At 40.2% G+C, this 72,089-nt stretch overlaps 2 protein-coding genes across 14 annotated transcripts; both read left to right on the top strand.

Moving 5' to 3' along the window:
- Nucleotides 1–19,355: 19,355 nt before the first annotated feature.
- On the top strand, nucleotides 19,356–51,250 carry VN1R4 (vomeronasal 1 receptor 4; the record flags this gene model as incomplete). Its single annotated transcript, XM_081031546.1, is given in 4 exon segments — nucleotides 19,356–19,503; nucleotides 19,506–20,015; nucleotides 20,018–20,177; nucleotides 50,860–51,250. Coding segments are annotated over 4 exon segments (1,209 nt in total).
- Nucleotides 50,653–67,018, top strand: LOC308490626 (uncharacterized protein). Of its 13 annotated transcripts, none has more exons than XM_081033140.1 (8): nucleotides 50,653–50,885; nucleotides 52,340–52,399; nucleotides 52,878–52,988; nucleotides 53,513–53,730; nucleotides 55,909–56,035; nucleotides 56,423–56,518; nucleotides 63,261–63,334; nucleotides 63,982–67,018. In XM_081033140.1, the coding sequence occupies exons 4-8, from the start codon at nucleotides 53,716–53,718 to the stop codon at nucleotides 65,350–65,352; spliced, it is 1,683 nt and encodes a 560-aa protein (XP_080889266.1). In that variant the 5' UTR covers nucleotides 50,653–50,885; nucleotides 52,340–52,399; nucleotides 52,878–52,988; nucleotides 53,513–53,715; the 3' UTR covers nucleotides 65,353–67,018. The 13 variants fall into 13 exon arrangements, with proteins under 13 accessions (XP_080889266.1, XP_080889262.1, XP_080889257.1 ...); XM_081033136.1 differs by having other exon boundaries at nucleotides 52,844–52,988; XM_081033131.1 differs by having other exon boundaries at nucleotides 50,653–51,430; nucleotides 52,844–52,988.
- The last annotated feature ends 5,071 nt before the right edge of the window (nucleotides 67,019–72,089 follow it).

The following is a 72,089-nucleotide window of genomic DNA, read 5'->3' as shown; positions in this document are numbered from 1 at the left end:
GTAAAGAGGGATCTGAAAAGGGGCGGGTCCACCCTCCGCCCCGCCCCCAGGGCATTTCTGATTCTGCCGAACAGAATTTGATATGGGTTTATAAGCGTTTTAATTTCTTTCCCTTAATGGAGTTACTTCCTGCTTATTTGAAGTAAATGTTTCAAACAATGTAAGATAAAAGCTTAGGGTGGTGTGGACCAATTATATTTGGAAGGTGAGATGTTTTTCTTTTAATAAACTGAAAAAGTTTTAAATCAAAGACAGTTTTTGCTGGTGGGTGGAGACACTGTGAGTGGAGTGGGGGCGCTGGCACCTCAGTGGGGATTGATGTTGTAGAGCAATTGTTGATGTGACTGTCCAAACCTGTAGAAAACTTTCATAAAAATTTGGGCGAAACACAGGAAGAGCCTGGAAGCAAAACTTCAATAGACTGAGCAAAATGTTTTGGAGAATGGCAGTTTGCAGCTTCTTTTATGCAGGAATTGAGGGAACAGAAGGAAGATTATGTGAAGATGAGAGAAAGCAAGGTGGGGATGGGATTCCAAGATAGCTAACAAGATTATATGCTCTCTTAAGGGTGGTTACAGTTTATTTCAAAGGTGTGTTAACCTAGATGCACAGAAACAATGGATAGGACTTGTTTAAGGCAAAGATAAACATTCTACTAAAGAAGTTACAGGCGGGCTGGCAACAGCGGTTGGAGCTCTGTGCTCCTAACTCCGAAGGCTGCCAGTTCGATTCCCACATGGGCCAGTGGGCTCTCAACCACAAGGTTGCCGGTTCAACTCCTCGAATCCGGCAAGGGATGATGAGCAGCGCCCCCTGCAACTGCAACTAAGATTGAACACTGCACCTTGAGCTGAGCTGCTGCTGAGCTCCCGGATGGCTCAGTTGGTTGAAGTGCGTCCTCTCAACCACAAGGTTGCCCGTTTGACTCCCGCAAGAGATGGTGGGCTGTGCCCCCTGCAACTAGTAATGGCAACTGGACCAGGAGCTGTGCTGCGCCCTCCACAACTAAGATTGAAAAGACAACAACTTGACTTGGGAAAAAAAAAGAAAAACATTTACTAAAAAAAAAAAAAAAAAAGAAGTTACAGGCCTGGGGCTTGACTACCCAATAATCTGCCCACAAATCATCAGTTAGGGATTTATGATCAGATCATCCTGTGAGGTTATTTTCCGTAGAACCCCGTTTTCTTCCACACAGTTGTTTGATCTGGGAATATTTATGGCTGTAGCAATTAGAACAGATTATTTAATTAATCAAGGACTGGAGTTGTCTGTATAGGGGATAGAAACTGAAAGATGAAATGCAAAAATCTGCTGGTGAGGAATGTGCAATTTTACACCGACTTCCGTCAGTCCTGTTTCTGTTCTCCACTCAGAGTAGTAACCCTGGGGTCAGGTCCATGGTCTTTCATGGACCAAGGACCTGGGTGCGTGGGTAGAGGGTATCTGATAATTTAGGTCACCAATCCATTACTTTGGATTTTTTTAAAATATCAATTAAAAAAATTTAAAATAGATATTAATTCTTTAATTCCTCTTTACTTTCAGTTTGTTGATCTATTACACATTGGAGGTGATCTATAAATCCATATATTTTCAAAATAAAGTTGGATAGCATCTACTTTTTTCAGTTAGCTGAAATTTTCTTTTGCCCTACTGTAATCTCATACTTTTTTTTTTTTTTAAAGATTTTATTGGGGGAAAGGGAACAGGACTTTATTGGGGAATAGTGTGTACTTCCAGGCCACTTTTCCAAGTCAAGGTGTTGTCCTTTCAATCTTAGTTGTGGAGGGTGACGTTCAGCTTCAAGTTGTTGTCTTTTTCGTCTTAGTTGTGGAGAGCGCAGCTCAGCTCCAGGTCCAGTTGCCTTTGCTAGTTGCAGGGGGCGCAGCCCGCTAGTTTCGGGAGTCAAGGAATTGAACTGGCAACCTTGTGGTCGAGAGCCCACTGGCCCATGTGGGAATCGAACCAGCAGCCTTCGGAGTTAGGAGCATGGAGCTCTAACTGCCTGAGCCACCGGGCCAGCCCTGTAATCTCTTATTTGATGGATGTTCTAGAGGTGCATTGAAGCGGAATAAAGAGCATTTCTTGGTTTCATTTGTGTTTACTAACTTAGGTATACTAAATCTGCAGTATGGACCTCTGTCGTGCAGGAGACCCTGCTTGCTGCGCCATTTGTCACACGAGGCGGCCTGCGGGGTCTGCTCCCGCTCCCCACATAAGAACGCAGGATATGGTGAGGCCAAAAAGGAACACCCACGGAGCCATCGGTAGGGAAGTCATACTACTATATTCTTGCTGGCGGCCGGGTTGGAGACACAGGAAGCAGGAGCCACACTCTTGGCAACCCTCACTGCACCTCTTGCAGGCTCAGCCACCATCTTCTTGCTAGCCCCCATTTTCTGCTAATGTAGCCACAGTAGTTATATTAGTGGCCAATGGTTCACTGGTTACAGCTGACGGCCAACTAGCCACAGCTGATAGCCATCCAATCACAGTTGATGGCCATTTACTACCTGAACCAGCACCTTTCCACGTGAGGCCGAGAGCCTGGAAACTGCACTCCTGGCTCTGTCCTCACAACCTCACTGTAGGACTGATTACATGAGGACCTTCCAACAGGTAAGAGTTTTAAGGTAATTTCTAGTTCAACAACTGTTTGTACTTGCTATTGTCATGGAGTGGAATTAATCCCTGGTCATTCTCAAAAGGTAAAAGCATTCACACAAGAGTCTACAAAGTAGGAGCGTGAAGAAAGATTTTATTAAATTTAGGGCAGAGAGAGAATGCCCATGGCAGTGTCCAAAGATGCTGCTGCCACCGGTTGTGAGGCGAGAAGCATGGTGGGGTGGGGGGTCGCTGGGGCAGAGTCCAGAGTCTGAGAGTGGACAACTATAGTTAGCTTTTTCTTACATAGAAAAGAGGGAGCCGGTCAGGCAGGTTTGAGGGCTGACATCCTTCCTGGGGTCTGGTCTGCTTGAAGATGAAATCTCCAGATTCTGGACTCGGACTCGGCCATCGAGGTCTGGGACTTTAATGCGTCACCAGTAAAAACTGCAAGAGGTTGTAAATTAGATTCCCAGGTGTCTGGGCACCTGAGGATTAAGAAATTGCTCTCTTTCAGGTTAGGATGTTGTTAATTAATGAGGCATAGGTAGCCTTGAGAAAGGGAACACACAGAGTTCTTCAGTTTAATCAGTGAGGGGAGAAAAACAAAGAAAAAACAGATGAATATCAGGATGAATCAAACTGCAAACAAACTAGGTTTAATTGTAGGTGGTTAGATAGCGAACTATGCATTGAATTAAACTACAAACTGGCTAAGTCTATTAACTGTGTTATTGATTTACTGAATTTCACCCTTACAACTATATGCCCAATCAGAATGAGAATTCGCCTAATTTGCTAGCTCGCAGAAACAATAAGTCTTTCCCCATTTTAACAAAGAAAAGCTATTTTTCCTCTGTCCTCCAGTCTTAAAATGTTGCTTTAAATGCTAAGTTACTAAAAAAGGAACATTGATCTCAGTAAAGCTACTTTGATTGAAGGCATTTAAATCCATATCCATTTCATTCAGAAGTATAGTTATAATCCAAATACAGTTTTCATGTTTAATAATTATTTCTCAACATACATGGTATATTAGATTGCTTTTATCACTTGTGCATTAGAAATTAATGTTAACTTAATGATAATTTAAAAACTCAGTTTATCAAAATTTTAAGAAGAAATAGCTTTAAACACATTTTTTATAGAGAACTATCAAAAGGTATTAAATAAAAGTATTGTGATGGAGAAAAATTAATATGAGTACATAATTCTTTGGGGGAGAAAATTGTTCTACAATTTCCAGAGGGAAAAATGTACCATATTCATCAATCCTAGGATGCCAGAATTCCACTGAATAGAAACCAAAGTATTTCTCACTTGCTTCAAAGTCTTTCACAAGTTTTCCTGACAATCTAGTGAGATATTGGCATGTTAGATGATGAGACAGGCAGAGTTAACAGGAGTGAACTTGTGAGCTAGCAGGATGAGACAGGCAAAGAATTAACAAGAGTGAGTTTGTGAATTAGCAGGAACGAGCTTAAAAATTAACCGCTTGTTTCTGAATCCCCCGGCTAGCACTGTACCGGTAATCTGACAAGCACCTTCCATCTGTCATAGATGGGAACAGAACAGTTCCCACGGGAGGTCAACTGCAATGGCAACCCCCTGCCAGGTAGTAAACACCCATCATAGATGGGAAAAGAACGGTTTCTAGAAGAAGCTCCCTGCAAGCTGTTGAGCACCCTGCATCCATCATGGGTGGTTGCCAGAGGAGGCCAATTGTAATGGCAACTCCTGGAAGCTGACAATCACCCTACATCCTGCACAGAAAAATATAAAACCCCAGCTAAACAGAAACCTGCTGCAGCTGTCTAGTCTACACTCTACCCCAGCAACTTCTCTGCTGGTGCTTCTATCTGACTTTTGCTCCCTTGTCTTGGCACAGCTGCCTGTTCTAGACACTGCCATGGGCATCCTCGCTGCCCGACTTTCAACCTTTTCTTGTTTTCCTACTTTTATGAGTCCCATGAATTCTTCCATGTTCTGTGAACAACCAGGGGTATCAAAAAAAAACCCAATCCATTAAATATCTTTAAAATAATCAACTCTACTCAATTAAAAGAAAGCATATAATTTCCTGGTCTATTTCAGTAGCTGCTGCTGCTTCTTTTTTTTTTTCTTTTAGATTTTATTGGGGAAGGGGAACAGAAATTTATTGGGGAACAAGGTGTACTTCTGGGACTTTTCTAAGTCAAATTGTTGTCCTTTCAATCTTTAGTTGTGGAGGGGGCAGCTCAGCTCCAGGTCCAGTTGCCGTTGTTAGTTGCCATTGTTAGTTGCAGGGGGTGCAGCCCACCATCCCTTGGAGGGAGTTGAGGAGTCGAACTGGCAATGTTGTGGTTGAGAGCCCGCGCTCCAACCAACTGAGCAGATCATCTGGCCACCCAGGAGCTGGGCGGCAGCTTATTGACTTCATTCTAGTTGCAGAGGGCACAGCTCGCTGGCCCATGTGGGAATCGACCCGGCAACCCTGTTGCCCAGAGCTCGCGCTCTAGCCAACTGAGCTACCAGACAGTCTGCCCCAGTAGCTTCTTAATGGATCTCTTCCTTTCTAAGCTTCACTTCACTTGGCAATCATAGAGAAGTCCTTTACAAACATAAACCTTATGTTGTCACTTTCCTGCTTAATTCCCCATGGTCTCTGATTGCTCAGTTTGGAGTCCAGATGTGTTACCAAAGCTGCTTTCTATAATCTGCCAAGGCGACCTGTCACTTTTCTTCCCACACCAATTTCATTCCATGCACACACACTCCTGGCATACCTGGCATATGTTTCTTCTTCCAACACATCTTGTCTTTCCTTGTCCAGGGGTTTTGCATAGTTCTGTCCTGTGTTTTAAATGACCAGCTGCTTCCTCTTGCCATGGCTGACTTCTGCTCATTCATTTTGTTTCAGTTCAGTATCGTCTCCTAGTAGAGACTGTAAAAGACACATTTATGCATCCCTTTGGGTCCCCTCAGGGGAGAATTACCTTGTGATCATTCTTGTGAAAATTTGTAGGTTTTTCATTTTTATCATATCCAATTGTAGCCTCCACCCCTTGCCTAAGGTAACCAAAAATCTGATCTCTCCCTCTCTCCCTCTCTCTCTCTCTCTCCCCCCCTTAGATTCCACACATAAAAGAGATCATACAGTTTTTGTTTTTCTCTGTCTAACTTATTTCACTTAGCATAATGCCCTCAAGGTCCACCCATGTTGTTGCAAATTGGGATATTTTAAAAATTCCCTTTAGATTTCCTCTTTGACCCAGTGGTTAATCAAGAGTATCTTATTTCGTTTTTTGTGTACTTGTGAATTTCCCAGTTTCCTTGTTGTTACTGATTTCTAGTTTCATTCCATTGTGGTTCCACTAAATTGTCACCATGTGTAACTTTTTAAATTATATACTTGTTTTGAGTTAAAATTTCAAATACTTTAAAGTAGCTGAGGAAGAGGTAACATATTTCCTTCAGTTCCCGTGTCTCACAATGCCAATCTTTCTATTAATAGAAACAATCATTCATACTGGTCCTGCTTGTATCTTTCCAATTCTTTTAGAAATATGCATATAGATACCTCGTTAAATTTATGCATTTTATATTGCTCAGGTATTTTCTTTTATGTATAATCTGTGGCTTCCTTTCAACACTAAACCCATATATTCTGGAGATGTTTCCATCTTAATTAATATATCTTTAGTACAAACTTTAAAACCCCCCATGTAAGCATTCTACTATTCACAATATATAGTTTATTTTATAAGAATGCTGCAATGACTGTCTTCAGAAAGTCAACCTTTTAAAGTACTTATTTACCTGTGTTTGAGGATGTGACTTGTAGCTGCACTGTCAAAGGGGATCACATTTGAAATCATGACAGAGACTGGCTAACATCCTCCTCAAAGCTCTACCAGAAAAAGGCTACAACAAGATTACACTACATCCCCACCTGAAACTAATAAGAGCAACAACAACAAAACAAAAAACAAAAAGGAAACAAAAAAATATTACGCTATCCCCCGGGCCTGGGTATGGACAATGCAAGGGACCAGATGGGATAAACATGGGGAGACTGGGAAGGAGAGTGGGGAGGTTTTTTCTTTTGGCTCCTCACCCTACATCTGTGTTTTCTTCCCCTCCTTGTACTTTCCAGCGCCCAGACAGTGTTCCAGGTAGTGGGTCTTCATTCTCCCCATGCACGCACCCAGGTTGAATCCCTCAGTCCGGGGCACTTTTAACTTCTCCTGCACCCAGCGCTCCCTCATCCCTGCACCACAGAGGGTAGGATGGTGACCTAGAATGGACATTTGTGTCCAACAGAGAAATAAAAGTTTGAGTTTTACCCTTCCAAAAAGAATCCAGGAATATTCTTTAATGCTGTTTAAGTAAGAGTGTGGACAGAGGGAGGAATTGGGACAGAGAGAGAGAGAGCAATTCTGCACTAGTAAATGATGCACTAGCAAGACACATCTCCCTTTAGTATCTAGCAGCCTCTGCTGTCAGCTCAACCAAATGATGATATAATATTTTCCAATTACGTGAAGCTCTATATCAATTTAGAGACGCCTTGACTTTTTTTTTCCTCCTGCTTGGAAGAGAATGAACAGCAAGCAAAGCACATTCAGGTTGCTTGTTTAAATCCTGTTTCTCACCCATCAGCCTCATTAACAGGTAGGACAGTGGAGGGTTCTGATTCCTCCTTTCCCACCGGCATCCCATCATCATCAAAACTGTGAAGAAGAATGTAGAGACTTAAAATTTACACTATTTACAAGCCAACAGGTTAGTTTGCTAGTTGCATGGATCCCTGCAGAACACATGAGATTCCCGGGTAGAACACAAAATACTTAATTTTTTATGGCATGATAGGCAGCAAGAGCTTCCTGTTTGCAACTATTCCCCTTGCTCTTCCCAACTACTACAGTTGGGGGTGATGCAGAGAGGCCCAGGTGTATGCTGTACAGTGTAGATTTGCACCACAGATGACGATCCTCAAATTAAGGAAACCCCAGTATTTTAAAATTGGTCACAAGAGCATATTATAAATTAGTAAATCCAATCCTAAATTATGCAGTATTATATTGAACATAAACAGACTACTCCCGTTAAAGTTGAACATGTTTTACTATATACAATTTGGATATTTTTTCAAAAGGTATAGCTAAAACTTAAGGATTGGAATAGAAAAATAAAAACACATTCCATATCATTTTAACTAAGTAGAATGTGTACATATATATACGACGGGTGCCAAAGAAAATGTATGCAAGTGAACATTTTGGTCAATGTTGCTCAAGCAGTAGTTCACCATAATCAGAAGTGTCTGGATGCTGATAGTAACCATTTTGCGCCCCTTCTTGTAACTGCAGAAGTCAAATGTGACTTGTATTCATCTTTTGTTATCGGTATATATTGAGTATTACAATTTTAATAGTTTTTTTTCTTTCTTAAAATGTGTATACATTTTTTTGGCACCGAGTGTGTGTGTGTGTGTGTGTGTGTGTGTGTGTGTGTATAGAAACTAAAAATGTTTTTTGCACAAGATTCAGTATATAGTAGGTTAAACCAATTTTTCTGGTATTTTCCATTTTTGAATTTTTAACACTTTGCATCAGCTTTACAATGTAAATACAGATAAAGTTATATTAAAATACTTCCTAGGATTGAGGAAATATCTATTTTACTGCTTTGGAAAATCACAGGCCAAAAACTTTACATGAATAAATTGAATTCATGACTTTCCCCTCCAAATGGCTATTCTCCCACTGTTTCAAAGTCAATGGAAGGCTCCAGCAAAACTTTATTCCTTTGCCTGAGAGACATGAGCATGTACCCTCAAACATTTCTTTCCAACATGTTCAGTTGGTATCTTCACATAATAGACAAAAGTCTTCCTTCTACAGATCCCCGAACCTGTGCAGTTTTGTTCCAGACAGCATATATTTTTTCATAGTCAACACTTATTTGATAATTTTTTAAAATCAGCAAAAACATCCTTTTGTGTTCTCTTTTATCACACTGTTGGTCAACCTGGTCATTTCTACATGAAAATGTTTTAAAATATACTCATCTTTCCTCATAGCATTGTATTTCAAATTATAATCTCTCTAAATATGTAATGTACAAAACTTGTGTTTGGCCCTTGATGACTACTTTTTGAAACTGAATTTACCCTATAGTTAAATTCCATGCTATTTATTAATCTATGGGAACTTTTTTCTTTCTTCAGTTTCTCAAATGACCACCTGAAATGGTATTCTTCTACACGGAACTTTTCTTACAGTCCACTAAAGGTTAAAGCCTGGGAAAATTAATTATGTCAGATTGAAAGCTACACATACGACTTCCCTATAATCTGCAGATTGTTTTAGGAAAAACTGTTTAAAACTGCATAGACTATGAATTTCTCCACTGCAAATATTAATGAGACTCCAGTTACATAAGAATTAACATGGTAATTTTATCATATTTCATTTACAATTGATTCTGTCTAGTTTACTACTACTCTCTTATAACTTTTAGAAATGTACTTAAACTTTGAGAAGATTAATGAATAAACAACTAAGCATTGTGAATATACCTACATTTTACATTTTTCTGATAATTGTAGGGGATTTTGTACTCCTTATCCAGGCAAAGCCGGACCTGGGCAATCTAGAGTCATCTGTGGGAAACCGTGCTGAAGTGCTAGCAGGTGTTGTTTTGTGTAATGTTGAACCTTTTGACTTCCTTGAGTGGTTTGTGCTCCCAGCAAGGCACAACTTGCTACTTTGAGAACACAGAAACTGACAAGGTCAGGACCTGCGGAGCTGGCCAGGAAACAAGCCCTTGTGTATTACCTTCATTGTAACTATTAGATTGCATACAGTTCTGTTACTTTTTTGAGGCCCAGAGTATATAAGCTGCAAAAATAAACTTGGGCCGAGGCATTCTACTTAGAACTGAGGCATTCTACTTAGAACTGAGGCATTCTACTTAGAACTGAGGCATTCTACTTAGAACTGAGGCATTCTACTTAGAACTGAGGCATTCTACTTAGAACTGCATCAGTCTACTTAGAATTGCCTGCCCTCCCGATCCCATCTTTGTCTCTCTTCTTTTTTCTCAATCCTCATTCCCCACTTCAGGGACTGTTCCTCTCGTCGGCAGGCACCGACAGTCATCATGGCTCAGGGAGGATGTAGGGGCTGACTGCTAGGAAAGATACAACAAATCAATGTAGTGATGTTCACCAGCCACAAACTGGGTCTGTTAAAAACAGCCAAGCAAATGTGAAAGATGGAGGAGAGGGTGTAAAAAGACACAAATGTGCTCACCAGGGCAAGGATGTCCTGGGTACGGCTGGTCTCAGGAGAGGGTCTGGGGGAGAGACTGTTGCTATGTATGTATTGGACCTGCTGCTGGTGCCTGTACAGGATGGAAACCATGGAGGCACTAGCCCAGACCATGAGCCCCAAACAGAAAACATCATGGAATAATACCAATGCTACATACAGTGACTGTGACTTTGGATAGAATAACAGTAGCCACAATATCTTTTCTTTGTGATATGTTTGTTGTTTCATTTGCCAGTCACATACACAGGAACTATAATATTTAGCATCATGGACAGAATCCAGCAGAGGGAGGCGGAGGTACCCATGTACGTGTCAGCTTTCCTTTTAAGGTGTGCCTACCTGGAGTTCCTGAGGCTGATGGTGAGGGCCTGGAAGACACTCAGGAGGCAGGTGGTGCCCACGGACACAACCCTGCTCACACTGTGAACATAGAAAAATAGTTTGCATCCAATATCACTGAGGAAATATTTCAACCCCAAAGCTGCCATTGTTTCAGGTACTCCTTTAGACAGAACGATTAAGGTGTTGGCGACAGTCAGGTGTTTGTGAATCAGATCTGCAGACCTCAACCTACATTTTGTGAAATGAAGGAAGAGATAATGGTAAAGAAGAGAGAAATTCCCTAGAGTTCCAACTATTGTCTATAATAAAAAGATGATTCCTAGCGCCAAGTTTCTGGTTGCTATCCTCTCACTTCTCAGGGGCTGATATTGTCTTCAGAGCCGGAGATTCCTGTGTGGGAACATGAGGCGAAAGATGAAAAGAAATCAAGATTCTCTATGGGCATTAGTTCCCACTTAGAAATAATTACTTAAATTATTTTTTTATTAATCATTTCCTCAGAGTTGAATATATAACCTTTAAAGCATACTGAACGAATATGAGTCACAGTTATGAAGGCTGAATATGTAATAAATCCTTTATTCTTCCTAATGCCGTGAGATGAGCAGCACTGTTGTTCTCTCTGAAAATATAAAGAGCATTTAGATAGATAAAGGTTAATGATTTGTCTAAATTCAATTCTTTATAAAGGGCAAAGTGGGCACTTGAACCTGGCTGGGCTGGTAAAAAGACAGTGTCTTTAAACATTGTGCTACCATACTCCACCCAGCTAGTTAGCTGTGTTCTTCCAAAAAAAAAAAAATGCAGACGAATGTTTAGTCTTTTCTATATCTCGTCATTTTATTTTTGATTGGTTGTATTTTATTTTGTAATTTCTAATGTTTCCATTAATATGTAAAGATTTATTGCATAAACCAATACCAAATTGTGACTAAAGATTTAAATATTTAATAAAATGTATATGCACTGATTGTAGTATAAGTTTATAGGGATCTGCTCCATAACAAGTTATATTTAAAGAACAAATGGATACTTGTCACAGGAACCACTGAACACAATGTTAGTTCTAAACCCTGGGTCATGAAATACCAAGATGTGATGAAATAGTAAAGAGTGGAGAATAAATATTGCCAAATCTAAATCATATGGTTATCTATACCAGTGCCTTACTTAAATAAAAATGTGAACAATAAGGCAAGATTTGTGAAAGAAATTAAAATATGAAGGTCTGACAATTAAGTTCGTGAACTTGTTGCAACGATGTTGCTAAGCTTTTTTGATAGCAGACGGGTTATTCATTATGAATTTGTATCAACTGGACAAACAGTTAACCAAGTTTACTATTTGGAAGTGCTGAAAAGGCTGTGTGAAAAAGTTGGACGACTTGAACTTTTCACCAACAATTCATGGCTCTTGCATCACAAGAATGCACCAGCTCACACGGCACTGTCTGCGAGGGAGCTATTAGCCAGTAAACAAGTAACTAACTGTATTGGAACCCTCCCTACTCATCTGATCTGGTCCCAAATGACTTCTTTCTTTACCCAAAGATAAAGAAAGACATTTTGATGACATTCAGGACATTCAGTAATATGATGATGACAGTTCTGATGGCCATTCCAGAAAAAGAATACCAAACTTGCTTTGAAAGGGTGGACTAGGCACTGGCATCGGTTTGTAGCTTCCTAAGGGGAGTACTTCGAAGGTGACCGTAGTGATATTCAGCAATGAGGTATGTAGCACTTTTTCTAGGATGAATTTGCCAACTTAATTGTCATACCTCATATGATCCAGGAGTTCCACTCTGGGTATATATCCAAAGGAAATGAAATCACTATCTCAAAGAGAGAGCTCCATCCCCATGTTTATTGCAGAATTATTCACAATACCAAGATAGGGAAACAACCTAAGTGTCCTCCAACAGACGGATGAATAAAGAAAATGTGGTATATATACATACAATGGAATATTATTCAGCCATAAAAGAGCAGGAAATCCTGTCCTTTGTGACAACATGGATGAAACTGGAGGAACCTAGGCTCAGTGAAATAAACTAGACAGTGAGAAATAAATACTGTATGCTCTCCCTTATATATGGAATCTAAAATAGTTAAACTCACAGAAGCAGAGAGTATAATAGTGGTTGACAGGGTAGGAAGATGTTTTTCATGGGGTACAAACATTCATTTATAGGGTGAATAAGTTCTGGGAATCTAGTGGACAGCATGGTGACTATAGTTGACAATGCTGTATTGTAACTTGAAATGTGCTAAGAGAATAGCTCTTCAATGAGCTCATCATACATAAATGTTAACTATGATGGATTTAATTGGTAATCATTTGACAATGTATACTATATCAAATCATCACATGGTACACCTTAAATATATACAAGTTTGATTTGTCAATATTTCTTCAATAAAGTTGGAAAAAAGTCAACCAAAACATTTTTTTGTGTTCTCCCCTTTCCATTCCAGTTTAATCTGACCATTTCTACATGAAATATGCTTATCTCCCTCTATGTAACCATATTTGAAATGACTACCACCTTTGTCAGGACGTAAAGTATAAATTTCATTACTTGGGCCCAAATGCAACTACTGTATGAAACTTAACTTTCATTCCAGCATCACCACGTATTCCTTCATTATTCCCTGGGAACATTTTTTTCTTCAGTTTCTTCAATGATCATCTCACATGCTATGTCCTTTTTATGGAACTTTTCTAGAAACTCCACGTTCAGTTATTTTGTAATTAAATTGTTATGTCAGATTGAATATCACACACTCAAAGACATTCCTATAATCTCCTGATTGTTCCAGGACCTCCTGCTGACAGGGGACATGGCCTTCTGGGCTCTGCCTATGTCTTGAAGAATGTTAGTGCCTCAAGTCTGACATGATGCAAATCTTTTTATTTATAGTGGTATTTCCAAAAATATAGTAAGAAAATGAAATACATCAAGGCAGAATAGAAATTTGAAAGTAGTGAATCTGGCATTTATTCATGCAAAACATAGGGATAAATAGCTAAAAATTTGTTTCCATCCACAAATATTTTTTTTTGTATTCTTCCCATTTTTTTTATTATTTTTTATTTTTTTTATTTATTTTTTATTTATTTATTAGTTTCAGGTGTACAAGACAAGGTAATACTTAGACGTTCATCATTTATATCCCTCACACTGTGAGCCCCCTCCCCCCATCCACTATCCCTCCGACCTCACACCGAGCCATCATATTATATATATAAAATTATAGTTGGCATTCATTAATGTTTAGCTTCTGGTGTACAATGCCATGATCAGGTATCCACAGTATCCCTGAGGTGGTCTCCCAAATAGGACGCATGTCCATCGGATACCCAACAAAATCTTTACAACATTATTGAATACCTTCCCCAAATTAATTTTCAAAAAAACCCTGAGGCCATCTTGTGGTTACCAGCTGCTTCCAAATCCCTTCACCTTTCCCCTTATCCCCAACCCCCCCCCCCACACCCATCTAACAACTCTCGGTTTTTACTTTGTGTCCCCAAAACTGTTTCTGATTAGTTCATTCACATAGTCTTTTCTTTAGATTCCATATATAAGTGAGATCATATGGTACTTGTCTTTCTCTTTCTGACTTATTTCACTTAACATAATGTTCTCTAGATCCATCCATGTTGCTGCAAATGATAAGATTTCTTTCTTCTTTATGGCTGCGTAATACTCCATTGTATAAATGTACCACAGCTTCTTAATCCAGTCATCTACCGATGGGCATTTCGGTTGTTTTCATATCTCGGCTATTGTGTAAAGTGCTGCAATAAACATAGGAGTGCATACAGATTTTTGAATTCCATCCACAAATATTGAGTAATCCATTATTTTCTGAGTTCCAAAGCCTCTTCTGACATATCCCTGTATATTTTATATAAATATTTAGGGAACATATATTTCACTTCATTAACTTCTATGTTTATTATTGTACAATCACTACCTTCTCTTTGTTACTATTTCATTCAAATAGAGGGTAGTATCTGGAGAGGTACGTTTCTCACAGTGTAATATTTCTTAGATTCATCTGTCTTTATAATTTATGTCCCTGTGCTCTTTTCTGTTAATTTTTCAATTGCATTTGCGTGTTCTAAAAACCTGTTGAGATTTGATTGGAATTAATTGAATTATTCATTGATTTTTGGGAGAATTGAATTTTTATGGTTTTTCCAACTATAGTCATATGTCACTCTCCATTTATTTGAATGCTCTATCATGTCAAGCAACAATATAATTATCTTTGTAAAGCTTTGAAGAACTTTTCCTAGATTTAGTCTGCAGAACTATTTAATATGGGCTGGTATTGTCAATAATCTTTCTTATAAATTATATTTTTGCTAATATGAATTATCTCAAATCCTGAAAGGCCTCTAGGATAGGCATTAAGATGTTCTCTCCATCACTTACCACACTCAAAAGAGGGGTTTGGAATGGATGATGCAAGACTGGCAAAGTTTAACAAAATTTGAATCTATGAGCTTAGGGTTTTTTTTTGTTGTTGTTTCTTTGTTTTGAGATCATATAGTATGTCTTCCTCTGATTCACTTATCTCACTTTGCATAATGCCCTCAAGGTCATTCCATGTTGTTGCAAGTGACAGATTGTTTTTGTGTATGGCTGAATTATATTCCATTATAAATAAAGAAAATGTGGTGTGCATATTTTCTTTATTCATTTATGTATTGATGGCTGCTTAGGTTGCTTCCATGTCTTGTTTATTGTGAATAATGCTTCAGTGAGCCGGGGAGTGCAGATATCTTTTTGATTTAATATATTTGTTTTCTTCAGATAAATACCCAGATGTTGAATTGTTGGATCAAATGGTAGTTCTGTATTTAATTTTTAGAGGGAACTCCATACTACTGTTTTCCATGTTTGTTTGTTTTCCTAACTTGACAGAACAGAATCTTTACCCTACTCAAATGTGTGTTGACTTGCATATTTATTTGCATATGCATGTCCTAATGCTATTCATGGGAAGTAGCATCCCCACTATTGTCACAAACAACACTGAGAAACACAATATTGCCTGTATTACTCATTTAAAATTACATTGAAGCTCTGCCAAGGCAATTTAAAGTGGCAGAAGAATTGGAAACAATGATGGAAGACCCAGTTTGGAGATGATATTATTATTATATATCTAGGAACACAAAGGAATTGAAAGGAAAAAGCTCATTAAAAATGATTCATTAAACTAATACAATATAACATTGACACACAAAAATAATAGTCTTCCTCTGTACAACTAACAGTCATTTATAAAGTGCACTGGAAGACGGTATATGATGAAAAAAATAAAGTAAATTAAAAATGTGAAAATGTCTAGGCAATGTGAAATTGCACACATAACTTCAATGAATTCTAATGTAAAATATTGGTGTCATGTTCTTCCTTTTACTTGCACATTGAAAATCTTGCTCAGGAAATTGTGTCTCATTTTTGTTTCTGCTTGTGACTTAAATGGTGGTGCAGCTCAATAGTCTGAATATAAGAAAATACGGGTGATTTTTAAATTTTATTTATTATTTTTTTTTGGGGGTGATTTGTTTTGTTTTGTTTTGTTTTTTGTAAAATGACTTCTCATGAAAGTTGTTAGAGAATGCAGTGAGACACATGTGCTTGGCTGCCGGTCCCACATGTCAGACCCTAGATTTCCCTGGTTCCTTTGTTGCAATTAACTGTCTTCAAAAAAGCCCACTTTTACAAGTGTCTGCCTATAGAAATCGTGGAGAAAGAGCCTGCCTCAAACATTCCAAAGGTCCCTTTGGAGAAGCTAACTAGAAACTTGTAACTGTTTTGTTGATTTTTTTTTTTTTGTAATTAGCAACTGAAAGTAGATTTCAGAAACATTCTTTCACCAGCCTGTACTCTGATGGCTGCTATAGCTGAAATGATAAATGCAGTCCTGAAAGGGTTGGTGATGTAAGAGTAGATTGGCACCAGAACTGCCATCATAAGGGTTAAAAAAGCCATTTTCTAAACGGCCCCTAGACCAGAACAACCTAATTGTAAACACCATGCATCGCAAGGTCAGGATGCTCTGTTGAGAAAAGGCTTATCTTGCAGCAAGGATGTGGGCAAGGACACAGGACTAAAACTAGGCACAAAGCCCAGTCATGTAAATATCTTGCCTGTGTGGAAAATTACTGAGAGCCTTAAGATGCTATATAAACCCCTGGCTTTGAGTGCTCGGGGTCCTGGTTGAAACCCGCTGCGTCGGGCAGATACTCGGACCCCAGCTAGCTGGAAATAAACCTCACTGTGTGACTTGCATTATCGTGTGTCTTCTGTCCAATTGAGGGGTGGTTGACTCCGGACCCTAACAGTGATATCACAGAATCACTCACCAATTGTCAGGTTCAGCTGACTCCTTCCCACATTTGCGCTGGCTGCTGTGACCTTCACAAGAGAACCAACCATCCTGTAAGCAGGAAGGAGTTGGGTGTTTTCTGTTTCAACTTGAGAGGCACAATCTATAATGAAAGTAGGGCTGTCAGAAGTCTGGATAAGTCTGTTGGAAAAAGTGATGCTTCTGGGGTTGAACTTAGTCCAATGTCAAAGCCATGCAAGAATGAGGAATAATTCCTGAGGCATGAGCCGGGCTGGTAAAGGCAGATGGGGTCCTACACCTCACACCAATCATGACTCCCAATTTAATTTACTGTAATTGACAAAGTCATTTTGGTGTTTAAATAATAATGAAAACTGATTTTTAAGGTGCTTAGGAACTGAAGTTCTGAGATCAATCTGCTTATTCTGTCTGCCTTACAGGAATCATAAACTAAATTTCAGGATTACTAGATTTGTGCTTGTAACACATTCGTGCTTGTAATAAAGAACAGGATGAATTTATAAGGACCATATAATACTGTGCAGAATCAGTGTATTTGAATCACAATTGCTGGAATAGAAATGTTTTCTCTAACTGGTGTCAGTAATTGTGTTTCTACTGAAACACCTGTGGTCTGCTGATAATTATATAAAGTTAGGGAAACAGGAGTAAAGGAAAAGGTAACTTTATAACTATCAATTGCAGACAATAGCTGTCAGGAATGAATATTTTGTGGTACTGTATTTGGTTTAAAAACATTCTTATATCAAATAAAAAACTCTACTGTTGCAGTTCATAAAATATGCAAGATTTCATGCCCTAGAGATTCCATTTTGTGCATGCGTCTCATATTTTAGTATCTTTCAAAATCTGTGCATCATTGCTCATAATTTTACTACGTTGGGTATTAATAAATATATAAGTAGATGATCTGAAAATAATTAGTTTCTACTCTATTTTATCATGCAGTATTGTTTTATGTCCTATAGAGTATAGCATGAATTTTTCAATAATTCCTGTAATAAGTGCCACTGTGTAGTTGCACAACAGCCTAGCCAAATGTCCCTTCATGTCTTTCCTTAAGGAAAGAAGAGTTTGTGAGATTGTGCCTTTGTGGGACTCTGTTCCATCCTTGTGTTTACACCTTATGTCTCTCTGTCTGGTCCCCAAAAGATGGTTTGCAGCCAAAGATGGGTAAGATATCTCACGGGAGATACAACCTAAGCCAGGTGGAACCGAGTGGGGACCCCAAACGAGCTGCCTTGGACAGGTATGGGAAGGGGCCTTGCCTCCCCTTCCCCCTGCTTGGGAAAGTCTATTGCCGGCTCTGGCTTTCCCCTTGCACCTGTTTCCACTTCTCTCAACAGAGTTGTTACAACGTGAAAGACTTGATCCTGAAAAGGTACATACTTTAGGTACAAAACATCCTGGGACCTTGTGCTTCAGCTGTTTACAGACAAAGGGTGATTGAAATAAACATTTCCTGTTATGAAGTCTGAGCCTCACAGACCATGTAAGAAACAGTGTTGCTTTCTTGTAGTTGTAGACCTATCAATAAAAACCTCCAGTCGGCTTTATTCAGGGCTCCAGCCCTCTGAGACTGAGAGATCCCTGGCCTTCGGAGAGATTTAACTGCATTAAGTCTCTGTTTGTTTCTTGCTTAAAACTTAACCCAAACCACCCCTTCTCGCACCCTCACTGCCCTTGTTGCCCGCGACTCGACACCACTGTATTTTTTTTTCCCCTGGCATAAAAGCAAACAAATCTTTCTTTTGCTCTCCTCCTCTCAACCCATTCTTCTCTTCATTTAATCCAACTTGTTATGGAGCAGGTTCCTGTAGCACTAAATTCCTATCACTGCATCAACATTTATTAAAATTTATAAATCTTCATTCATAATTGCTTTTGTCCTATAGAAAATCTATGCACACAAATGGAAACTTGTTATAATCAAAATTATAAAATCACCACCAAACTAAAACCAAACAACAAAGTAAGAACAACACTAAATATGAATCTGGATTATCTGAAGAATGCAGCCAACTGGCTTTTTAGTGTAGCTTGGTGGTTCAGTGCACTGTTTTGTTACCAGCCCAGGCATTTTCAAGTCCCCACTCTGCCCCTCACCAACATATGGATTTAGAAAAATCAGTTAACCTCTATTTGCCTAAATTCCCCTTATCTTTATAGTTAAAGTAATAGTAGTGTGTCTCTCATAGTTTTGTGAAGAACAAAGTTACCACATGTATGCTCCTTGTAGCAATAATCCATACATTGTAAGTTTTCTCTGAAGCTTATATAGTTAATTCTTTAACATCTCTTAATAAAAGACAAAAAAATTAAATCGAACCTAGAAATAAGTCAGACAGAACAGTGAATGGCGAATATTGGAATTCAGCTGACCCTCCTGCGTGCCTCTTATTCCCAAGCAGGATCCAATGGCTTTGAACACAAGTGTCAGTCACTGAGAACAGGATGGTCACCAGGTATCTGGCACTAGGAATGATCTTATCACAGACTGTATTTGGACTCCTGGGGATCGTCTCTCTCACTCTCTCTCTCTCTCTCTCTCTCTCTCTCTCTCTTTTTTTTTTTTTTACCATTATCTCTTCCTTAACTTCACTGGGCGCAGGGAAAGTGCACCGATTTGGTTCTCACGCACATGATAGTAGTGAACTTTTTGGTTTTTCTTTCTAAAGGAGTCCCCTGGATAATGGTAACTTTTGGGTTAAGACATTTCCCCAATGACTTTGGATGCACACTTATTTTCTATGTTCAGAGAGTGGCCAGAGGTGTGTCCATTGGCACCACCTGCCTCCTGAATGTCTTCCAGGCCCTCACCCTTACCTCTGGAACTCCGGGTGAGCAGAGCTGAAAGTGAGAGCCTGCAAGTACATTGGCGCCTCCACCGTCCTGTGCTGGGTCCTGAACATACTGATAAATACCATTTTCCCTCTTTGTGGGATGGGAAGGTGGATCAATACAAACATCACAAGGAAAAAAGTCTATGGATACTGTTCTGTTCATCATGACAGAATCACTGACACATTGTATGCAGCGTTGCTATTATCCCCTGATGTTTTATGTTTCGTGCTCATGCTCGGGGCCAGTGGCACCATGGTCTTTGTCCTGCACAGGCACCAGCAGAGGGTCCAACACATTCACAGGACCGACATCTCGTCCTGGTCCTCCCCTGAGTCCAGAGCCACCAAAACCATCCTTCTCCTGGTGAGCACTTTCGTATCTTTTTACACCATCTCCTCCATCTTTCAAGTTTGTTCGGTTCTTTTTAATAATCCCAGTTGGATGATGGTGAACATGTCTGAAGTATTTGCTGTTTGTTTCCCAGTGCTCTGCCCCTTTGTTCTCGTTACTGTGATTCCAGTGTCTCCAGGCTCTGCTTTGCCTGCATAAGGAATAAAAAAACCCACCAAAACCCTAATCTTGTCAGAAACATGGATATTGCATTTTTTTCACAATATTCAGTTGTTAACTCACTCATTCCTCAGATTTATAGAATTGTAAGCACAATTATGTGAGTCACATTACAAGTGGTGGCATGCACACACTATATGCATCTGTATACATACAAATGTGTGTATACACCCACACACATAGAAGGGTGGATGATAGATAGATAGATAGATAGATAGATAGATAGATAGATGATAGGTAGATGGAGCTGTAGATATAGATATGTATATATACACACAATTAGATTATGTTTCTTTTTTTAATTTATTGGGGTGACAATTGTTAGTAAAATTACATAGATTTCAAGTGTACAATTCTGTGTTACATCATCTATAAATCCCATTGTGTGTTCACCACCCAGAGTCAGTTCTCCTTCCATCACCATATATTTGATCCCCTTTATCCTCATCAACCACCTCCCACCCCCTTTACCCTCTGGTAACCACTAAACTATTGTCTGTGCCTATGAGTTTTTGTTTCTCATTTGTTTGTCTTGTTCTTTTGTTGTTTTTGGTTTATACACCACATATCAGTGAAATCATAGGGTTCTCTGCTTTTTCTCTCTGACTTATTTCACTTAGCATCATACTCTCAAGATCCATCCATGTTGTCACAAATGTTCCTATATCATCTTTTCTTACCACCGAATAGTATTCCATTGTATATATATACCACAACTTCTTTATCCATTCATCTATCGAAGGACATTTTGGTTGTTTCCATGTCTTGGCCACCGTAAACAAAGCTGCAATGAACATTGGAGCACACGTGTCTTTATGTATAAATGTTTTCAGATTTTTTGGGTAGATACCCAGGAAAGGGATTTCTGGGTCATATGGTAATTCTATTCGTAATTTTTGAGGAACCTCCATACTGCCTTCCATAATGGCTGCAAGAGTGTGCATTCCCACCAACAGTGTATGAGGGTTCTTTTTTCTCCACAGCCTCTCCAACACTTGTTACTGTTTGACTTGTTGATGATAGCCATTTTGACTAGGGTGAGGTGATATCTCATTGTGGTTTTTATTTGCATTTCTCTGATGATTAGTGATATTGAGCATTTTTCATATGTCTATTTGCCATTTGTATGTCCTCTTTGGAGAAATGTCTCTTCAGGTCCTCTGCCCATTTTTCAATTGAGTTGTTTGTTTTTTTTTTTTTGTTGAGCTTCATGAGTTCCTTGTATATCTTGGATATTAGCCCCTTCTCAGAGGCACTGTTTGCAAAAATCTTTTCCCATTCAGTTGGTTGCCTCTTTATTTTGTCGATGGTTTCTTTTGTTGTGCAGAAGCTTTTAAGTTTCATATAGTCTCATTTGTTTATTTGAGCTTTTACTTCCATTGCCTTTGGAGACAAATTCATAAAATGCTCTTTGAACCCACGGTCCATAAGTTTAGTACCTATGTTTTCTTCTATGCAGTTTATTGTGTCAGGTCTTACGCTTAAGTCTTTGATCCATTTTGGATTAATTTTGGTACATGGTGACAGATAGCAGTCCAGTTTCATTCTTTTGCACGTAGCTATCCAATTCTGCCAGCACCATTTATTAAAGAGGCTGTCTTTCCTTCATTGTATGTTTTTAGCTTCTTTGTCAAAAATTATCTGTCCATATTCATGTGGTTTTATTTCTGGATTCTCAATTCTATTCCATTGGCCTATGTGTCTGTTTTTCTGCCAATACCATGCTGTTTTGATTATTGTAGCCCTGTAGTACAAGCTAAAGTCAGGCAGTGTGATACCTCCAGTATAGTTCTTTTTTCTTAAGATTGCTTTGGCTATTCGGGGTCTTTTGTGGTTCCAAACAAATCTGATGATTTTTTGTTCTATTTCTTTAAAAAATGCCATTGGGATTTTGATGGGGATTGCATTAAATCTGTATATTGCTTTAGGTAATATGGACATTTTAACTATGTTGATTCTTCCAATCCATGAGCACGGAATGTCTTTCCATTTCTTTGTGTCTTCTTCAATTTCTTTCAAAAATGTCTTATAGTTTTCAACATATATGTCCTTCCTTGGTTAATTTCATTCCTAGGTATTTTATTCTTTTTGCTGCAATTGCAAAAGGAATTGTTTTTTGTATGTCTTTTTCTGAGATTTCATTGTTAGTATACAGGAATGCAATGGACTTTTGTACGTTGATTTTGTAGCCAGCAACTTTACTGTATTCGTTGATTGTTTCTAATAGCTTTTTGGTGGAGTCTTTAGGGTTTTCTATATATAGCATCATGTCATCTGCAAAGAGTGATATTTTAACTTCTTCATTCCCAATTTGGACGCCTTTTATTTCTTTCTCTTGCCTGATGGCTCTGGCAAGGACTTCCAACACTATGTTGAAAAGCAGAGGTGATAGGGGACAGCCCTGTCGTGTTCCTGAACGTAGAGCAAAGGGCTTCAGTTTTTCACCTTTAATTATGAGATTAGCTGAGGGCTTGTCATAGATGGCCTTTATTATGTTAAGGTATTTTCCTTCTATACCTATTTTATTAAGTGTTTTAATCATAAATGGATGTTGTATCTTGTCAAATGCTGTTTCTGCATCAATTGATAGAATCATATGATTTTTTGTCCTTTATTTTGTTTATGTGATGTATCACATTGATGGATTTGTGGATGTTGAACCATCCTTGTGCCCCGGGGATGAACCCCACTTGGTCGTGATGAATAATCTTTTTAATGCATTGTTGTATTCAATTTGCTAGATTTTTGTTTAAGATTTTTGCATCTGTATTCATCTGAGATATTGGTCTGTAGTTTTCTTTTTTTGTGTTGTCCTTACCAGGTTTTGGTATCAGGGTAATGTTGGCCTCATAAAATGAGTTAGGGAGTACTGTCTCTTCTTCAATTTTTTGGAAGAGTTTGAGCAGGATTGGTATTAGATCCTCTTTGAAGGTTTGGGAGAATTCACTAGTGAAGCCAGCTGGTCCAGGACTTTTGCTTCTGGGAAGGTTTTGGATGACTGATTCAATTTCGTTACTGGTGATCGGCCTGTTTAGATTTTCCAGTTCTTCATGGTTCAGGCGTGGAAGGCTATATGTTTCTAAGAACTTGTCCATTTCTTCTAGATTATTGAATTTGGTGGCATATAGTCCTTCATAGTATTCTTGCATGATCCTTTGTATTCCTGTGGTGTCTGTGATAACTTCCCCTTTTTCATTTCTGATTTTGTTAATTAGTTAATTAGATTTTGTTAATTAGTGTCTTTTCTCTTTTTATCTTAGTGAGTCTAGCCAAGGGTTTGTCAATTTTGTTAATCTTTTCAAAGGACCAGCTCTTTGTCACATTAATTTTTTTTATTGTCTTTTTGTTCTCTATTTCATTTAGTTCTGCTCTGATTTTTGTTATTTCCTTTCTTCTGCTGACCTTGGGTTTCACTTGTTCTTCTTTTTCTAGTTCTTTAAGGTGTAACATGAGGTGATTTATTTGGGATTTTTCTTGTTTTTTGAGATAGGCCTGTAATAATATAAATTTTCCTCTTAAAACTGCTTTCGCTGCATCCCAAAAATTTTGGTAGGATGTATTTTCATTGTCATTTGTTTCTATATATCTTTTGATCTCTCCTCTAATTTCTTCTTTGACCTAGTCGTTCTTTAAAAGTATGTTGTTTAACCTCCATGTACTTGTGTTTTTTCCTGCTTTCTTTTTGCATTGATATCCAATTTCAAAGACTTGTGATCAGAGAATATGCTTGGTATGATTTCAATCTTCTTAAATATGCTGAGGCTGATTTTATGTCCCAATATGTGTTCTTGAGAATGTTCCATGTACACTCGAAAAGAATGTATAGTCTGATGTTTTAGGATGAAATGCTCTATATATGTCAATTATGTCATTTCATCTAATGTGTTATTTAGGGCTGCTATTTTGTTATTTATCTTCTGTTTGGATGATCTATCCATAGCTGTCAATGATGTATTTAAGTCCACTAATATAATTGTGTTTTGGTCAATTTCTCCCTTTAGTTCTGTTAGTAGTTGCTTGGTATATTTTGGTGCTCCCTGATTGAGGGCATAAATATTGATGACTGTTATGTCTTCTTGTTGTATAGTCCCCTTTACCATTATGAAATGTCCATCTTTGTCTCTTGTTATCTTTTTCACCCTGAAGTCTTTTTCATGTGATATCATTATGGCTACATCTGATTTTTCTCTGGATACCATTTGCTTGGAGTGTCTATTTCCACCCTTTCACTTTGAGTCTATGCTTGTCCTTGTAGCTGAGATGTGTCTCTTGGAGACAGCATATGGTTGGGTTTAGTTTTTTGATCCAATCTGCTACTCTGTGACTTTTTATTGGTGAATTCAGTCCATTTACATTTAGGGTGATTATTGATATGTGAGGATTTCCTGTCATTCTATCTTTAGTTTTCTGGTAAGGCTGTGTCTTCATTGTTTCTTTTCCTTTTTGTTGTTGTCTTATTATTTCTGTGTGGTGGTATTCTATGATGTTTCCCTTTGTTTCTTCTTTTATTACAGTATATATTTCAGTTCTGGATTTTTTGTGAGTGGTTACCCTTAAGTTTATGTAAAGGAATATTTGATATTTAGAGTATTCCATTTTCTTCAGTATACTTACTTTCTCCTTTCCCACATTCCGGTTCAGGCCTTTACTCTCCCCCTTTTTATGTTTTGGTTGCCACAAATTGTCCCTATTGATGGTGGTTGAATAGCCTCCTTTAGTATTTCTTGTAGTGTAGGTCGTGTATTAGAAAATTCCCTCAGCTTCTGGATGTCTGGAAAGGTATTTATTCCTCCTTCATATCTAAAGGATATCTTTGCTGAATATGTTATTCTTGGCTCATAATTCTTCTCTATCAATAGTTTGAATATTTGGTTCCACTGCCTCCTGGCCTGTAGAGTTTCTGCTGAAAAATCTGATGATAATCTAATGGGTTTTCCTTTGTAGGTTACCATCTTCTTTTCCCTGGTTGCCTTGAGGATTCTTTCTTTGTCGTTGATTTTAGACAGCTTCAATGCAATGTGCCTTGGAGAAGGCCTGTTGGGATTGAGGTAATTAGCTGTTCTATTTGCTTCTTGGATTGAAGGATCCACTTCTGTCCATAAGTTTGGGAAGTTCTCATCAACAATTTGTTTGAATATGTTCTCTGTTCCCTTTTCTCTTTCTTCTCCTTCTGGTATGCCCATTATTTTTTTTTCTTTTTAATTAGATTTATTGTGACAATTGTTAGTAAATTTACATAGATTTCAGGTGTACAATTCTGTATTATATCATCTATAAATCCCATTGTGTGTTCACCACCCAGAGTCAGTTCTCCTTCCATCACCATATATTTGACCCCCTTACCCTCATCACCCACCCCCCAGCATTATTCTTATATTGTGCTGTCTCATAGAGTCAGAAAGTTCTTGTAGAGTTCTTTCATTTCTTTTAAGTCTCAAGTCTTTCTTCTTCCATCTGTGTAATTTCCAGGTTTCCATCTTTGATGTCAGTGATTCTTTCCTCCATCTGTTCAACAATACTACCTAAGCTGGTTATTTCCTTCTATTGAGTTCTTAATCTCCAGAAATTCTATTGGGTTATTTTTTAAAATTTCAATCTCTTGCTTAAAATGCTCATGTTGTTCTTTGATTCTGTTTCTGAGTTCATTAAACTGCCTTTCTGTGTTTTCTTGCATCTTGTTGAGTTTTTTCAGAACTGCAATCTTGAATTCTCTGTCATTTAAGTCACATCTTTCCATATCTTGTAGTTCCTTTTCTGGAGACTTTTCACTTTCTTTCTGAGCTGTTTTGTTGCCTTGGTTATTCATGGCAATTACTGATTTATTATTTCTCTTCCTAGACATCTATTAGAGTGGCTTCTGCAACAGGTTGATAGGAAGAGGTCTTTCTTTTGTTTTCCAATACTTGTTGGTAGAATGTTTTATTTTCTCCGACTGCAGCCTTTTTTTTCTTCTCTCACTCGGTAGTGCTATGTTTTCTCTGCCCTATTCCAGCTTCTCACACAATGGGGGGATTCCCTGGGAGATGGGCTTCTCCTCTGTTAATAGTTCGCCTGGGTCACAGGGTGCAGTGTCCGTGTGGGTATGCAGAGAGCTTTTGAAGTTCCAAAGCTCTTCCTCCACCAGATTCAGAGCCCGTATGTTTCAGCATTTCTGTTTACTCCTGCAGGGACCTGCCCAAATAGGTGGGGCCAGGGGCGGGGTGAGTTGTGAGGGGTGGCCCAGAGCAATGGCGGTGACCACCACCACAGCTGGTCCCGCTTCCACAGCTCCCTCCCCTTTGCTGGAACTAGTTGGGCTGCAAATCTGTGTCTGCGGTGCACAGTTCTCAGAACAGCAAATCTTCTGTTCTTTTGATCTGACACTGCTACTGTTCCGCTTCTAGCACTGGGCAGGTGGGGGCGGGGTGAGCTCTGAGAGGGTAGGGAGGGGGCAACTAGTCTCAGTACCTAAGGCTTCCGTTCTCCGCTTGGCAGTGAGGGCTTAAACCAACGTTTTCAGCCTTCTTCCCTCAGTCTTTTCTCCGAGGTATCTGCCGTGAGCATTGGGTTCAGCCGTGTTCTATGCTGCCCCCTCATTCCTGTGGGCCGTAGTGGAACCCTAGCAGTCCGAGTTCTTTCCTCGCCTGCAGCTGCGGTAGTTCCGGGATGCAGCGAGGGAGCACTGAGCTAGGTCTGCATCCTGCGCCCGCGCGGCTCTGTCTCTGCACTTCTCCCTTCCCTCCTTCCCTGCTCACGCGCGAGTCTCCCATCTTTAGGTGAATTCAGTAGTGGGCCTGTTCGTCTTGCCTGTCTGCTGTGCAGGGAGTCCTCTGTGGAGTTATTGTTGTTCGATTAGTTGTAAATTCTTTACAGAGGTTCACCTCGCCTCACTCCGCCATTTTGATCCGAATCCAGATTATGTTTCTTAACCCCTAAGCAATAATACTGGAAAAGTGTACATTAATAAAGGTAAACATAATACTAATTATGACACACTACTTTAACTTCAAATTTATTTTATCTGGTAATTACATGGACTTCTTGGTTAATTGTTGAAAAGGGCAAGGAATTTACTTTTCTTTCACTTTTCTACTTTAACTTTTATGTTTTAGCCATGTTTCTTGAAATAAAATCCAATTGAACATAGTTGAACAATGTTAGCCTTTAACAGGAGCAATTAATATATGTGTTTAAAATAATGATATATTTGGGATTGAAGTTATCGATTTACTGTGTTCTTCATGACACCTGTTCTATTTCCTTATTTTTTCTGTCTTCTGTGTTAATTTTTTAAATTATTGCACATTTTGCCTGTTTTGGGAGATTGTATTTTCAGTATCTCTTTTAACCGAGTATTTTCAGTATCTTTGCAGCATACTTAAAAAAAAAAAAATCACAATGTGAAGTTATTTAATACTTTTACCTTCTATCTTGACAATATAAGACAATAATGACATTAACCTATTCACACTCTCCAAATTTCTCTTTACTTGCAGATATGTATTTAAAAAATTAATATGTACGCACAGGTCAATGACATTTCACAAACTGAACACACCTATGTACAGTTCCTACGCCACACAATGGAACATTCTCAGCCTGGCAGATGCCTCCTCCTTGTGGCTGCTCCTAGTCACTGTCCTTAATGGTGACCACTATTGTGACATCTAACATCTGAATCTCTTTACCTATTTTGTACTACATATGAATGGAATCATATAGCACGAATTCTTTTGTATTTTGATTTTAACTTCCATATTTTTTTTGTGATGTTATTGCTATTTTGCATGTTATTGGTGATTCATTTGCACTGGTGACGGAATTTCATTGTGAGTGATTTTCTGCTTGGCACTCTAGGAATAGTGCCTATATCTAAATTCTAGGATGTGTTTTGATGAGATGTGTAGAAATTTCCTTTTGATGTATATGTGACAATGATATTCTTGTGTCGTAGGTTTACAGGCATACTTCAGAGATATTGCAGGTTCGGTTCCAGACCACAGCAATAAAATGAATATTGCAATAAAGTGAGTCACACCAAATTTTTTGGTTTTCAAGTGCCTATAGAAGTTATGTTTATGCTATACTGTGGTCTGTTACATGTGCAATAGAATTATGTCTAAAAATACAATATATATACCTTAGTCAAAAACATTTTGTTTCTAAAAAAATGCTAACCATCATCTGAGCCTTCAGTGAGTCGTAATCTTTTTACTGGTGGAGGTTCTTGCTTCAGTGTTGATGGCTGCTGACTGGTCAGGGTGGTGGTTACTGAAGGTTGGGATGGCTGTGGCAATATCTTAAAATAAGGCAAAATGAAATCTGCCACATCGGTTGACTCTTTTTTTCATGACCGATTTCTCTGTAGCATGTGATGCTGTTTGATAGCATTTTACCCAGAGTAGAACTTTCAAGCTTGGAGTCAGTTCTCTCAAACACTGCCACAGCTTTATCAACTAAGTTTATATAATAGTCTAAATCCTCTGTTGTCATTTCAATGATCTTCACAGCATCTTCACCAGGAGTAGATGCCATCACAAGAAACCACTTTCTGGTGGAAGAGGAATGGGGCTCAAATATAAGGTGCTCAAAGGGGCTCAAGTATATAAATAAATATATAAAGGGGCTCAAATATAAGGTGATGGAAGGAGATTTGACTTGGGGTGGTGAGCATATAATGCAATATACAGATGATGTATTGTAGAGTTGTACACTTGAAAACTATACAATTTTATTAAACAATGTCACCCCAAAAAATTTAAAAAATAAAGAATTCACTTTCTTTGCTCACCCATAAGATAAGGGCACCAATAGACTTGCATGACACAGAGTTGCCACAAACCGTCATTTGTAAAAAACACAATATCTGCAGAGTGTATTAAAGTGAAACACAACAAAATGGGGTATACTTGTATATCTATCCATCTTTAGGAGATATTGCCAAGAGTTTTCCAACAGTTTGCCAACATAATGTGTACATGAATTTTACACCCCACTACAGTTGATGAGGTTCTTAGTTTATTTGCATCCTTGTCAACAAAATGTTTTCTGTCATTTTCATTTTAGCTTTCTGGTTATTGTACGATAGTACCCTGTTGTGACTTTATTTGCATTTTCTTGATGAGTAAGAAATTTGAACAGCTTTTCACATATTTATAAACCATTGAGTAAACCCCCCCTTTCTTTTCCTAAAGATTTTATTGGGGAAGGGGAACAGGACTTTATTGGGGAAAAGTGTGTACTTCCAGGACTTTTTTTTTTTTCCAAGTCAAGTTGTTGTCCTTTCAGTCTTAGCTGTGGAGGGCACAGCTCAGCTCCAAGTCCAGTTGCCGTTGTTAGTTGCAGGGGGCGCAGCCCACCCTCCCTTTCAGGACTCAAGGAATCGAACTGGCAACCTTGTGGTTTGAGAGGATGCGCTCCAACCAACTGAGCCATCAGGAAGCTCAGCTGCAGCTCAAGGTGCCATGTTCAATCTTAGTTGTAGGGGGCGCTGCTCACCATCCCTTATGGGACTCGAGGGATTGAACTCGCAAGCTTGTGATTGAGAGCCCACTGGCCCATGTGGGAATCGAACCAGCAGCCTTCGGAGTTAGGAGCATGGAGCTCTAACCACCTGAACCACTGGGCCAGCCCAAGTAAACCCTTTTTGAAAGTGTTTATTTTACCTTTTTTCACTTGTGTTGCCAATAATTCTTTTATTGATTAAGAGGAGATATTTACATATGCAGAATACGAGTCTATTCTTGGTGCTTGTTTTATCATTCTATTTAGCTATCTATGTATGTGCTTTTTGATGAGGAATAACTCTTAATTTTAATAAAATCCAATTTGTCATTTCCTCCTTTATAGTTAAGGTGTTTTGTACTTTTGAAGAAATCTTTTCCTATTCTAAGATAATAAAGATAGTGTCTTCATCTCCATTGGCTCACTCTTACTGGGGATGCTAAGCTACCTGTCAGAGGTGTTAGGACAAAGATTCTTTATGGTTTGAGAGATTTCTCAGGGTTTATTTTCAAAAGTTATTCCAGGAAGAAAGTGAGCATATTTTCATCATGCCTTTGATTGAAAATTGAGTGGAAATAGTCTAAATACACAAAAAATGGAAATGGAATAATTCTCGTGAGGAAAGGCTGAAGACTTGAATTTCTTGTGGCTCCATTTCCTGTATAACCATTGGCCCCAATCTCTCATGTCCAGCAAAAAAGCTCTCCTTAAATGAGCACTTCTTGTCCACATAGACTGCTCATAATGCATTGGCAACATAACTGTCGGTGATTTTATCCCATGAATTCTTCATCCAAGTCACGACCTCTTGCAGGCTAGGCCTTACAAAGTTTCCATGCTGATTTCTCTCCATTCTATTTTCAGTGTAGTCATTTATTTCCATGAGCAAATCATCCTTGAATGGCTTGTTTATTGCAATTTCAAGAATCTGGAGGTAGGCAGTCACTCCTGTGGGAATCATTATTTGATCTATTCTTCTCTCTGCAAGGAAGTTCTTCTTGTCTTTAGTGCGGTGAGTGCTGGCTCAATCCCAGACTAGCAGACCTCTTTGGCCACCTCGCAAAACAAGTGGCAGCATTAAATTGACCCACTTCCTTATAACTGCTTGTGTGTACCGGGCTTTTTTGGTTTCAAGAACATAAATGCCTGAAACACATTCAACCTTATCTTTCTTACCCTTAGTGATGATTAGAGGTGGGGCTTTTTTTCCATTCAGACGAATTGCCAAAATACAGGTAACATGTATACTTTTGTAACCAGTGGAGAAAATGTAGATTGACGAGGCCCCCCTCTGATTAATTGTCATTTGAGATCCTTGGCCCATAAACACTGCAGTTTCATTCATAGCAATCATGATGGAGCATTGGTATTTAGAAAAGTCGATGCCATCCACAAAGGACTTGAATACAAGTGCACACTTAATAACTTCAGTATCTTCCAGCTGGAACAGTGTTGTCGATCTTAGAGACAGTTCATATCGCTGAAGGAAGCCGTCCAGGCAGTGTTGTGATGCTTTGAATTCTTCTGGGGATATTTCTAACTGTGGTGCCATTGCAAGGCAAAATGCCTGAATATCAGCCCTGCGCACAACCAAAGCCTTTGCTCTCCTGTCAGCAATCCATTCACAGATGATGTCTTCCAGCTCAGGAAATAATGGTTGCAGACCTGATTCACACTTGCACTTCTTAGCATTTCCCTTGTCCACCTGTTGAATGAGGTTATCGTACTCTGCTCGCCATTTTCAGACCATTCGGAGATCCAACTTACTCTCTTTGTAGAAAGCTGTAAGATTCTTGCCCTGGGAGTCCTCCACAATTCCTTCCTTGTACTTGATGGGATAGCTCTTTCTTTTTGCACTCATCTTGTCTGGGGGTCAAAATATTATTCCCTTTAAATCTACCATTAAATCAAGTGTTAATTGAAGACTTACGAGACAGGAGTGGCAACAAAAATAAGGACAAGTTAAGAATAAAAGCAACGAAAAATTGCAGGCGCCAAAATTCAGAAAAATGTTTCTTTATTTCACATGAGTGCGTTAAGTACATCCATTACAATGCACGATGTATTGAATTATGAAGATTCATATTAGACACAACCACATCCATTTGTTATCAAGAGCGCACATCATTTGTGTCTGTACTCCGACTGGTCATTGGGCAATCATTCTCTAGTTCATCTGTTTAGATAGGTGTTTACCTCTCATCCAAATGCACCCATTTGGGTACTTACAAATATTTAATTATAATTTATATTATCATTTATTTTAAGTATTAATGCCAATAATTATATTTAATTATATATTAATATTGTTATTTTATAATTCAATACGTTCATCATGTGTTGCAATTGATGTACTAAATGTGTCTGTCTGGCTGACGATCTTAATTGGGGCTTATTTTTGGAGTAGTGCTTATATTACGAGCATCCTGCAAAATCATGCTAGGGCATATTTTCCATTTAGGTCTTATTATTGGGGAAATATGGTAAGTCTCTAGTTCTCTGAGATTAACCCGTGACATTATATGCTTCAAAACAATTACAAAGCAAACTTTTAAAATTCAGGACATGGTGTATATCACAGGAAAAAAGATGTGTACAAACAGCCAATTATTATTATTTTATTATTTTTTTAAAGATTTTATTGGTGAAGGGGAACAGGACTTTATTGGTACAGTGTGTACTTCCAGGACATTTTTTTTTTCTAAGTCAAGTTGTTGTCCTTTCAATCCTAGTTGTGGAGGGTGCCATTTCAGGTTCAAGTTGTTGTCCTTTCAGTTTTGGGTACTTACAAATATTTAATTATAATATTTTTATTATAAAATAGTAAGGAGGGCGCAGCTTAGCTCCTGGTCCAGTTGCCGTTGTTAGTTGCAGGGGGCGCAGCCCACCATCCCTTGAGGGAGGCCCACCATCCCTTGAGGGAGTCGAACCAGCAACCTTGTGGTTGAGAGGACGCGCTCCAACCAACCGAGCCATCTGGGAGCTCAGCAGCAGCTCAGCTCAAGGTGCCGTGTTCAATCTTAGTTGCAGGGGGCACTGCCTACCATCCCTTGAGGGACTCGAGTAATTGAACTGGCAAACCTTGTGGTTGAGAGCCCACTGGCCCAGGTGGGAATCGATCCAGCAGCCTTCGGAGTTAGGAGCACGGAGCTCTAACCGCCTGAGCCACCGGGCCAGCCCAGCCCATTATTTTTAATGTTTATAATATTTAGTTATTTGACTTTTCTGGAAAAGACTACATTACTATTTATGATTTTTAACCTAAAGTTCAAAGTCTGTTGAACTTACAAGCCTTTCATGATGGTCCCTGGGAAGCAATCAATACAATGAAAGGGCCTACTTCATTAGGCATTATTCATTCATATCCATATTCCCTGGAAAAAAACAAGAACACTGAATATCAGATTCATTATTGTATGAATTAGCATCAGGAAGACAGAGAGTAATGTTAAGCTATGTTGCCAGTCTTCATACGAAGTAGGCTTAGGATGCCCACCTCTAGACATGCCCCTGTGGGTCATAGGATAGAATACCAAACAGACCAAGAAACAGCAGGCTGGACATTGAGGGGCTGGGTTTTTCATGGGAGGAGAGTGATAGGTTACTGGGGAGTGATTCTGTGGTAGAAATAATGCAGAGGAAATGGTGACTTTTTTCCATTGAATGGCAATAACTGTTACATATCAATAGTAATGAAAAATTTGGTTTGTTCTTGGAAATTGTAGAGAGCAGTAATCTGAGAGAGCACCTAAATGAAAAGAACTGGAATGGTTTTGTGTGTGTGTGTGTGTGTGTGTGTATGTGTGTATGTGTGTGTGTGTGTGTGTGTTTCACACCGAAGTGCTGGCATTACTTTTTGCCCTTGTTATTGGACAATGTATTGGGAATGTATCTTTGGGCTCATGTTTTTAATGAATGCAGTTAATCATTTTTTCATAAACCTGAATGAATCATGTTACTTGTATGAACATTGTTATATTCCACCTCCATAGGGTACTTCATAATAAACGAGAAGTGCTTTGGTCTCTTGAGGTTGAAGGAATTGATTACAATTTCCTTCCATCGTGGGATCAAGGAACATACAATTTAGGGGTCATGTACTCATAATTTGCACTTGAGTTATTCCCTCCACACTCTGGCTCATGACATTTCTTACACTATAATAAAAATGCAATAGTGGTGCAATTTCAGACTGTGATCTCTAAAACCTGTCCAACATTTATGAATATACATTATAGGATTATATTTATGTCCTTATTTTTACCACAGTACAACCCTTGATTTACATAAGGTGAAAATAGAAGTAAATATGGAAAAAATATGAAATCAACATTTCAGGAATAAGTATAAATCTTTTGAGCTTGGAGTACTCAGTGAAATAATTTAGGTGAGCAATATATAATGGGAACATTTTGTTGTTGGGAAAATTGGAAATTTCATATATTCACTCTCAAAACATTTTTGTTAATTTGCACTTGTAACCGTTCACAACAGAGCAGAACCCCATTCAAAGCTTGGTTTGCATATAGAAACTGATGACACCATACACTCAAATGTTAAGAGATTACTTTTTATATAAAAAGCTTGCTTTCTGAAAGTAGTGTAATGTGTTCTTTCATGTCAGGCAAATCAGAGTTAAAACCATAGGTCGGGCCGGCCCGGTAACTCAGATGGTTGCAGCACCATGCTCCTAATGCCGAAGGCCACCGGTTCGATTCCCACATGGGCCAGTGAGCTACACCCGCTACAGCTAAGATTGTGAACAACAGCTCTCCCTGGAGCTGGGTTGCCGTGAGCAGCTGGAGGTTGGTGTGCTGCTGTGGGCTGCTGTGTACTTCTGTGGGCTGCCACAAGTGGCCAGCAGCCATCGTGAGTGGCTGGCAGCCAGCAAGAGCTGCCGTGAACTGCTGTGAGCAGATGACCAAAGACTGGTGACCAGCTGCCTCAGTGGAGGGGAGCATAAGGCTTATAATACCAGCATGGGCCAGGGAGCTGTCCTACACAACTGGACTGAGAAACAAAGGCTTGAATTGGAGGAGGGGGAGAGGGAAGAAAGGAGTGGATGGAAGAAAAACAAAAAGAAACCATAGGTCAATTTAATGAGATTAAATACTACAGAAATAAACTATGAACCAACCATCAGTGAGGATTACACTACAGTATATTAGCGGCACTCAGATTAGTGTGTTTTTTAGGACCAATCGTTTATCTCCACACACTAAATCCATTTGTCAGGAGTTATTCCTCCTACGCTGTCTTTTCCACTGGACTAATTCCTACCCTGCAGGAATCCCTTTTTGTGCTGTGAGCACTTACCCCATCTTCTCATCCACCTCTTTCCCGTAGGGACTCTGGCTCTCCTACTGAAATGGGTAAAGATTCGTTGGGTTCCTTCATGTTGCCTGGACTGCAGCTTCCACTCCATTGTGAATAAAATAAAAAATGTCTTCACATATTTGGGGATATTTCCTAGGAGAGGTGTGACCACTCCTGGGTGTCACCTGCATCCATGTAGAAGTCAGAAAAGCAAAAGATAACATGCCATGTTGTTTTCAATTGCATATGAAAAAATATGACAATGAAGACCTGACATCAGAAATGAAGAAACTCATTTGCAAGCAGGATTTAAAAGGCATAACTGTGTCTTAGACTGGCAAAATTTACCATTTAGAAAAGATGAGAATGGCAGAGATAGTATCTTTGTGAAGTGGGGCTGTTTGGGTAAGACTCTAAGCTTCATCTTATCTGAGAACCTCTTGGGAAAACAAGTCAAGGGGAGGAAAAGGAGCCACTAATGCCAGAGGCAAGACAAGAGATGGAATCTTCGGGGGCCAGGGTAAGTGGGGGAAACACAGGAAAGTAGAGCTGATTCCTGGGGTTGGGGGAATGCCACCACAGTGTCTCTCCCCTCTTCCACCCCAGCTCCAGCCCTGGCCTTTTGTTTTCCCCCTCTCCTCCAAGGCAGAAGCTGTGGCCCTGGCCTTGTCATCATGTCCCTGTGTCCCCTGCATGTTCCCCACCCTTCACCCGCTCCTTTTGTGCAGATCCCATTACAATAAATTAAAAAAAAAACATGGAAAAAAATGCTTTGTGGGTCAAGGGCAAGTTGAAACTCAAAACATAGCATAGTCATGTAGTGATGTCACAGAAATGGTGGCATGAGGGGTGTTCTTGAAATCTGTGGAAGTTACAACAAATTGAATGACTATAATTCAACAAATAATTCTCTGCTCATCACACAGGAGCAACTAAGAGACCTGCACAATGAATCACCTGAAGGTGTGCGAATTGGGCGAGTAGGGTAGGAGGGAAGGGAGACGTGTGGAGACGCTGCCCACGGGAGGGTTATGGGCCCCAGGACACAGACTGGAGACCACAATGACCATGGGAGAAGGAAGAATCCAGGCTTTGGGCTCTCTCCCTGTGTCCTGCAGTCCTGCCTGAAGGATCAGCATATAAGATTGCTGTACTCAGCTTTCGAGGCAGAGACCTCAGCCGAGAACTGTGGCTTAAGCCTCACAGCTAGGCAAGAACTAGAAAAGACTCGAGCCTGTACACCTCCCACTGACCTCCCAGAGCTCGTCCCACCATCACCCTTCCAGAGTTACAAGCAGGCTCCAGAAGAAGCAGGAGCAGTGTCTGTCAGATTACAGAACAGAATAGCTGCAACTACAGCCACTGAGACACAGGTCTAGCATCAGGTTGCAGAAGCAGCTCTGGGTTTTCAGATGCTTAAAAATCTATTGCCTTCCATATCCCCCCTTGTAAGACCCAGGCAACCTGCTCACACAAAAGAAGCCCACCTTCTGGTGGCTGGCTTTGGTGTTTTCAGCACAAGTTTTTGTGGGTAAAAGCAGAAACTTCACTTTGTAAAAACTACCAACCACACTCTATTGCCCCGCCCATCTAGAACTGCATTGCCAGGGGCACTCTAGGTGCCTGGTGGCCAACCCCACCTCCACAAGACCCAGAGGAGATTTTTTACAGCTGTGGACAACTTGGAGACAGCTGGTAAACGTTAAGCCAAGACCTGAGCTTTTTTTCTTTTTTTTTCTTCCGTTTTTCCTTTCTCTTTGTTTCTTTTATCTCTCTCTCTCTTTTCTTTGTATTTTTGTTTGTGTTGAGTGTTTGTTGTTTTTATGTGTGAGTGTATTTGGTTTTCTTTGTTGTGGTTGTTGGTTTGTTTTGTTCTGAAATTGCCCGGCACAACAGCCCCGCCCACGAGGCACAAGAATCAACACACCCAGAGGCCACCTTCAGAACAAACCAGAGGACTACCTGGTTTGACCTACAAGCAACACACACAAAGTTAATTCTCAACAGGCACAAGAGCCTGAAGGGCCAAAGCCTCTGCTGAAGGATCAATCCTCACACAGCAGCTCATACACTGTGGGCATTACCAATCCTCATAGCTACTCAGCCTGGGCGTCATTAACCACCCACTGACAAGCCAGAAGCAATCAAGGCTCAACTAAAACAGGAGAACACACACAAATCAATGGACACCTCTGGAATACATGAACAGGAGATTAGGGAGACTGAGCAATTTGACTACAAAGGACACATGCTACATAAGGTCACCCAGCAAAGACTCAGAGACATAGATGATCTACCTAATACATGGAAGCAAACGCAGAGCAATAACCAGAATGAGGAAACAAACACATCCCAAATACAAGAACAAAAGAAACCTCAAGAGATGAAACTAAATGAAATGGAGGCAGTCAATATACCAGATACAGAGTTTAAAATACTACTAATAAGAATGTTTACGGAACTTAGTGACAATTTCAACGAAGAATAGCAAGCATAAGAAGGATACAGAAACCATGAAAAATAAACAGTCAGAAATAAAGACTACAATAACTGAAGTGAAGGACACACTAGAAGGAATCACCAGCAGATCAGATGAAGCAGAGGATCAAATCAGCGATTTAGAAGACAAAGTAGTAGAATTCACCCATTCAGAAAATAAAATGAAAATGAATAAAAAACAATGAAAATAGTTTAAGAGTCCTGTGGGACAACATCAAGAGCAACAACATTCACATCATAGGAATACCAGAAGGAGAAGAGAGGGAGCAAGGGATAGAGAACAAATTTGAAGAAATAATGACTGAAAACTTCCTTAACTTGATGAAGGAAAATGACATACAAGCCCAGAAAATTCAGAGAGTTCCAACCAGGATAAACCCAAACAGGTCCACACCAAGACACATCATAGTTAAAGTGGCAAAGGTTAAAGACAAAGAGAATCCTAAAAGCAGCAAGAGAAAGACAGAGGATTACATACAAGGGAGCTCCCATAAGACTATCAGCTGACTTTTCTACAGAAACTTTGCAGACCAGAAGGGAGTGGCAGGAAATATTCAAAGTGATGAAAAACAAAGGCCTACGACCAAGATTGTGCTACCCAGCAAGGCTGTCATTTAAAACTGAAGGAGAGATAAAGAGCTTCCTAGAAAAGAATAAGCTAAAGGAATTCATTACCTCCACGACAGTCTTGCAGGAAATGTTAAAAGGGCTTCTTTAAGCAGAAGAAAGGTGAAAACAAACTAACAAAGACTAGAAATATGAATAATAAAATGGCAATAACTATGTACCTATCAATAATCACTTTAAATGTAAATGGATTAAATGATTTAATCGAAAGACATAGGGTAGCTGAGTGTATATGAAAACAAGACCCATTCATATACTGTTTACAAGAGACCCACCTCAGATTACAACACACACGCAGACTGAAAGTAAAGGGATGGAATAAGATATTTCAAACAAATGGAAATGAGAAAAAAAACTAGAGTAGCAATACATATGTCGGACAGAATAGACTTTAAAACAAACACTATAATAAAAGATCAAGAAGGGCACTACATAACAATAAAGGAATTGATCCAAGAAGAGGACATAACCCTAGTAAACAACTATGCACCCAACACAGGAGCACCTAAATATATAAAACAGACATTGACCAATATAAAGACAGAGATCAACAATATCACTATCATAATAGGGGACTTTCACACCCTACTGACACCAATGGACAGATCCTTCAGACAGAAAATCAATATGGAAACAGTGGCCTGAAATGACATATTAGACCAGTTGGATTTAATAGATATTTTTGGAGCATTTGACCCCAAAGTGTCAGAATATGCATTCTTCTCAAGTGCACATAGAACATTTTCCAAGATAGGCCACAAAACAAGTCTCAATAAATTTAAGAAGATTGAAATCATATCAAGCGTCTTCTCTGATCACAGTGCTATGAAACTAGAAATCAATTACAAGAAGAAAACCAGAAAACACACAAACATATGGAGGCTGAATAACTTGATACTAAATAATGAATGGCTCAACAATGAGATCAAGGAACAAATCGAAATATCTTGAGAAAATGAAAACATAATGACACAAAATCTGTGAGATGCAATGAAAGCAGTCCTTAGAGGAAAATTCATAGTGATGCAGGCCTACCTAAAGAAACAAGAAAAATCTCAAATCAATAGTTTATCTTTACACTTAAGGGAACTGGAAAAAGAACAGCAAAATAAGCCCAAAGGGAATACAAGGAAGGAAATGATAAAGATCAGAGTGGAAATAAATTAAGTAGAGGCCAGAAAGAAAAAAAAATACAAAAGATCAATGAAACCAAGAGCTGTTTTTTAAATAAAGATAAACAAAATTGACAAATCTTTAGCTACACTCAGAGAGAGAGAGAGAGAGAGAGAGAGAGAGAGAGAGAGAGAGAGAGAGAGAGAGAGAGAGAGAGAGAGAGGAGGACCAAATCAATGAAATCAGGAATGAAAGAGAAGTGACAACAGACCCCACAGAAATACAAAAAAATTTAAGAAAACACTATGAGCAACTGTACACCAACAAATTAGACTATCTGGAAGAAATGGATACATTTCTAGAAGTATACAATCTTCCAAGCCTGACTCAACAAGAAACAGGAAATCTGAACAGATTGATTGCTAACAATGAAACTGAATCAGTAATCAACATGTTCCCAACAAACAAAAGCCCTGGATGAGATGGCTTCACAGGTGAATTTTACCAAACATAGAAAAAAAGGAATTGTCACTTATTCTTCTCAAACTATTTCAAAAAATCCAGGAAGGAAGTTTCCCAAGCTCATTTTATTAGGCCACTATCACCCTGCTCCCGAAAACAAAGACATTACAAAAAAAATTAAACTGTAGGCCGATATCCCTAATGCACGTAGACACAAAAATCCTCAACAAAATATTAACAAACCGAATTCAGCAATACATTAAAAAGATCATACACCACAATAAAATGGGTTTCATTCCTGGTGTACAAGGTTGGCTCAATATCCACAAATTAATTAATGTGATACACCACATTAACAAAATGAAAAATAAAAATCATATGGTCATATCAATAGATGCAGAGAAAGAATTGGACAAAATCCAGCAACAATTTATGATAAAAAAAAAAAAACTCTTAACAAAGTGGGAATAGAGGCATCATATCTCAACATAATAAAGGCCATATATGATAAACCCACAGCTAACGTCATACTCAATGGGGAAAAGCTAAAACCATTCCCTTTAAGATCAGGAATAAGACAAGGTTGCCCACTTTCACCACTTTTATTCATCATACTTTTCAAAGTTCTAGCCACAGCAGTCAGACAAGAAATAGAAATAAAAGGCATCCAAATATGAAAGGAGGAAGTAAAATTGTCATTATATGCAGATGACATGATACTATATGTAGAGAACCCCAAAGACTCCATCAAAAAACTGTTAGAACTTACAAGAGGTGGAGGACAGCATTGTGAGTGGAGACAGTGAAAATGTGATGGCTCGGTGCGATGTCAGAGAGATAGTGGATGGGGGTGGGGGGTTCACACAGTGTGAGGGATATAAATGATAAACATCTAAGTATCACTTTGTCTTGTGCACCTGAAACTAATAAAAAATACTGTTAGAACTGATAAATGAATTTAGTAAAGTAGCAGTATATGAAATTAATATTCAGAAATCAGTTGCATTTGTATACACCAATAACAAACTATCAGAAGGAAAAATTAAGAAAACAATCCCGTTTACAATTGCTTCAAAAGCAATAAAATACTCAGGAATAAATTAAACCCAGGAATAAAAGACCTGTACTCAGAAAATTATAAGACATTGAAGAGAGAAATTAAAGAAAATATAAATAAATGGAAACATACACCAAGCTCATGGATAGGAAGAATTAATATAGTTACAGTGTCCATACTACTTAGGGCAATATTATAGATTCAATGCAATCCTTATCAAATTATCAATGACATTTTTCACAGAACTAGAATATATAATCCTAAAATGTATATGGAACCATTAAAGGCCCCAAATACCCATGGCAATCTTGAGAAATAAGAACAAAGTGGGAGGTATCACTCTACCTGGCATCAAATCATACTACAAGGCTATAGTAATCAAAACAGCGTGGTATTGGATAAAAACAGGCATGTAGATCAATGGAACAAAATAGAGAGCCCAGAAATAAATCCATGCCTATATATTCATTTAATCTATGACAACGGAAGCAAGAATTTACATTGATATAAAGAAAGTCTATTTAATAAATGGTGGTGGGAAAACTGGACAGACACATGCAAAAATATGAAGCTGGACCACACTCTTATGCCATATATGAGAATAAACTAAAAATATATTAAAGACTTAAATGTAAGACCTGAAACCATAAAACTCCTAGAAGAAAATACAGGAAGTAAATTTTCAGAGATTAACCTTAGTAATATATCCCCTCGGGCATGAGAAGCAAAATAAAAAATAAACATATGGGACTACATCAAACAAAAGATTTTCACAGCAAAGAAAGCCATCAATAAAACAAAAAGACATCCCACAGAATGGAAGACATTTGTCAACGATACATCTGATAAGGGGCTAATATCCAAAATTTATAAAGATCTCATGTAACTCAACACCATAAAAACAAACAAACCAATTAAAAAATGGGCAGAGGACATGAATAGACATTTCTCTAAAGAGGACATACAGATAGCCATACAGGACATACAGACATATGAAGAAATGCTCTACTTCACTAATCTTTAGAGAAATGCAAATAGAGATCACAATGAGACACCACCTCACTCCTGTCAGAATGGCTGTCATCAATGAATCAACAAAGTGCTGGCGCGGATGTGGAAAAAAGGGAACCCTCGTGCACTGTTGGTGGGATTGCAGATTGGTGCAGCCGCTATGGAAAACAGGGTGGAGGTATCTCAAAAAACTGGAAATGGAACGACCTCATGACCCAACAATTCCACTTTGTATATATCTAAAGAAATACAAAACACTAATTTGAAAAAAACATATGCACACCTATGTTTATTGCAGTGCTGTTCACAATAGCCAAGACATGGAAACAGCTGAAATGCCCATTGATAGACGATTGGATAAAGAAACTGTGGTACATTATACAATTGAGTATTACTTGGTCCTAAAGAAGAATGAAATCATACCATTTGCAATGATATGGATGGACCTAGAGAATATTATGCTAAGTGAAATAAGTCAGACATAGAAAGACAAATACCATACGATCTTACTTATATGTGGAATCTAAAGAACAGAAGAAATGATCAAACAAAATGGAAATAGACTCAGACATATAGGGGGGAAAAAAACCTCATGGTTGCTAGGTGGGAGGGATGTGGGAATAGGGGAGAAGGTAAAGGGATTAGAAAATTCAAATTAGTAGTCACGGGAATATGAAATGCAGTATGGGGAATATAATCAATAATGTTGTAAAGTTTATGTAGGGTGCCAGATGGGCACTGGACTTATTAGGGAGAGCACTTAATAGACTGTGTAGTCTCTGTATTACGCTAACTACTGGGCAATACACCTGAAGCTGAAGCTGAAGTTGAATAGTATGAAATCTCAACTATAATTAATTTAAAACACACACACACACACACACACACACATATCACAGGATGTGGAGTACAGCATAGGGAATTCAGTCAATAGAATTGTAACAGATATATATGATGTCAGAGGGGCAGTAGATTGGGAAGGTTATCACTTTGTGAGAGGTGTAAATGAATGAGGTCAGACAATTAAGTTTGCAAACTCAACCGAGAAAAAGTGCTACATATATATTGCTGAATGTCACCACAGTCACCTTCGAAGTACTCCCCTTGGGAAGCTATGCACCAATGCCAGCACCTAGTCCACACTTCAAAGCAATTTTGGAACTCTTTCTGGAATGGCCATCAGAGCTGCTGTCACATTACCCTTGATGTCCTGAATGTCATCAAAATGACTTCCTTTCAATATATCCTTTATCTTCAGGTAAAGAAAGAAGTCATTGGGGGCCAGATCAGGTGAGTAGGAGGGTGTTCCAATACAGTTATTTGTTTACTGGCTAAAAGCTCCCTCACAGACAGTGCTATGTGAGCTGGTGCATTGTCATGATACAAGAGCCATGAATTGTTGGTGAAAAGTTCAGGTGGCCTAACATTTTTACACAGCCTTTTCAGCATTCCAAATACTAAGCTTGGTTAACTGTACAGCACCATCTAAATGAAGGACATAACCCCAATGCCCTTTAAAGTAATGTGCCAGTGGTAAGATAGCTCCTGTGAAATTGCTCCCTTTGGACAAAATGGTTTAGTGAACAGACACTACAACGGTGGCTCTTCTAGGAAGACCTTGAAAGCACGAAGACCCTTGAACAAATCTAAAGAGATAGGCATGCCTCTCAAAAAGTGGAGGGTGGAGCTAATGGAAAGTGGATCTATTTAGTATCACAACATGTAACTTTTTTAAAAATTAAAATTTATTAGGGTGAGGGGCTGGCCCGGTGGCTCAGGCGGTTGGAGCTCCGTGCTCCTAACTCCGAAGGCTGCCGGTTCAGTTCCCACATGGTCCAGTGGGCTCTCAACCACAAGGTTGCCAGTTCAATTCCTCGAGTCCCACAAGGGATGGTGGGCTGCACCCCCTGCAACTAACAGTGGCAACTGGACCTGGAGCTGAGCTGCACCCTCCACAACTAAGACTGAAAGGAAAACAATTTGACTTGGAAAAAAGTCCTGGAAGTACACACTGTTCCCCAATAAAGTCCTGTTCCCCTTCTCCGATTAAAAAAAAAAAACTTTAAAAAAATGTTATTAGGGTGATAATGATCAACAAAGCTACATAGGTTTTGAGAGTACAATTCTATAATACATCATCTATATAATGCATATGTGTTCACCACCCAGACTCAGTTCTCCTTCCATCACCTTGTATTTGACCACCTTTTTTACTGTCTTCTACTATCCCCCATCCCCCATTCCCGCTTGTCCTCCGGTGACCTCTAAACTGTTGTTTGCGTCTATGAGTTTTTGTTTCTTTATTTGTTTGTCTTGTTCCCGTGTTGCCTTCAGTTTTACATCCTACATATCAGTGAAATCATATGGTTCTCGACTTTTTCTGACTTATTTTTCTTAGCATAGTAATCTCAATATCCATCCATGTTGTCGCAAATGGCACTATTTCATCTTTTCTTATGGCAGAATAGTATTCCATTGTGTATATATACCACATTTTCTTTATCCAATCATCTATCGAATGACAATTTTCTTATTTCCATGTGTTGGCCACTGTAAATAAAGGTGCAATGAACATCGGAGTACATATATCTTTATGGATAAATATTTTCAGTTTTTTTAGATAGATACCCAGGAGAGGGATTGCTGGATCATATGGTAATTCTATTCGTAATGCTTTGAGGAACCTCCATATTATTTTGCATAGTGGCTGTACCTATTTCATTCCCATCAACAGTGTATGAAGGTTCCTTTTTATCCACAGCCTCTCCAACACTTGTTACTTACTATTTGTCTTGTTGATGATAGCCATTCTAATAGGTGTGAGGCGATATCTTATTGTGGTTTTTCTTTGCATTTCTCTGATGGTTAGTGATGTTGAGCATTTTTTCATATGTCTATTGGCCCTTACAATTCCTTCCCTTTCACCAGAATTAGTTGTGCTGTGAGTCTGTGGCTGCACAGCTTCAGTTCTCAGGGCTGTAAATATTCTGTCCTTTAATTTGACACTGCTACTGTTTCTTCTGGAGCCCATTTCTAACACTGGGAGGGTGGGGGGGAAGTGGCGGCTAGGATACGTGTCTTTCTCTTCTGTTTTCTACCTGAAAGTGAGGGCTTAAATCACAGTTCTCACAGGTCTCTGCCACAAACGCTGGGTTCAGCCGTCTCATGTGCTGATCCCTCAGACAGGACTGTGGACCACCGCGGTGCACCTGCAGCCTGAATTCTTTCCTCTCCCACTACTGTAGTAAGCTCTGGACTCTAGCAAGCTCGCGTTTCTGCACTTGCCCCTTCCCACCTTTCTCTCTCACCCAACTTGCCAACCTTTAAGTGATTCAATTTGCGGCTCCCTAGACGTCCCTGTGTGTCACGCAGGGAATCCTTTGTTGAATTATAGCTGTTCAATTTGTTGTAACTTCCAGGGGAGATTTCAAAACGCACTCCTCATGCCGCCATTTCTGTGCCGTAATACCAAAAGTGTAATTATAATGTCCTGTTGAGAGTTCTACAAACTTGTCCTATAAAAAACTTGAGCTAATAGACTCACAATAATCTTTGGAACTATAGGTGTTAATGAGAAGGATGTAGCTGGGGAAAGATGCTTGTTTCACCAGGAATGCATCATTTCTAATCCTGTATTAGATGTGACTATGTGATATCAGGAAAAAGAAACAGAAAGACTGGACATCCATTCCTGGGATAACTGGAGACAAGAAAGGATCCTTCTTCATTCCCATCCCCATGGACTAGGGCCCCAACTCCTTTGGGAAGGGTTTATTGAGGTGTTATTTCTGTGTTCCACTGTAACATATTATGTGATGAGGACTCCACTCAGGGCTCTGAATTGGATGAATCTCATGACAGTCTTATAAGACATTTGTGATTGAAGTCATATGTAGGTAGGACTTTTTAACATTTTTTTTTGGACACATGTAAATGTATGCTTTTGGGGGCAAATGAGGGACAAATTATTTCTGATGGAAGTTGCACTGCCATATGTTGTAGCATTATTTCCAATTATCATTCTCCTGTGATATTGTACATCTCTGCCCTTTGATAGTAACCTTGACTATTTCACCCAGACCACCCTTCCTCCTTTGGGACTATTGTACTTCGTACCAATATCATGGCAAGCTTGACTGTGAGTTTTCGTGACTTCCTTGGCCAATTTGGTGTGAGTAGAGAGGGCATAATACAATTTTAAAGGGATGCTTTAGGCATTTTTGTTTACTTTTAACTCCATCCTTTTCTGCTTCTGTCCTGGAAATTTAAGTCCTGGATGAACTTAAATTTCTCAGAATTGAATTATGAGGCCACGCAAGTGTGGACGATGAGAGATATAATATGAGGAAGAAAGAAAGGTTTGTTGTTGTAAGCCAAAGAGAATTCAGGGGTATGTGCTACCACAGCTAAACTTCCAGAAAGCTGACCGGTATTCTTTCAATGACATTTTCTTTTTTCTGTATCCCCCTATCCTCCCAAAGTTGAGATTACAGATGGGAGAGCACTATCTCCAGCAATTGAAATCTTGATTTCAAGAAATCTCTTCCTATATTATTATGCTCATTCATTTTGTTTTATGTTTTCGGTTTCCTTTATAATATCCATTTATTTTTAATTCATCGAGGAACATGTCACCTTTCATTGTCTAACAGCCCTCAGTGGCCTATATGGTATCAATTCCACTTTCAACTGGTTTACCAAATGTTTTTAAAGGACCTCACGCACCTTGCCTTTGTTCACTTGCTGCCTTCACCTAAGTCAGCCTCAGAACCTGATGAGCTGTTTTTAACTCACATCGCTTTACAGGCAGGAAGTACACAATGATGTACAGAAAACCAAAGCAAAGGAACAAAATAAATAAAAGAACCCTTAGCTTATGGGTGTTTGGTTCAATTGCCATCTTTTTTTGTTTTTTATATTTTTAAAAATTTTTATTGGGGAAGGGGAACAGGACTTTATTGGGGAACAGTGTGTACTTCCAGGACTTTTTTTTTTCCAAGTCAAGTTGTTGTCCTTTCAATCTTAGTTGTGGAGGGTGCGGTTCAGCTTCAAGTTGTTGTCGTTTCAGTCTTAGTTGTGGAGGGCGCAGCTCAGCTCCAGGTCCAGTTGCCGTTGCTAGTTGCAGGGGGCGCAGCCCACCATCCCTTGAGGGAGTCGAACCGGCAATCTTGTGGTTGAGAGGACACGCTCCAACCAACTGAGCCATCTGGGAGCTCAGCGGCAGCTCAGCTCAAGGTGCCATATTCAATCTTTAGTTGCAGGGGGCACTGCCCACCATCCCTTGCGGGAGTCGAGGAATCGAACTGGCAATCTTATGATTGAGAGCACACGGGCCCATGTGGGAATCGAACTAGCAGCCTTCGGAGTTAGGAGCATGGAGCTCTAACCAACTGAGCCATCTGGCCGACCCTACTATGGGCATTTTTAAAGATTGTGTATAATTCTCTTGTTCAGTGCAGTGTTCTTATGAAGGAAGATTTCAGTTTTCCAATTCCTGTGTTAGATAAAATCCAGTTCTTCCCTACTGAGTGTTTCTTTCTTCTGTGTCCCCTTTACTGTCACAGCACTGCCATAATCACCCAGAAGTCTTCACTTGAGACACTCGTGCTTAGCAAATATGTGGAGGTTTTACCCTACACCAAGCAATTCTATGGGACACCAGATGGTGTCCTAAAATTTAATGCAATTCTGTCACTATCGGTTTGGTCTGGAGATAGCATCAGGTATCACAAGTTAAGGGATTCATTCCATCGGTTGTCCCTCTTGCCTCCAGCACAGATGCAACTGGCTATAGATTGGAGGTTCCTACAACCTCCTCCTTGGGTTCAATTAATTTGCTAGGTCTTTTCACAGATCTCCAGTTTATTAAAGGATGTGATAATGCAGATGGCCAGTCAGATGAAGAGATACATAGGGCCAGGTCGGGGAGGGTCCCGAGCACAGAAGCTTCTGTCCCTGTGGAATTCGAGTGCATCACCCTCCAGGTGTGGATGTGTTCACCCGCCTGGAAGTCTCTGAACCCTCAACTAATGGGATTTTATAGCAGCTGCCTCATGTAGGCACGATCAGTATGTAGCTCCATTTCCAGCCCCTCTTCCTCTCTGGGGTGTGGGGGTGGGGTTGAAAATCCCACTGTTCTAATCATGGTGTGGTTTTTCTGGTGACCAGTCCCCATCTAGGAGCCCACCAGAGTCACCTCAATAAAACAAAAGATGCTCCCAGTGCTCTGATGACTTAGGAAATCTTAAGAGTTTTAGGAACTCTGTGCCAGCAACCAAGGGCAGAGTCAAATTTATATATATTTTTTGTTATCTCATAGTTCTATAAATGTCAGTTAGGTCCATTTCATTGATTTATTAACAATTTAATTGTTAGAGCTCCTACGTACTAATTTTCTTTCTAATTGTTTTATGTATTATTGAGAGAGGGAGTATGGGAATATCTGACCATATGTGTGGATTGCATTTTTTCTCATTACAGCCTGGTCAAGGTTGTCAGGGCTTTGGAAGTTCTGCTGCTTGGTGCCTGGATCATGGTTGTCATGTCCTTGTGATGAGTTTATGCCTTTCTGATTATGAAATAGAGTTCATCATCCCTGGTCATAGTATTTGTTCTCTATTCTCCTCTGATGTTAATATAAGTACTCTATTTTGAATAGTGCGTATACGGTTTATCATTTTTTGAAGATTTATTTTGTGTCCCTTTTTATCCTAATTTTTCTGTTGTTGTTTAGATATTTTGTTATTACCTTTAAAAATTTTAAATATGACTTCAGTATATAGTTCCCTGAGACTGTTTATAGTTCAGTAATTTTAACTTCCAGCCATAGTGAGGACATAGAATGCTTTACCCCCACCACCTCCACCAACAATCACGCTACTGCATTTCAAGTTTTCATTTCTTCTTTTTTTATAATATTTTAAAAAAATTTTATTTTCTTATTTTCACCCCTAGTCCCCCACATTCAGTGACCATAGGCTTGTTCTCCATATCTTTGGGTTTGTTTATATTTTATTTTGTATATTCTTGCTAGCCTTGTTGATCCCTCCCTATAATAGAAAAGCCCTCTTCTGCCTGACCTGTGAGTGTAGATCTTGTACTCAGAATATTCTGTCTAGAGTAATAACGTTTCCTGTAAAGTCTCTCCTTACCTACATCCAGATTTTAAAACACTCGATAGTGGTAAGTATTATGTGTTTCATGTGTGTAGTCGCACAACAGCCTAGCCAACTGTCCCCGCCGTATCTTTCCTTAAAGGAAGAAGAGTCTGTGAGACAGTGCCTTTCTGGGACTCTGTTCCATCCTTGCGTTTACACCTTATGTCTCTCTGTCTGGTCCCCAAAAGATGGTTTGCAGCCAAAGACGGGTAAGATATCTCACGGGAGATACAACCTAAGCCAGGCGGAGCCGAGTGGGGACCCCCAATGAGCTGCCTTAGAAAAATATGGGAAGGGGCCTTGTCTCCCTTTCCCCTCCCCCGGAAAGTCTGTTGCCGGCTCTGGCTTTTCCCTTGCACCTGTTTGTGAGAGAAGTCATGAGGACAATAAAAATCAGTTCACTCCACTTATCTCAATGGAGCTGTTACAATATGAGAGACTTGACCCTGAGAGGGTACACACCTTAATTAGGACATCATGGGACCTTGTGCTTCGGCTGTTTACAAAGGGTGATTGGAATAAACATTTTTCTGCTATGATATATGAGTCTCACAGACTGTGTAAGAAACAATGTTACTTTCTTGTATTTGTAGACCTATCAATAAAAACCTCCAGTCGGCCTTATTCTGGGCTCCAGTCCTCTGAGACTGAGAGACCCCTTGCCTTCGGAGAGTTTAACTGCATTAAGTCTCTGTTTGTTTCTTTCTTAAAAACTTAACCCAAGCTGCCCCTTCTCGTACCCTCACTGTCCGTGTTGTGCGGGACGCGACACATGTGTGCTTAAAAATGTTGTCTTTGTTTTCGTAACCCAGATTTCAATTTTCAAGGTCAAACTAGTTCTTTTTGTCAAATTTTTGAGGTCTTCAATAATTTTGACATCTCTAATAATCACAATTTGCATGTGTTTTATAATGATATTACAGGGAGACATGTGACATTTTTGCATTGATTGAGGAAATTCTTTCTTTTTGAATATTTTCTTTTTCCTCCCTGTAAATTTTACAAGCAACAAAACTCCCCAAGAACAAGACGAATTCTCAACTTTCACCTATTATTGGCTTTGTCTCAACTATTCTGAATTTGATGAAATGTTCCACCAGCCATGCATTTATTTGCTTGAGAACATGTGAATCCAACATGAAATCTCTTTCATGCCAATTTGGCTGGTTGGTTCAATATTCCATAATACTGTATAATCTCCATAATCTACTTTCAAAAGATCGCCAAGATTGTTCCTTTAAAAACATGTTCAGGAGACAAACGCATGGAATGATTTGATAAAAGGATTGGATCAAAGTTTAAATACATCAGGGTAAGCCATAGAGATTATAACTGAGGATGCACATTATAAGTGTAATCAATTAAGAAATCTATCCAAAAGTTTTCAGTTTTCAGAACTGGAAAGAATCCTTGCTAGTATCAAGCTCAACATTTACAATAAAGATGGGAAAGGTTTGATCCATTCTTCAATGTAACCAAATCTCACAGGTACACATATTAAAGAAAAAACTTTACAAATATAATGAAATTAAAAGGTCTTTAGGCACGATAAATTTCACTAATCATCAGAAATTCAAACCGGGGAGATCTTAAAATATAGTGAAAATCAAGACTCAAGCATTACTAAACATCAGTAAATATACATCTAAGAGAAATCTTAAAAATATAATGTGGATGGGGAAGATATTTGTATCTAAACTACAAAGCTAACGAACCACTATAGTCTATAACCAATGAGAGCAAAGCCTAGGAAAGCTCCGCCACGCCCCTGCTCTGGCCCCACCTCATCCCCCTGGTCCCGCCCTCCCTCCTGTGGCCCCGCCCATTACAGTCAACAATTCCCGCGCCGCCGGAAACTTTAGGCTTCTCACAGGCCCCGCCTGCAGCCCAGGTTTTCCGGAAGCGTCTCCGCGGAGTTTGTTGCAGACCCGGAAGCGGCTAAGGCAGAGAGAAGGTCGGGTTGGCGCCCTGACTTTCAGTTTTCGTAGTTTAAACCTGAGCGTCTCAGTCCACGGCCCCGCACACGTGACGCCTGGCGGTCACTGCGGACGGTGAAGTCCCCGCGCCAGCGCCCCCCACAGCGGTGAGTCCGGCGTCCTGGGGAGACGACCCGATCCCAGACCGCTTCGCGGCCGGGTGGAGGCTCCGCGGGGGTTTCCGGGTAAACTGAGGCCGTGCCCCTGTGGTCTCTCCGCCTTCGGGCCCTTAGACCCGCCTGCCGCGGTGTTTTCCTGCTTAAAACCCTCCGCCGGGCAGCCCTCCACGCGCGGTGCGAAGTCCTGGGAGATGGACTCGGGGGATGGAGTCCAGCCGTTGGCGCCCCTCCCCCAGCCCTGCCACGCGGCCCCTGGAGCCCCGCCTCCGCCCGGGGCTGGGGTTCTGCAGGCCCTCGCCGCCGCCTACAACCCCGCTCACCCCAGTGTAATGAGAGGCCCGAATCCCAGGTAGAGCACACGGTTCAGGGGGACGGGACTCTGGAGGGAAGGAGCACCGCGGGGTGTCACCAGGCCACCCCCTCACGCGGGGAGGGGCTTTGTGTGAGCGGTGCCTGAAGGGCCGGCCGGGAAGGCGGCAGAACGAGGCTGTGAGGGGGTCACGAGGAGGAGACAGAATGAGAGGAGGGCACAGGTGAGAGGGCAGGACGGTCAGTGCGGGGTCGGTAACGGGGAGGCAGAACAGAGGAGCTGGGAGGGCCTTGTAAAGCGACGGTAAGACTGAGCGAGTAACTCGGGGAAGTAGCCGGAGGAGAAGGAAAATGGAGAAATACAGAAGGAAGGGGGAGCTACAGACAGTGTCACGGGGAAGAGGAGGGACACATGGACGGGGAGAAAGGCAGAAATATATGGAGATGGGGAACAATCAGACAGATGAGGGAGAAAGAGCAACTGAAGGTGAAGCGGGTTTCAAGAGTTTCAAGGAACAGGTGCAAGGAAGGAGATAGAGAAAAAGGGAGAAATCAGGGAAGGGGTGAAGGGTACAGGAGAGGACAGCAGTGGAGAGAATGCGGGTGGAGAGGGACACACAAACCATAGACAGGAATATGTAGGAGCAGAGGAAAAAGGGGACTCCCCACCTGCATGAGTTGTGAGTTGGTGGGATGTGGTAATCAAGTCGTGATATACTGATTTGTGGCTTTATAATCTATTTAACTTTACATGTGCTGTATTTTCAGTCACAGATGAGAATGAGAATTACAAAATTCCAGTTTCTAAAGCCTTGTGCGTTTAATAATTAATTTCATCACCGGATGGCTTAGTTGTGCAACCTTCGTGCAGCCAGAGAGGATGACCTGTGTCAGTCAGTCATGGGTCCCTTCTCATTTGCTGGGATGACATGAGGGACGTGACCTGGGACAAGAAAAGACAGAGTCTGTCACCACATGATGCTTTTCAAGGACTATGGAAAGCATTGCATCCTTTTTTATTTGACAAGGCATTGTTTTCTTTTTAGCTCTCTTATACTTGATTCATTGTTTTTTTTAAAAAAGCACATTGAGTTAAATCTTAGTCTGCTGAATTTCTGGTTTCTTCTAAATAGCCATTAACTGCTGGAATAAGCTTTGGTGACATCTCATTAGCAGCTCATACTAAATACAAGGTAATCTTAATTTTTTCGAAAATTTTGACCCTAGAAGTCATTACAGTAAAAAACATGTAGAATTGATTTCCCTTCTAATAACATTGTGACTGGTTTAGATGAGAAGCCCTGCATTCTTTCTACTTTTTATTATGTTGAAACATCCATTGGTACTTATTAATAATATTAAGTCACTTCAGTGTGCATTTGGTGGGGATGTTTGTGTTGAACCTAGTTTGGTGAGTTAGTGCGGTATTCAGGAGCTTTTGTCTTCTGTTTAGATGATTTGTTAAATCAGTGAGCTGGGAGCTACCAAGTAGCTGTCCCCTCAAGTCCCTTTTTCCAATCTCTGAAAATGTGGACGGATGGACCTAAAACTCCCACGGAGCCCACCCATTCACAGTGAAGTATTAATAATTTGCTCAGTGTATTTTCATAGCTAACCCTTTTTTTTTTTTTTACAAGTTTCAGCACCAAATGCATGTTCATCATTTTATAGCTGTTAGCTGATTCTCTGTGATTTCCTGGATAAAAGAAAGAAAATCGACCCGAGGGGCTGGCCCTTCTAGAACTTCTCGCCCCAACCCATCACCCACTCCAGAGCTCTCAGGTGTGAGGTGTTTGAGATCTATAGCTCAATGTGACAGGATACAGGTCTGGGTAGCAAGTCAGCTCCCACAGGGAGACTTAAAGATGCCATTTCCTGGGCCCCCTGCAGACCTGCAGAACCATAAGTGCTTAGAGTGGGCCCTGATCCCCCAGGAACCTGCATACTATAATCATTGAAGCTGAAAGTTCCCATCTGGGTTCCTCCTAGGTCTGTGGGAATTTCAAGGAGTGATGTGACCTGCAGCCTCCCCCTGGGAGTTGGACACATGGTCTGGGTGGAGCATCGTTGTTGTAGTGAGGTGTTCCAGGTGATTCTCAGATGAGGACAGGGATTAGCTGGGGCTCCTGGACACAGTTCTGAGAGTTGAGAGCAGACTTTGGTCAAGGGGAGGTAGTGGATACTGCGTTGGGTTTGTGGGGCAGGAGAGCAGCCCACATTCTCATTGCTGTAGGAATTTGTGGGTGACTTTTTGGGGAGAGAGCAGGTGAAGACAGGAAAGAAAAAACAGTTCTGTTTTCACTTAGGAGCTCCTTGTCCCTGACTGTCCTGGGACACAGGACAGGAGAGGGCAGCATTTTCAGCATTTCAAGGTCCTGCCTGTCAGTTTGGAGGAAGCAGAAGAAGGGCCTGTGCCCACGCCCTTGAAGGCGCATTCTCAAGATGCAGATGTGATTCCTCCCCCCAAGTTTCTTGAGGAAACAACCCAGAGCAGGAGGACAAGGACGAAATGGCTATTTCTCAGGTAAGCGTTCCGTCCTGGGTCACAGCCTATGTCCGCTTTTCTCTATTTGGCGGGGTCAGATGCTCCCTGTCCTGAAAAGGAGCCGTAGATGTGTGTCCTGTGACTATAGCTTCAGGGCTGTAGAACGATGGTAAGAATATGCACGACGACCCAGGATGCCTCAGTGCTCAGAGTAGCCTAGAAAATTCTGAAGAAAAAGAGTAATTGGAAGAGACTTACTCACTAGGTTGGCAAGAAAGACTTACTGCGTTTTTGTTTGTTTGTTTTATTGGGTAACAGGGTGTTTTTTCCAGGACCCATCAGCTCCAAGTCAAGTCATTGTCCTTCAGGCTAGTTGTGGAGGGCGCAGCTCAGCTCCAAGTCTAGTCGCTATTTTCTACTTGGGGGGTGGGGCACAGACCACCATTCTATGTAGGAATTATACGCAATTCTATGTAGGTAGTATACGCAACCTTGTTGTTAAGAGCTCCCACTCTAACCAATTGAGCCATCTGGCCTCCCAAAAAGACTTAGTGTTGAAATGCACTATTAGAGTCTCAGAACTGGGGAGCTATATGTGCATTGAAATTTCCATAAAACTAATGTTTTTATGATCACATTATGATTATGATTTCCTTATTTGTTCGTTTTTGCCGGTAACATCACAGCTGTGATGGTGTGTCCTTCCATGTGCCTCGGTGAGCTGATACCCATTTGTTCCTTGCACCTGATTTTTACTTGGTTGAGGTCCTGTCTTCACTATAAAGTTAACATTTTTTTCTTTATCATTAACAAAGGTCTGGAGGGATTTATAGAGAGATGTGCAAATCATCACATTTCATCTGGAAACTCCCTTTTTTCTTAGTTTCTCTGCTTTGGATAATGCAGGCCCTCAGCTTTCTTTACTAGAGATAATTGCCTTTGGAATGGAGGCTTTAATCAGTCAGGCCTTGTTCCTGTCAATTTTAATTGTATTCCACAGTCATGTCACAGACATTTTCTACTTCATCCCTTTTTGTGTTTTCACGAAAGTTTACAAGAATCGTATTATTCAGGTGTTGAAGTGTGGTAAATTTGTAATGTATGGCTCAGCACAAATGATACACAATTTTTTTCAAAGAAACAGCATCTCTAACTTACTTTAGGTTATTGTGTGTTCCTGTCACTACTGTGTTTTTTAAATGCAATCATCCACAAAGACATTTATGAAATTTACACAATTGAAAATAATTGTGATTTCAGTGACATGAAAACTTCCTTCTCTGTCACTTGAAATATGCACATAGTTCTCATACATCTGTGTGCGCACATGAAATGTTAACACTATTTGAGCTATTTTTTCTTGCTTAAGTTGTTTCTTTTCTTCAGAGTTACGGAAACTGCTATGAATGTTCATGAGGTTTGTCTGTGCATATTGGTCTGGACCTTTCTGATAAATTCTAGAGACAATTGGAGTGAACTCCAAGCTCTACCATTGACTGGATGCTTCATAAAATACTCTCATAGAAGCAGAAGATGAACATTGTTCTAGATTAATTAAGTGCTTTATGAATTAATATGTAAAAAAAAACTCTGGTACACTACAGTAAGTGTTCAGAAAGGTTTATTTTGCTATGCTTCTAGGAGAAGTGTAAATTCCATAAAACTGGCAGTTCAAAGCTACGTATGAATTTTCTGTTTCCTTCCTCTGTGCTATTTAACAGTGTGACACATGGACCAGAGACATTGGTGTCACTAGTTAAAAGTGAGTTTTGTGAGATATAGAAACTCAGGCCTCACCCCAGGACTCCTCAGTCGGATTCTGCATTTTTACGACAGTCCAGTTCCTTGTGGTCCATGTGACAATTTGAGAAGTACTTTGCATTTCTAACTCATCATGACATTTCTAGCCAAGAAATGAACACAATGTATTCTGTATGATACAAACACAATACTCAAAAATCCATATGCCTGTGTTGACACCTGAATTTAAATCTACCTTTCGGAAAAGTAGATTTTTGTCTATTGTGGTTTGTGGATCGTACATCATCCTCCTTTCTCAGAGTTAGAAAATAGCACTCGAGAATATTACTGTCTGACCTTACTGTTTAATTCCGGACACTCTCCTAGGTCAAAACCAGTTCTCTTATTGCTGTTTTCATGTTGGGTCACGCTATGACCTTGCCCGTGGCCACGTGGTAAATGTGTCTTTTGTTTCAGGGACGGTTGACATTCAGGGATGTGGCCATAGATTTGTCTCAGGAGGAGTGGGAATGTCTGCACCCAGCTGAGCGGAAACTGTACATGGACGTCATGCTGGAGAACTACAGGAACCTGTGCTCCCTGGGTGAGGGTGACTTCCTGCCAGAACTCCTACCCCACCGCAGGGTTGTGTTTCCTTCATCAGTGTCAGTACAGCATCTCCTGGGAGCTTCTGCTCTGTGTGGTGGAGTTTCAGATCCCGGCTCTGAGGATCAAACTGGGGGTTTGCTGGTGTAGAAAAGAAGCAAACTGGGAGTCTGATGGTAGAAAATGATGTCCTTCAAGTGGAACTCATGATCTGAAAACGTCCATGTTGTCTAGTAAAGGTGATGTCAGAAAAGACTGTTTTGGGGGAATCATTTTCTAGAATATTCTAATTTTCTGCAATGTCGTTTCTTCTCAGCTGAGCACATACTGGATAGGAAATTGGAGAATCTCCATCAAAACCTGTGTTCCTTTTTCTAATAAACAGGTCTTGCTGTCTCTAAACCAGACCTGGTCATCTTTTTGGAGAGAATGAAGGAGGCCTGGGATGTGAAGAGAAAAAAGACAGTGTCCATCCACCCAGGTAGGTGGGAATGAGGCAGATGACACAGGTGAGAGGGCCAAAGGTCCCGCAGGCGCCAGACCTTAAGATGTGGTTTGGGAAGTTTCGCTTCAGTGGAAAGGATGTGAGAAGCCCAGGTTTCTGTCTGTTGCTGTCACAGAAGGACAGTCCTGTCCAACACGTCCTGTGCTCCTACATCCTCTAGGGACTGTCCTCCTGCTCAGTGATCTGGGTCCCATCGCAGTGCAGGCCAACGTCCTCCCCCTGGACTGTGGGGCCCCCCTGGTGTGGCTATTGTTCCATTGCCTCGGGGCCAGAGAAAATCTGTGCTCTCTGCTGAGGAATTCTCCCTGAAGCCATATTTAGAGTTCTGTTCTTGCCTCATGTAAGGAGTTTGTAAAAGAAGTGGTGGAAGTCCTGGAATTAGGGTCAGAAATCTCAGGGGCGCTGGAGACACATGTCTCATGTTTTCTGCTTTATAATTTCTAATCCTAAGGAGGCTTCGACATGATCCGGCAAAGGTTCAGACTCAGTAATTTCATCTCAGCACAAAGCACCTCCCTATAGTGAGAAGCCCTCAATCGCAGTTTCACTTCAAAATATCCTTTTGCTTTTTAACATTAGAAATTTCGAGTCTATATCCCCCGTTCCTCTCTGTTAGAATAGTTTAATGTATCTGTTTACCTCCCAGAATTCTTAAATGACTTCATGCCTTAGGGGAACTTAGAGCATTGCCCACTGTATAGGAAGGTCTCCATAGTTCCCTGATTTCTTAATGACTGTTGTGTTATAACTGCATTGTTCAGTCCAAAACTGCCCTGGCCTGTTTCTTGGATGTTTTCACTCTCTGATTAGATCTTTTCAGATTAGTGATTTTTAGATGCAGAAGTACTGATGCCGCGTGCTTGAAAGAACTCCTTTGGTAAGAAGTCAGTTGTAGAATTATTAGGCTCCCATGTTTCAGAAAATGTGTGCTTCCTCAATTTCAGTTTACTTCAGGCAAAAAGTAATAATGAGGTTTGTCATCTGACTCCCTCAGCATGTTTATAGATCACTGATTCTGTTACATTTTACAACTATGTTGTTCCTTTAGAAATTAAGGGTTCTTTTGTTCTGTACACACAGATTATAGTGTACATGTTTTCTGTAAGAATAGTAGGAATGTATTAATAACCTAATAAATTTCTCCAGTGTCATTTCCATGCTTGTTCATTAAATTTTTCTTTAGATCTTTTTATGAATGATTCTAATGGATTGTCTGAAATTTACGTGCAGTGCAACACATATTGTAATGCTTCAGCATGCTTATTACTCTTCATGGGGCCACAGTCACAGTGGAAGCTGAGTTCTATAGAAGAGTTCTCTTCAATAGTTCATCTGTGTAGTGTTCACAGTTCTGGGGATACATTGTGTTGTGTTCTTATTTTGCAATTCCATGACAATGCCTTTTTTTTTTTTGGTAGTTTTTTCAAATTTACTTCCTTGTATTTTGGGTTGTTACTTAGATATTATGAATGTCAATGTCAGTTTTCAGCTCCGTACACTTAAGACAGTGTGGGGTTTGATTCAGCATGAATCAGGCATATGTCTATTTCTGTTACAATTATGTGCATGTGTGTCTATCATTTTACCCCGACTTTGTGCATGATTCATCTTGTTTATTTCTTTTTTTGGATAATGGTCAGTCTTTTCTTATCCTGAGTAGTTAAGTAGTTGTGGTAATAGTCTTCATTTCACATCTATTTATTGATGATTTTGTATTGTCTTTGTGAGAGAACCAGTATTTTGAATTCTAGATTAGTTTTGTAAAGTTTTATATAACTGTATCTGTTTTACATCTTATTTTTCATTTTTAATTTTGGTAAAACATGTTGCTAAAATTCTACCCTCTGTAACTGGAGACCAGTCATTTTAAGTATAATCAGATTGTTGTGCAACTGATCTCTGGAAATTTCCATTTTGCAAAACTGACGAGTACCCATTATACAACCACTTTGTCATTTCCCTTCACCCCAAACCTCTGGCTACTACCCTTCTTTTTGTTCTATGAGGAGGACTGCATTAGGTGACTCAGAGAAGTGGACTCTTATAGTCTTTGTGATTCTTGAGCTTTATGTAAATGTCCTCAAGGTTTGTCTGCACTGTATCAGGTGAGAGCATCTGTTTCTATTTCAAGGCAGAATAATAATTTTGTTGTATGTATATGCTACATTTTCTAAACCCGATCCTTTATCGATGGCCAGTTGTGTTTCTTCCAGCTATTATAGGCTTTTGTGAATAATGCTACAGTGTGCATTGGTGTGCACATGGCTCTTGCAGAGCTTCCTTTGAAGTCTCTTGGAAATGTACCAGAAGTGGGAAGTTTGCATCATAACACGATTCTATTTTTAAGTTTTTGAGAGACCTTCATATCGTTTTTCGTAGTGTTTGCACCAATTGATATTTCATCCAACTGTGAATAAGGGTCCAATTTCTCCACATTTTCACCAACGCTTGGTATTTTGTGTTTCCTTGATAGTGGTCAGTGTAATTGATGTGAGGTGACATGTCATTGTGTTCTGTTAAGTGCAGGATACAAGCATGTGTGTTCTCGTAGAAGCATAACAAACCACTGGAAAGACTTGGCACTGAGATTGGATAGTTCAGAGAAGCAGAAGTCTGAGGATGACTTTTATGTTAAGTGCAGTTTTTGGTCACAGCAAAATTGAGTTGAAGTTTTAGAGAATTTCCACATTCCCCTCCCATATGCACAGCCACCCCTTCCCAGTGGTAGATTTGTTACAGACATGAAGCTACATTGACACGTCATTGTCACCCAGAGTTCATAGTTCACCTTGGGGTTCACTGTATGGCTATCCATTCTGAGCATGTGGACACGTTTATGATGCCGTGTCATACAGTGTAGTGTCACAGCCCTGAATATTCTCTGTGTTCTGCCTGTCCCTCCCCTAATTCCCACCTGCCAGTGATCTTTTTTAATCTCTCCATCATTTTGCCTTTTCTAGAATGTCATAGCTGGAATCATACAGTATGTGCCCTTTTCAGATTGGCTTCTTTCACTTGACATGTATCTAAGTTTCCTCCACATCTTTTCATGGCTTGATAGCTTCCTTCTCTGTAGCACTGAATAATATTCCATTGTCTATGTGCACCACAGTCCACTCCTCCATTCACCTCTTGGCAGACATCTTGGTTGCTTCCTAGTTTTAGAATTATGAATAAAGATGCTGTGGACACACACATGTGAGGGCTATTGGGTGGATAAATGTTTTCAACTCTGTGGGTAACTACTGAGGAGCACAATTTCTTGGTCTTATGGTGAGAGGATGTGTAACTTTGTGCGAACCAGCAAACTGTACCCGAGACACTGCAGCATTTTGCGTTCCCACCGGCAGTGAGTGAGAGTTCCTGCTGCTCCCCGTCCTCACCAGCACTTGGTGTTGTCTGTGTTCTGGGTTCTGGCCCCTCCTAACAGGTGTGTAGTGGTGTTTAATTTGCTGTGTGTTTCATTCTCATTGTTTTCATGTGCATTTCCCTAGTGACATATGATGTGGAGCACCTTTTAATATATTATTTTACCTTCTGTATACCTTGTCTAGTGTGCTGTCTGTTTAGGGCCTTGGTCTGTTTTTTAATCAGGTTGGTTGTTTCCTCATCTATGAGTTTGAAGACTTCCTTGTGTGTTTTGCATATGGTCCTTGACAGGTATTTCTTTTGCAAATATTCTTTCCCATTCTGTGGCTGCTCATTTCGTCCTCTTGATAAGGATGACTCCTTCATTTTTGCTCCTTAATACGTTGTTTCCAACTTGGGAATTCTGAACTTAACATTAGAGATAGCAAAAACAAGAACATATTTAAGAATTTGCCTTGAAAAAAGTCTGAAGTGTATGAAATTCAGATTGCTTTATATTTAATAATATTTAAATTAGAATTCCAGCTCTGTGTTCTTTCCTGCAATAAACACGTAATGAGTCACGTGTTGATGGAGAAGAGTTTACAGATAAATTTTCTGATAATATTATGTCAACTCTAATGAAATCTTTTAATTCATTCCTAATTGTATAGCATCATCAAAGATGACCTTTTTTTTTTCAATCTTTTTCTATTATTTTGGTGTTTTTTGCATTACAAAAATTATACGTTTGCTACATAAATTGAAACAGTAGAAAGATATTCAAATATTCATTGTGGTGGAAAATGTGGTCAACCATTTTGTTTGTTTATTTCTATTAAAGTCTAGTTGGCATGCACTGTATTAGTTTCATTTATGCAACAGAGTGATTCTTCATTTGCATATCTTAGGAAGTGGTCGTCACGCTGAGTCAAGTTTCTTTTTTTTTTTTTTAATTAATTTTTTTTTTATTAAATTTATTGGGGTGACAATTGTTAGTAAATTTACATAGATTTCAGGTGTACAATTCTGTATTACATCGTCCATAAATCCCATTGTGTGTTTACCACCCAGAGTCAGTTCTCCTTCCATCACCATATATTTGATCCCCTTTACCCTCATCACCCACCCCCTACCCCCTTACCTTCTGGTAACCACTAAATTATTGTCTGTGTCTATGAGTTTTTGTTTCTCATTTGTTTGTGTTGTCACCTGCAAAGCCGTATCACGATATCGTTGACTATATTCCCTCTGCTACATTACATCCCATGCCTTACTCATTTCATAACTAGACATTTATACCTCTCAACCCCCTTCCCCTTTTTCACTTTTCCTCATGGCCCTCTCTTCTCTGGCAAGTGTCAGTAAATTGTATATATGAATCGTTTTCTGATTTGTTTGCTTTTAGTTTTTAGATTCCTCATAATAATGAAATCGTATGCTGTTTAGTGTTCTGTGTCTGACAAATCTCACATTGTGTAGTACCTTCTAGGTCCTTCCATGATGTTGCCTCTGGCAGCATTTCTGTCTTTTTTTTGGATGAATAATATTCCATTTTGTGTATTTATCACATCTTTATTCATTGATCTATCCATGGGCACATAGATTATTACCTCATCTTGTTGTCTACTGTAAATAAGGTTGCAATGGATGTAAGGTTACATATATCTTTACAAATTAGTGTTTTGGTATTGATTTGATAAATGTCGGAAGTGGAATTGCTGGGTCATATGGAAGTTGTGTTTGTAATGTTTTGATGAACCACCATACTGTTTTGCTGCACCAATTTTTACATAAATATAATTGATACAGTTTCTTGGTGAATTCACCCTTTTATTGTTATATAATGTTCTTTGTGTTCTAACAGTTTTTGACACTTATTGTGTATTTCAGTAATACCAGCATAGCCACCGTGCTTTTTATCAGTAACCGTTTGTATGGAGTACCTTTTCCATACAACATACTTTCCATAAAACATCCTTTTAGTTATGTTTCATGTCCTCATCAAAATAAGTCTCTTGTAGGCAGAATGTGTTGGATTTTATTTCAGCCAACTTATGTCTGTTGATTGAGGGAGTTTTATCTGTTTTCATTTAAACTAATTAATGAGAGGGAGGGACTGAAACCATTTTAGAATTGTTTTCTGCACTTTTTGTAGCTCTTTTGTCCCACTTTTCCCTTCTCAACTGTGTTCTATTTTGTTTCTTTGACCTTTTTAGGCAGTGACATGCTTGTGATTTTTTCTCAGTTTCTTTTTGTGTCTGGTATAGGTATTGTGGTTACCACGGGGGTAACTTAAAACATTTTAAGTTATGAGAGTGTGTTTTGAATTCTTGGTGGTAGTTAATAGCTCTGTTAGTTTAGGGCCAATGTCTGGATGTTTAGTTTGTTAGTCTGATTGGACCATGTTTTTCTGTTTCTTTGTATGCCTGGTGGTCTTTTGTTGAGATTTGGAAGAAACAGCCACCATCCCAGACTGTGTGGACTTGCTTTGTACAGGAAAACAGAAGTAACAGGAAGATTTGATGGAAATTCTAAGGCCTGTCAAACTGGTTCTGGGGATGTGTTCTCTGTGTTTTTTGTGCGTAATTTTCTACTTTAGAATGTTTTCTTTTTCTTCTTTAGAGGCAGTGGTATCTTCCTATTATTATCATTATTATTATTATTATTTTTAGTGAAAAAAAAATTTTTAAATTTTTATTGGGTAATATTGGGGAACAGTGTATTTCCCCCGGGGCCATCAGCTCCAAGTAGTTGTCCTTTAATCTAGTTGTGGAGGGCGTAGCTCACTGGCCCATGTGGGAATTGAACCGACAACCCTGTTGTTCAGAGACTGTGCTCTAACCAACTGAGCCATCCCGCACTCCCCTATTCCTGATGTTTGTCTTCAGTACTGCAGTCTTTGTGGTGTTAGTCACCTTTTTTCTTAGTGGCCACCACAATACATTGACATTGTATTGCCATTTCCTTAGCACTTTGTGTCATGCAGAAGATAAACAAGTCCCTCAGGCAGCTGTGATGAAGGGACACCATTGGACACATAGTATACTCAGTTATTTCTCTTCTGAGAAGAAACTTGGAATTGGTGGTTCTCACAGTGTTACCATAGTGTGCCGGGGAGGGTTAGTGGCTATTATCGGCAAATGTAAGCAACTTTTCTTCCCTCTTTGATGTGACTCTCTTTTTGTACTTTCCTGAGTGTGCTGTGAACTCCACTCTCTTCTGAAACTATCAGTAACTATCCATGGAGAAGCCAAGGTTTGGTACTTGCTCTTATGCCATCTTCCTAACTCCAATAATCGATATTAAATTCATGCAGTAGAATTTACCTGACTGTAGAAAGAGTGATAATTTATTTGGTGCCTTGCAGTTATGCTTTCTGAAGACACAAAGGGCCTGTTGCCAAAACCAGATATAGAAGATTCATCCCACAGAATGCTTCTGGTAAGATATGAAAGGTGTTTCCTTGAGTATCTACCATTAATGAAAAAGTGGGAATATGAGGCGGGGTTTGAACGGCTGAAGGGATATTATGATGGACATAACCAAACTGGGACTGTTACTCATAGTAAAATCCCTGTTGCCAAAAGACATGAAAGATATGTCTTGGGAAAACCATCACTTTAAGGCAATTTGCAGAATAATGAAAGAATGATGTAATTGCAGAATAATGTAATTGCACTTTAAGGCAAATTGCAGAAAAATGTAAGGCGTTTGCAGAATAATGTGTTTCTGAATGTGAAGACGGAAAACAGTTTCATAAAGATATATATTCTGTATAAGCACATGTGGCGTATCTGGGAAGTCCTCTGATGCGTGGTGTGATAATCATTCAAATTTCAAATGTAGGATTGTATTAAACATTGAACCAAAAGATTTCCTCAATTTGACAGTCCCTTAACCAGGGATTCATTATTCTTTCACCCAAACAGAATCCCTCGTTTCAAATTCTGTAATTTTCATGAATGTGGGAGGGTATGTATACAAGCATCATGGTTCCATAGGTATTACGGTGTAATTGGGAACAACTTTACATGTTTAATGAAATTAGAGCCCTCACTAAAGTCCTTTCTGTCTTTAATGATTACCAGACTATGTGTAATGGAGAGAGAAGTTATCAGTTCAATGAATCTTGGAAAAACTTTAGAGAAGGGTCAAATCCTAATAAGCATCAGAGAACTCAGTATCCAGAGAAACATTGTACATGTGGGAGTGCCTTTGATCAAAGCTCAAATCTTATACATCAGAATAGTCATATTGTAGAGAAGACAAACGAATATAAATGTGACAAATCTTTGCACCGATCTTTAAATCTTACTGAACATGAGAATATTCATACTGGGGAGGAACCTTTCAAATGTAATCCATGTGGGAGAGTCGTTACTCAATTACCCAATGTGTTAAATAGATGTAAGAAAATCCGTACTGGAGAGAGGCCTTACAAGTGTAGAGAATGTGGCAAAGCCTTTACTCGGCGTTCACATCTTACTAGACATGAGATAATTCATACTACAGAGAAACCTTACAAATGTAAACAATGTGGCAAAGCCTTTAATGTGCGTTCACATCTTACTAGACATGAGAAAATTCATACTGGAGAGAAGCCTTACCAATGTAGAGAATGTGGTAAAGCCTTCTTTTGGAGTTCAAGTCTTACTCAACATCAGAAAATTCATACTGGACAGATGGCTTACAAATGTGAGCAATGTGGCAAAGCCTTTCATTGGCGTTCACATCTTCTTCTGCATGAGAGAATTCATACTGGAGAGAAGCCTTACAAATGTAGAGAATGTGAAAAAGCTTTTATGTACTGTTCACAGCTTACTATACATATGAGAATTCATACTGGAGAGAAGCCTTACAAATGTAGAGAATGTGAAAAAGCCTTTATGTACTGTTCACAGCTTACTACACATACGAGAATTCATACTGGAGAGAGTCCTTACAAATGTAGAGAATGCGGTAAAGAGTTTACTCACCCTTCAAATCTTGTTGTACATAAGAAAATTCATACTGGAGAGAAGCCTTACAAATGTGAACAGTGTGGCAAAGCGTTTATTCAGCGTTCATGTCTTGCTGCACATAAGAGAATTCATGCTGGAGACAAGCCTTTCAAATGTAGAGAATGTGGTAGAGCCTTTACTCGGTATTCATCTGTTACTATACATGAGAGAATTCATACTGGAGAGAAGCCTTACAAATGTAGAGAATGTGGTAAAGCCTTTACTCAGCGTTTATATCTAACTGGACATGAGAGAATTCATACTGGAGAGAAGCCTTACAAATGTAGAGAATGTGGAAAAGCCTTTACTCAGCGTTCATATCTTATTAGACATGAGAGAATTCATACTGGAGAGAAGCCTTACAAATGTAGAGAATGTGGTAAAGCCTTTACTCAGCGTGCACATCTTACTGTACATGAGAGAATTCATACTGGAAAGAAGCCTTACAAATTTAAATAGTGTGGCAAAGCCATTACTCATCATTTACAGTTTACACAACACACGAAAATTCTTAATGGAGAGAAACCTTAAAACTCAAGAATCCGAGAAACCCTGTAACTAGATCTAAAGCCTCACTCAATTTCAGAGAAAGCTTACTGTGGAGAAATCTACATAATAAAGATGAAAGCCCTTGGTTCAGAATACACACTTCTAGAAAACCTACAGAATTCATGCTTCAAAGTAATTTTAAAGATGTAAAGAAACTGTAATTCAAAATAAAATCTCAAATACTAGAAAATTGACACTAGAAAGTAGTAAGTGAAGAACATTTTTCAGATAGCATTCTAAATCAGAATACTTATAAACAATAAGCAAATGTTAAAAAAACTTGTTTAATATGATTGAAAGTATCAAGGGCATGGATGTTAGACAGGTACAATTATTTACAATGAGTCTTTATATATTGATAGTACTTGACGTTTGTTGTAAAAGAAATATTAATGTGATTCTAGTATGAAGTTACTTGGTGCTATGTTTTTACACCTAGTGTGTGTGTGAATCATGTGTTGATTGTTGCTGCCTCAACAATTGATGATTGTTGAGAGCCCTCGTATATTGGTGGGATTCACTCAGATCTTCTCAGACTCAGATGCACTCAGACTGAGGGCACAGTAATATAAATGTATGTAGTAGAAAATCTATGTAGAGATGCTTTGGTTGACTTAAATGTTAATGTAAGTCACCATGAAGTAGGTGTTCAGGGCATTGTTCTCTGCATTAATGTAAGACAGAAACATTCTGAATTGTAACTAGTTTTACCCATTGCTCTTTAAGGAAAATAGGTGGCGGTTCATTAAAATCATGATGTATTTTTGTAGTAGCCAAAGATAGGAGTTGTTGAGTTTTATTTGATGTGGTTGAAATCAAGTCCTCAGAGGTACCTGAGAAAAGGACAGAAACTCATCCCTAAGTGCATAATTGTATATTCATGTTTCCTAAACAATGAGCCTCAGTCTTCAAACCCATGGAAAACAGAGCTCTAAGGTTACTATATCAGAACAACCAGAATGCTTCTTAAATGCTTATTATCTGTATTTTGTCCATGAACCCTACGTGTGGTTTAGACTATGTGTGAACTTATATATTTTTAATAATAAAGGTGATTGATTTTTATTCTACGACTAACACTGATCTGTAATGAATGATTTGTTTTCCTGCCAACTACGTTAACCTCTCCCACCTTAGTCATGGTTATAATCAACAATGCACTATTTGGTGATGCAGTGGAATGACAGCAGTAGGAATCCCTTTTTCCTGTGGTTTTAATCTGCAAATAATGTGAGGCCATTTTCCCCATAATTTATGTATTGTATCCTCTTCTGATTGTAACTACTGGAGAATTATTACAATAAAGATACAGTACTGCTGTAGAGAGTTTAGCTAAACTACCATATTGCTGCCTCAGAATCCATGTTGTGTAGCCAAGTTGCCTTGAAGTGACACTGGCCCCTCCCACTAGTGCATACACTGGACAATAGGTCACAGACTCAGGAGTAAATGTAAGTTCACGATAGGATTTCTCCAGCAGCCCTTGTGAGCAACAGTGTCCCCTGCCGCTGAGGGACTTCACCTTGTATACCCCCGAGATAGATCCCTGCAGAACTTACAAAAACCTTGCTGTTTTTTGTTTGAATTGATTAACGTGGATTTAGCTTGAGAACCCCAAAGCACTGCTCTCATGGATGCTAATAAAGGCATGTGCCCTGGGTTCTGCCCTTCTCTGGTGCATCCTGCATCGGCCTTGCCATGTAGCCCTTCCAGGTGTACTGTGTCCTTCCTGCAGGACCCCTTGAGCATAAGAAACTTATCTGTTTCGGTTTCCCTGTGGTCCTGTTTTTACCCCCTCTCCTGCCCCTCCCTCCCTCCCACTCCAGTTCAAACCATCGTTTCTCAGTCTAGTTCTATAGGACACAATTCCCTGGCCCATGCTGGTATTATGAGCCTTGTGCTTCCCCCAGCTGAGGCAGTCGGTCGTGCTCATGGCAGCCCAGCTCTAGGGAGAGCCGTCGTTCACAATATTAGCTGTAGAGGGTGCAATTCACTGGCCCATGTGGGAATCGAACCAACAGCCTTGGCGTTAGGAGCACAGTGCTCCAACCACCTGAGTCACTGGGTCGGGCAGGCCCCCCTGTGGTCTTGCATTGAACTGTGTGTTCAGCATCCAGTGAAGGAGCTGTGCTTAACAAATGCTAATTTATCAAAGTAACAAGAAATATAATTAGGAGCTGTACTTTGGTCCAAGAGGAGGTATCATTCTGCTTTACATGGCCTTGCAAGGTGGGTATGCCCATGCACCCCTCAATCCCCATCTGTATCAGAATTTGTGGGTAAGTAGGGAGCCTGAGGACAGCAAAGAACTCTGTTTGGTCTCCATGTGGGAGCTCATTGTCCCTGATCCTCTCCTGTGACTGAGGACAGGAAAGGGGGTCCTCTGCATTACAGGGTCCTGCCTGTGGATGTGGTAACAGATGAATGGGCTTTGCTGGTGCTATGAACACAGATTCTAAGGTTGCCCGTGTGACTCCCCACATCACTAGATGAGGAAGGGTTAGAAACAGCAGATTCTCCCGTAAGAGTCTTGTCTCAATTCAGTGGCTTTTTTTTGGCCTGTTAAAGTCATGTATTTAGAGCTTGCAAGCCTTTACTTCTGCTGTTCCTAGCTAACCAATGTTTTCAACTCGTTTTCCCCCTCTTGTTCTTATGATAGTCAAGGTCAACTCTTTAGATTACTTTTTTTCTGTGTTGCAGAGTTTCTGTCCACTTCTCCATCCTGACTTCCTACATCTTCAACTACTGATATGCAACTATTGAAAGTGTTCCCTTTGTGACAGGCTGACATAGGAATGTGTTGATAGCCAAGATTCGCCCTGGCGTTGGGCTTGGGTCCTGGGATATCAGTGAAGAAGGAGAACATTTCATGTTTAGGTCCCATCGGATGCTCCCTCAGTTCTGCTGGAGACTAGGATTCAGAAAACGCAAAGAAAGCATGAAAAGAGTCTCGCTGTCTAGAATGCTAGCAAAAGACTTTAAAATAAAAGTGGGCCAGCCCGATGGCTCAGATGGTTGGAGCACCGTGCTCCTGATGTGGAAGTCACCGGTTCGATTCCCACATGGGCCAGTGAGCTGTGCCCTCTACAGCTAAGATTGTGAACAACATCTCTCCCTGGTGCTGGGCTGATATGAGTAGCCGGAGGTCAGCATGAGCTGCCGCAGGCTGCTGTGTGCTGGCAGGAGGGGCTGGTGGCCAGCCTGAGTGGCCAGCAGCCAGCATGAGCAGCCATGGGCTACTGTATGTTGCTGCAGGCTGCTGTGTGCTGCCATGGGCTACCATGTGCTGCCGTGAGTGGCTAGTGGCTAGTGTGAGTGGCCAGCAGCCAGCGAGAGCTGCCGGTAGAGAGCTGCTTTGAGGACCCAAATGTCAACTGGTGACCAACTGCCTCAGCTGTGGGGAGCACAAGGTTCATAATACCAGCATGAGCCAGGGAGCTGTGTCCTACGTAACTACACTGAGAAACAACAGCTTATCTGGAGTGGGGTGGGAGGAAACAGAAGAAGGGGAAAAAGAAAGAAAAGATTAGCAGACACAGAAGCTACATATAGCTTGAAATGTGCATAAAGCACCTGTTTTCTTGTGATTAGAATCATATAATTCACTTTTCCCCAGTGATAACAGGATAGATGATGTGTTCATCTCTGTGCATCAGGCAGCCCACACCAGTTTGTCCCTTCACACTTGATATTACCTTCATCCACTTGATGGAGGTCCTGTATGCCCGATTTCTCCTCTATAACAGGAATAGTTTTCCAATTGTCATTAATAATGATTTGGGGGCATATATTGAGTGTTATATATAAACCTTGATATTTACTGTGGAAAGTCCTTTCTTCTCAGTTTGTCTTTGCTTGTATTTTGCTTTGGACAGTAAACGCTCTGACCTTTGTTTATTACGCGTACTGGTTTTTACAACTGGAGATTCTAAGTCAGGCCTCAGTCCTGTAAGTTTCCATTATATTCCAACATCATGTCTCACATTATTCGTCATGTATTTGTTGTATTTTCAGAAGAAGAAAAGAAGAGTCATATAGTTAATAGATGTTCAAGTGTCTTCATGTTCTAAGATGGAATTTAGCACAATGTTAACTAAAAAATTTTCAGTAAGTACACATTCACATACAATAGCTTTTATATGAGTTTATGTCATTTGGTGTGTTTGTCCCCATAGTATTTTTAAAACACAAAAAAAGATTTATCCCCAAGGGGCGGCTGGATGGCTCACTTGGTTACAGCACGCGCTCTCAACAACGGGATTGTTGGTTCGATTCCCACATGGGCTAGTGAGTGGCAACCTCCATAACTCGATTGAAGATAACGAGCTGCAGCTGAGCTTTTGGACGGGTGGCTGGATGGCTCGGTTAGAGCGCAAGCTGTCAACAAGATTGTCGGTTCAATTCCCGCATGGAATGGTGGGCTGCGCCTCCTGCAACTAAAGTGTTGTCACACAGCAGCCTACCCGTCTGTCCCCTCCTCTCGTACTTGCCCCTAAGGAAAGGAGAGTCTGTGAGACTAATCCTTTCAGGGACTTTGCTTCACCTTTGTGCTTACATCTAACATCTCCCTGTTTGGCCCCGGAGGATGGCTGGTTAGCCAATGACGAGTAAGATTCCCCACGCGGGGGACAACTCAAGCCAGTCACAGTCGACCAGCAGGAGACCAACAGGAGAAACTCCGGGGTTGATAGAGGTGGGCATAGACCCTCACCTTACCCCGGTTAAGGAGAGCTTATGCCTTTGTGGCTGCATGCCTTCTGACAACCTGCTTGGGAAGAAATTCAGTGGTGTAATAATATCAGTTCTCCATCTATCCATTTCAGTAAGTTTAAGCATAAAGGTTCAGCTGCTTGCAGGAGGTACATCCTGAAATTGCCAAGTTCATATGCTTGCAGGAGGTACATCCTGAAATTGATGGTACAGCTCCTTGTAGGCAAGGGTAATTAGTTCAAATCAGTTTCTTATTATAATGTGTGAAATTCACAGACCTTGGAGAAAACAATGTTACTTTCTTGTGTATGCATCAATAAAAGCCACAGGACGTCCCCATTCAGGGCTCTCAGTCCTTTGAGGCTGTGAGACCCTTGACCCCTGTTTCATAACTTTCTTGGTTTCTGTTTCTTACTTTCTTAACTCTTCACTGCCCCTTCTCATTCGCTCACTGCCTGTATGGTGCTGGACGCGACATCTGGCGCCCAGCGTGCTGCTGCAGGAGGGAAGGATGACTACGAGTCGAAATGAACCAGTGGAGCAATAGCAAGGACTCAGGGTAACCGTCGCACAAACACTACCTGGTGAGGTAGGGAATTCAACCTCCCGGAGAATTCAACCAAGGAAAGGGGGAATCGGATAAAACCTTACTAAACGCTTTTGTATGTGAGTGTGACTGTGTGAATGATTGATCTTAGATCCATGGCCTCAGCTACGGAGATTTTGTGGGCTCTAATCTGCGGTTCCGTGGTCTAGGTCATAATGGCAATACGGTGACTTAGCACCTGATGGCATTAACCAGGCCCGTGGTTTATAGGGGTGCACCTTAGCCAAGACTGACCTAAAGTTCCGCGAGGGATGTGGCCAGACGAGCATCAGAGTGAACTTGAAGTGAAAGCTCTTTTGTTTTCTCGTTTTTACTAACATGGGCAATGCTGAGAGTAAGTGTAGACCTTATGTTTGCCTGCTTAAACAAATTCTTAAGAGAAAACATTCTTGGAAATCCTGGTTGGGGTAAAAATGGCAGCGTGACGTGAGCTTTTGTAAAGCTCTCCGGGAATTTACGGCTAATCAAACAATAATAACTCCACAAAGGACTCCCTGCACAGCAAACAGGCAAGACGAAGAGGCCCACTTCTGAAATCACCTTCAGGTGGGCGAATCGCGCGAGCGGTGGGGGAGAGGAGGGAGGGGAAAAGTGCGGAGACGGAGCCCGCTTGCGCAGGACACAGACCTAGCTCAGTGCTCCAAGCTCGCTGCATCCCGGAACTACCGCAGCTGCGGGACAGGGAAGAACTCGGACTGCTAGGGCTCTGCTTATGGCCCACAGGGCTGAGGGGGCAGCATATAACACAGCTGAACCCAAAGCTCACAGAAGAGACCTCGGAGAAAAGACTGAGGGAAGAAGGTTGAAAACGGTGGTTTAAGCCCTCACTGCTGAGCATAGAACGGAAGCCTTAGGCACACAGAATAGCTGCCCGCTCCTTACCTTCCCATCACTCGCCCCACCCCCACCTGCCTGATGCTAGAAGCAGAACAGTAGCAGTGTCAGATCAAAAGGACAGGATAATTGCTGTTCTGAGAACTTTGGACCGCAGACACAGATTCGCAGCCCAACTAGTTCCAGCAAAGGGGAGGGAGCTGTGGAAGCAGGACTGGCTGTGGTGGTGGTGGTCACCGCCATTGCTCTGGGCCATCGCTCACAACTCATCTCGCCCCTGGCCCCACCTATCTGGGCAAATCCCTGCAGGAGTAAACAGAACTGCTGAAACATATGGGCTCTGAATCTGGTGCAGAAAGAGCTTTGGAACTTCAAAAGCTCTCCGCATACCAACACGGGACGCTGCGCCCTATGACCTAGGTGAACTATTAACAGAGGAGAAGCCCGTCTCCCAGGGAATCCCCCCATTGTGTGACAAGCTGGAATAGTGCAGAGA

The sequence above is a fragment of the Rhinolophus hipposideros genome (assembly GCF_964194185.1).
Source record: "Rhinolophus hipposideros genome assembly, chromosome: 21".
NCBI classification, from domain to species: domain Eukaryota; kingdom Metazoa; phylum Chordata; class Mammalia; order Chiroptera; family Rhinolophidae; genus Rhinolophus; species Rhinolophus hipposideros.
The sequence above is the reverse complement of the archived record's forward strand: the minus strand, read 5'-3'. Positions and strand labels throughout refer to the sequence as shown.

Excerpts from the sequence above, each read along its gene's own strand:
- LOC308490626 (XM_081033142.1), top strand. Across the intron at positions 56,036-56,422 it reads CAGGAACCTGTGCTCCCTGG|GTCTTGCTGTCTCTAAACCA; the intron begins GTGAGGGTGACT and ends TCTAATAAACAG. Across the intron at positions 63,335-63,981 it reads CATCCCACAGAATGCTTCTG|ACTATGTGTAATGGAGAGAG; the intron begins GTAAGATATGAA and ends AATGATTACCAG.